Source organism: Haemaphysalis longicornis, unplaced genomic scaffold, assembly GCF_048455015.1.
Source record: "Haemaphysalis longicornis isolate Haplotype H1 unplaced genomic scaffold, Haemaphysalis longicornis Haplotype H1 scaffold_10, whole genome shotgun sequence".
Classification (NCBI taxonomy): Eukaryota; Metazoa; Arthropoda; class Arachnida; order Ixodida; family Ixodidae; genus Haemaphysalis; species Haemaphysalis longicornis.
The window spans coordinates 45646516-45718327 of record NW_027526204.1 but is presented as its reverse complement, the minus strand read 5'-3'; the positions used below and the strand labels follow the sequence as shown (position 1 = coordinate 45718327).

At 48.2% G+C, this 71812-nt stretch overlaps 1 protein-coding gene and 1 non-coding gene across 3 annotated transcripts; one reads left to right on the top strand and one right to left on the bottom strand.

Moving 5' to 3' along the window:
* Positions 1 to 26988: 26988 nt before the first annotated feature.
* Nrg (Neuroglian) lies at positions 26989 to 58877 on the top strand. Of its 2 annotated transcripts, none has more exons than XM_077689311.1 (7): positions 26989 to 27218; positions 35931 to 37196; positions 40638 to 40948; positions 41835 to 42078; positions 45330 to 46618; positions 47176 to 47609; positions 56719 to 58877. In XM_077689311.1, exons 2-7 carry the CDS (start codon positions 35939 to 35941, stop codon positions 56948 to 56950), a joined length of 3768 nt encoding a protein of 1255 aa, XP_077545437.1. In that variant the 5' UTR covers positions 26989 to 27218; positions 35931 to 35938; the 3' UTR covers positions 56951 to 58877. The 2 variants fall into 2 exon arrangements, with proteins under 2 accessions (XP_077545437.1, XP_077545438.1); XM_077689312.1 differs by having other exon boundaries at positions 27062 to 27294.
* Positions 37696 to 37769, bottom strand: Trnat-agu (transfer RNA threonine (anticodon AGU)). Its single transcript has one exon. It is a non-coding gene; the product is annotated as a tRNA-Thr (tRNA).
* Positions 58878 to 71812: the final 12935 nt, after the last annotated feature.

The following is a 71812-nucleotide window of genomic DNA, read 5'->3' as shown; positions in this document are numbered from 1 at the left end:
TTGGTGAAGCTTGATAAATGTGTGAAGCCGCTTGATAAATATGCATGTGTCACATAATGCGTATACCGTGTGTGGGTCATTGAAGCAGCAGTAAGCATGATAACCAGGTTAATGCTAGACAATCAGGAAAGCTAAGATTAACCAGCTGAACCTTTGCTCACGCTACGTATATCCTGGCATAGCCGAGCTAAGCCACTGCTAATTTTTTTTTGCTAAAGCACAATACTGTAAAGGAGCAGTTATACCGCAATTTTCGTACATAGAGACACTCACAGAATAGCTCACCAGAGCTGAGCGTTCTGTGTTTTTCCTGTCAATAATACTTATCTCTCATTCTCGTGGCATCTTTAAAACCGTAAATATAGCAGCTGCTCATTCTTTTGGCGACTATCCGCAATTTGTTTAATGTGGGCGCACCACAAAACGTGCTACAAATAGCACCTTGATTACATGACTCATCTTAACCATCGACATCATTGTCCTGCAAATGGTTACTTCAGAACGGAGGCCCCTGTCGAAGTGTACCAGCCGCTCCTATATATTAAAACTTGGAAATTTGTTCGATTTCGGGAGCGATGAAAGCACTGGCCACGCACACAACGCTTCCACGCCCACCTATCGGTATCTCCAGACTCGAAAGTTGCCTGCAGACAAATGAGGCGTTTTTTTTTTTTTTTTTTTCAAAATGGGCCACATCCACCTAAGGGGAATTTGAGACGCAAGCGGAAGTTTGTTACCGGACCTAAACGCAACGCCGCCAAAGCTATTACATAATATATTTTACAGGGGAAGTTTATGGCCACAAGTAACTAAAAATTATGCGGTGAATAGGAGCAATGTTGGGTGATAACGTTTGATTTGTCTCATATTGAATTTAAACACTCAAGTTGACGCGTCATTCTTATGAAAACTTCATTTAAATTGACTTTCAAGCCTGGTGCGATTGAGTTTTGGTGAAAAAGGCATTAAATATATGCAACAGGGCTTCAAGAACAGTAGAACTATACATGGAGAGAAGGACAGTCCTCTTGGCACCATTAGCAACTCTTTTCGAATTATTCCCTAGGATAATTTTCTTCCGCACGCCTGAAGGCATTCACGAAGTAAGCAGAGCTCTTCATTGCTTTGCCATAAATTTTCAAAACGCTTTACAAGAAGGCTGAGCATATCTCCTTCACTTTAACGTACTCTCAGAATGTGATTGATTGATTGATTGATTGCGGGGTTTAACGCGCCGACGCAACGCAGGCGATGAGGCGCGCCGTAGTGGAGGGCTCCGGATTAATTTTGACCACCTGGGGATCTTTAACGTGCGCCGAAATCTCAGAATGTGTGTGACTGTGTGTGTGTGTGTGTGTGTGTGTGTGTGTGTGTGTGTGTGTGTGTGTGTGTGTGTGTGTGTGTGTGTGTGTGTGTGTGTGCGTGTGCGTGTGGAGGGGGGGTATTCATCGCGGCTTGTAAGCGGCGGCTACTTAGTTAGTACTAAAGTGGTAAATATGTGAGTAAAAAAATAAATATAACTAGAGTTATTTCGTAGGGCAGGGTGAGACGAAATAAAATCATTGCTTCACATCTCTCAGTTTCCTCTCGTTCACTTCTTTATCCGTTCACTTTGTCGTTGACATCTGGGGACCGATCTTTCGCTTATCACCCAATTGCCGTTTGAATTCATAATAAGCCAGCTCCGGAAAACAAAAAAAAAAACCCTTCCGGAAAGATCCAATAACAGCCTGAACAGTCAATCCAAAAGCAAACATTCACTGGGCAAATGAATTCGGCTCATTTTGATCTCTGAAACAGCAGGATCTGATTCATGCTTAATACGAACTATGATCTGCGTACGGTTTTTCAGGGCGTTATCTCAACTGTTTTCTTGCAACCCCTTTTTTAGGAGAAAGTTGCCGAATTTTTCTTTTCACTGCAGTTTTATTTGACTTAGTTTCGGTTTCGGGATATGGCTCATTTCGAAAAAAAAAAAGAGAAAGAAACGTCTCAAGTAGGATAGCACTTTCTGGGCCTGTAGTAGACGTCGTAGAGCCGGCACCTCTAATAACAGCAACTAGGTACCGTAGGATGCTGAAACTCCAAGTACAGCAAGAATCGGTTTTATTATCATTAAGAGATTTTAATCATCTTAAATTCTCATGGAAACCTTAATGGTGCCCTTCACGCAACTTAGAGGTGGTTATTACAGCCTTATGTTGTCGAGTACCCAAGTTAAATAGGTACTTACACAGGTCTCGTCTAGCGCCAACAGCTCTGTGCAGCTATTGCAACGAAGACGAGTCTGTCGAACACTACCGGACATGCCGACGTTTTTCCCGACTGAGACGTCAGTCCCTGGAGGTGCCGCTTTACAGTTTGGGGATATCCCTAACAGTGCCGGCTATACTATCGTTCGGGGCATCCGAAACAGGGTTCTGCCGCCGGGATGTATGCTCTGCCCTCCTGCGCTACAATGAAAATTCAAAACGATTCTCTTTATGATTGCGATTGGTTACCCTCGCTTTGATTTTTGAGGATTTTTTTTTTCTCAAAACTTTTTCCAACCGGTCTAAATTATCTTTCCTAAGCGTCTCGTGATTAGATAAGAATTCCATTCATTTTAACCATCCTCTGTTGATTGGCCGATCCCCTGATTGGGTATGTGCTATACCTAAAGGCGCAACCAACCAGCGTGCATCCCACCTCACTCATGATACACTTGACGACAGCACGTACACATTTTTTTCGGTATTTGGACTCCTGGGCACGAGGTTACGGCAGGCACTAAGGGGGCACATACAGTCGCCCAATTTACCGGGCACCTAACTAGCACCCCCAACCTTAGACGAAGCACCGCCGCCTTTCAGTTTGAACAAGTACACCCCACGCCACACTATGACGAAAAACAGCGTGGAGACGAGGACAAAGAAAAGGAATTCAGAGACACGAGCACTGCGTCCTCGCCTACGCGCTGTTTTTCGCCATAATGGAACAAAACCAAGTGGTCCAAGTTCAAACCTTCGTTAGATTCACACCACGATATACACTCCACCTTCAAGCGAACAAACTCTGCATGTTTTAAAGCGAAGCTCTATTGGTCTCGCTGATGGCAGAGGTTTAACCAACCAAAACGCACTACATGAAGGCCACATTTACGGTACATGATGATGATGATGATGATGAAACAAAAGATAAACGTTTCCCGTAAGCGGCATCGAACCCACTTGGACTTTGATTGCCGCGGCTTTGGCTTTGGCACTTCGCCATTGGCTTCGGCTTTGGCTTTGGCACTTCGCCATTTGATTTTCGCACGCAAGAAACCTTCGCGGTTCACAAAACGTCGTCGTTAGACGGAGGGAATCTGAATTTTTACGAACGGATACCGCTTACACTTATGGGCGATTTACGCACAAAATGAAAGGGACGGAACGGGTGAAGCGCTGGACCCGTTTAATTTTACAGCGGAGCTGTTTATAGCTGCGGTTCCGAGCGTGTTTTGCAATGCGTCAACAAGTCCTGCGTCAACATAAGCTTCCACAAACTTGGTGCGGCCGCAGCACGCTCAACAATAGCGACGATGAAGAAGACGACATCATCATCATCATCATCATCATCAACACCACCAACAACAACAACAAGAGCCTATGATGGACACTCATCTCTGCTCACATGACGGCATAACGAACAGAGTTTTTGTTAGTGTAAGGAAAATGTAGAAGGGATATGAAAATGGAGAAAGAAAGGTTAAGAAGGTATACAATGTTGGGATAAGATACACAACTAAGAGTGCTAAGGTAATAAATTATACAATGCTAAGCATGAGATCCTACTTACAATTTGATCTCAGCCATTAAACCTTTCTCCCTCTTTCTATCTCAGGCTGTCTGGACAGGGATGCTATTATAAAACCAATGAAAATATACCGACAAAATAAATGGCAAACGCGCTCTGAATCGTAATTGGGCAATACTTTATTTATTTACGATACTACTTTATTTACGAGCGCACTGATGGCACTGAAGTCCTGGAATACAAGAAGCGCAATTCAATACAAGAATGCAAGAAACAAAACAGTTGTTTATTATTAGCCATTTATTTTTCATTTGTAATGAGTCTATAAAAGCACAATAGCATTGCCGAATCAGACAAGCATGAGGCTGTCCGTTCCATGGCGCCTCTGCGAAGCGCGTGGAGGGTCTGAGGAGTCACGGCTTTCGTGTTGTTTTTGCACTAAAACATTCATGATGCCAGCCTAGATAGAACTTTCCACGGTCATGCAGTCGTTTCAGCAGTCCAACACCATATAAATTTGTTTCCGGGTAGTTAACCCGAAGCGCGAGTTACAGCCACCTTCTGTAACTATACTTTTGCCGTATATGCCCATGCATTCAGAGCCGACGTGGGTTTAGATTCGTTTGTCACACAAAAGTGAACTAATTCACGACGAATAAATGAGACGTTTTTTTTTTTTCAAAATCAGCCACATCCACCTCACGCGAATTTGAGAAACAAGCGGAAGTTCGTTACCGGGCCTACATGTAGCGCCGTCAAAACTATTATATGATATATTTTACATGTTAGCTAGGGAAAGTTAATGGCGGCGAGTAATTAAAAATTATGTCGTGAATTTGAGCAATATTGGTGTGATAAGTTTGGATTTGGCTCATAGTGAACTGAAACACTAAAGTTGATGCTGAATTCGTATAAAAACGTTATTTAAATTGACTTTCAAGCATTGTGCGATTGAATTTTGGTGGAAAAGGCATTAAAATGTGCAACAGGGCGGCAGGGCCCCAGAACAGTAGAACTGTACAGGGGGAGCAGGTGAATCCTTATGGCACCATTAGCTGCTGTTTTCGAACTCTTCCCTAGGATAATTATCTTGGGCATGCCTCACGGCACTAACGAAGTAAGCAAGCTCTTCCTTCATTTGCCATGAATTTATAAAGCGCTTCACAAGAAGGCTACTCATATCTTATTCTTCACCTTCATGAAGTGGTTCGCACTCTCCGAGCGGGGGAGAGGGGGGATTTTCCAGGGCTAGTAAGCAGCGGCTATTTAGTTAGGTACTGAAATGGTAAATGTGGGAATAAAATATAACCATAGTTATTTCGTAGGAACGGGGGAGACAAAATGAAACCATTGTTTCAAATCTCTGTTTCATTTCGTTCACTTCTTCCGTTCACTTGGTCGTTGACACCTGGGGACACATCTTTCCCGTTATCTCCTAATCGCCGTCTGAATTCATAATAAGCCAGCTCCGAAACTCAATAAAAAAAACTTCAGAAAACACCCACGAAACAGTCTGAACACTCAGGCCAAAAGCAAACTCCCATTGCGCAAATGCATTTGGCTCATTTTGATCCGTGAAGCAGCAGGATATGGTTCATTTTCGATACGAAATATGATCTCCGTACACGTTTTCCGGGCGTTATCTCTGCTATTTTCTAGCCACGCCTTTTTTAGGGGAAATTCGCCGAGTTTTTCTCGTCACTGCAGTTTTATCCGACTCAGTTTCGGTTTCTGGATCTCGCTCATTTCGGAAAAGGAAAAAAAAAAAACGCATCAAATGTAAATCGGCGTAATCATAGAGTCATCTTAGTGGCCAATTGGACTATGCTTTTTTTCCCAGCTGGATAGCTCTGATGAAAAAAAGTTAGCTTTGCCGCAAAGCTTATTCTGCTAACAGACAAACTCCTGACGACCGAGCCATTAGCAGCTTCGCTGCAAAAAGAAACAAAGAAAGTCTTTCTGGCGCCAAACCTTGGCGTGGGTATTGTTTCATCGTTGCAGCTATAATGATACAATAGCACGCATGGCCTGTACTTCCGTGTAGTCATTACGTCACATGCTGGGGCAACCGATATAGCTGCAACCGTCGGGCTATGATCCGCCTTCCTGACAATTGCACCGACTTCCGGGCTCTGTTCGATGCGCCGGAGTGCGTGCTCAATCGTCGCAATGAAATTACGTAATCTACGATTCGCTACATTCGGTTCCACTCCGCTGCGCAGCGAACGAGGAAGCAAGGCGCTTTCATAGGCGCGACTGGTCTGTCGAGCGACGCGTGGCAAGGTGAACGCGACACACGGAAACAGGGAAGAGTGCGACGAGATCAGTAACTGTTTTATGCGATTTCAATTATGTTGAGTTCACAAGCGAGCTTCTAAGCCAATCATTTTGTTCATCCACAGCCCAATTTCATCTAAAAAAGGAGGTCGTTCGGTGCGGTTTGAGTGACGTATTCGGTTTTGGAGTTACGTTTAGAGGGAATGGCCGGTGTTTTCTGGATTGGTAATTTCTATTCTCTAGACACTCGTTTAATTTCGGCCCTGGCGCCCTACATGCAGAACATGAACCAAAAGACACCTAGCAATTTGAGAACGAAACCATAAGAGCTATTTCCATAAGGAAACAGTTCTTCAAAGATGCCTCCTTTCGATAGATTTAGCCATTGTTCGTTTTTTGGTAAAGCTGAATGCTAGAAAGAGGAAGGCATTGCAGTGAAGCCCAGATTGACGACAGAGTGACCCCAAGGACCGCAGTCCTAGTTAAATAACATGGCCGTAAATCTGAAAATATACTTGCACTATCAGCTTTATTTTTTGTATGTGGGCTTACCGCTTTCCGAAATTTAGGGAAACCAGCAGAAAAAAGTATCTGCTGTTCTTTTAAATTTTAATTGCCTGATGACCTAGTTAGATGTCACGCTGGTAATTCGCTAATTACTTGCATCACAAGCTCAACTTCTCATTTGGCCCAAATAACAATGAAAATACAAAGACATTTTTTTTTCGGTACATAAAAAAAAAGAAACTACAGGGTTTAAAGAGTTAATTATTAACGCCGGCCTGCTTACTCATGATATTCCAAACGACCTGTGGTTCAGTCTTCAAGGAGGAGGAAGTATGATGCAGAGGGAAGCATAAAGGGAGAAGTCGGCTCGCTCGCGCAAGCTTTATCGGCTCATCTCTTGAAGCCACCCTTTGCACCTTTTTGGAACCACAGAAGTCGTTGCAATACCGCTTCGTTTTAGTGTGTTCTATGCTCATTTATACGTTCTATGCCGAACGGGGAAGTAGTTCAGAGGGGGTAGATATTCCAGCAGTAACGACAGACGAAGTAAAGAAGGCTTTGAAAGAAATGCAAGGGGGCAAAGCACCTGGTGAGGATCAGATAACAGCAGACCTCTTGAAGGATGGCGGAGAAATTGTACTTGAAAAACTGGCACACAATGCCCAATGACCACGAGTGTACCGAAATCTTGGAAGAACGCGATCACCTTCCTAATCCATAAGAAGGGTGGCATGAAGGAATGGAAAAATTACAGGCTGACCAGCTTACCATCGGTCGTCTGCAAGGTACTTACCAAGGTATTTGCTAACAGAATTTCTGTCACCTTAGATTTAAGCCAACCTAATGAGCAAACAGGGTTTTGTAAAGGCTGTCAACGATGTACCGTATTCACACGATCAATAAAAAAATCAGGTGATAGAAAAATGCCAAAAAAACCCAATATATAGCCTTCATATGTTATGAGAAAGCATTTGACCCGGTCGAAAAATCAGCAGTCATTCACGCATTATACGGAACCAGTGTGTAGACGAGCATTCCGTACGAATACTCGAGGATATGTACTACAATGGGTCCACAGCTGCCATCGTGCTCCATAAACAGAGCAGTAAAATGCCTATAAGGAAGGGCGTCAGACAAGGAGACACAATCTCTCCTGTGTTATTCACAGCATGTTTACAAGAGGCATTCACAACATTGGATTGGGAACAGGTGGGAGGAAAGGTTAATGGAGAATACCTCAGTAACCTCAGATTTGCTGATGACGTTGCCTTGCTAAGTAATTCGGGGGACGAATTAATTAATTAATTAATTGAATGGATGAATGAATGAATGAATGAATGAATGAATGAATGAATGAATGAATGGGTGGGTGGGTGATGGTTCGGCTGAAAAATTGATATGCCCCGTTCATTAACGGGCTAATAAAGTGGTAGGTAATGATCGTGAGTAAACCTACCGCACGTGACCGAACTATGAAGTTGCGTTCTTCGCCTAAGCTGAATTTTTATAAACTGATTTATTCTTTTATATTGGACTAGTTTTCAGTGAAACCTGGTTTACTGCATGCATTTTCTCAAATGACTCAAGTCATGACACATTCCTGGTTTCCTCAGATAGTGCCAATAAAACGGGCGCCGTTACATCGTTGTCGCTGCCGAAATAGCTAAATTAATAGACACTCGGCGGAATTATTCGCGAGCGTTTCCGCTGGTTTGCGTGTCGCGACGTGGGACGAAACGCGCCCCTTTATGAGCGCTTTGTTCTCATTTTTTTCCCCTCTTTGTCCTTCTTCCTCTTTAAGATGGGTTGGCCGCGAGCCAATGGCTCGGCCCCCTTCGACATTTCGCGGCAAGAGGAGGCTTAATTCATTAATAAGCAGGCGCTCATCGCAGACGACGGCAGCAACCGCACCGCCAACGTTTAGTGCGGCAAGTCACGCCGCGCAGGCGAAAAGGGACGCGCTCTCTCTCGTAGCCGATGGTAAAGTAGGTGGCGCTTGGGCTCGCAAACGACGGCGCGCTATGTGCACAGAACGAGCTAAATCTGCAAGAAGCGGAAAAATCTGGTGTGCGTATTTTAAAGCGAGATTTATACGGCTTAACAAAATGAAAATTCGGTCGTCCCGTGTACGCAGAAAACTCCCCCTGCGCAATCCCACAGGCAGGCGAGAAAAACCAGGTTGGAGAGTAGAGAGATTGGAGGTACAAAGGTGCTGAATTTTTTGTAGCGTAAGCTACACTGGCCGAGGTTGAGCAGTGTCGCGTGGACCTTGAAGAGCCGTGCTGCGCAAGCGCGAGGAGCATTGGATTGGATTGGCTTGGATTGGATTAAATTGGATTGTGTTAGATTGGATTTGATCAAATTGGATTGGAAATCCAATCCAATTGAAGTAAGGGTGTGTAGAGAATCGGGTCTGCACATTCGCCGGTCGCATTGCAGATGAGTGACGTCATAGCCGCGGCAGACGCACTGGCGCCGGCGCGTGCCCAGCTGTGCTCTTCGGTTGCGCAGTAGCCAAGTCTGACGCTGCGCAGGAGCCGCTTGATAGCCGTTCCGCGTGGCTTCTGGAGAGCCGTACTGCACATGCGCGTGGAGCAGTGACTGGACTGGACTGGACTGTATAGGATTGGACTTGATTGGAATGGATTGGAAATCGTTTTAGCAGCAGTAAGCGTGATAATCAGCTAATCCTAGACTACTAGGAAACCTAAGAATAACCAGCTGAACCTTAGCTCACGCTACTGATATCCTGGCATAGCCGAGCTAAGCAACTGCTAATTATAGAATGGCATAACTAAAAAAAAATCGGTGTTAGTTCAAATAGCTGGAGTATCGGAATCAAATGAGGGAAATTTATGGGAGTGTCGCTCCGAAAAGGCAAGTAAGCCACAATTATTCAGTCATGAGGTTCATATCTTACAAAGGAAACTGAACGCGGCTGGAACTGGAGTCGCCATACCATGGTGAGGTACAATGCATATTAAATAGTGTTCGGAATACGAAAGGGTACGAGTGACAGTTCTAAGAGCCACATTTTTAATGCTGTTCTTTTCACGACATTGGAGATTAGGGGCTGTATTCAATCACCCTAGAAGTAAAGTAGAGCGAGGTAGGTTAGCTCTTGCGGCCCCTAGCAAAACTACAAATGAGGGTGTACGGGAAGAAGACAATCTGCTCATCTTTTTAGGCCAGTGAAAAGGTTCTGATTACAAGTACAGTAACATGAATAGGCCTGGGAGGAGTAAAAAGTCAGGCTTTCAGCACCTTAGAGCAAAGAAACTAGGGACCAGATCCCTTGTCGAAATCCTGAATAGACAGTGGCGCGTAACTGTACTCTACTCGTCCTGCCCCTCAGTAAATTTGAAGGGCGGGCCGATCTCTTGACTAGCGAGGAGAAGGTTTGATGATGATGATGACGGCCACACGCTGTCACACGCGTGGACGAATGTTTGCTTGGACTTCATCGTACTCTATGATAAAATATCTCGGAAAATAACGAGTGCCAAAAATGAGAGGTAAAGGAGGACGAGGAGGAATGAACTTTATTTGAACCAACAATTGCTCAATTTTTGGACCCATGACGATGGAACGTCTCCTTGGTCCACACGTCGAGTGGTCACTCCCAGTTTACCCCCCCCCTTTTTTTTTCGGTGGTTAGTTGTTTAATTGGTTGACTGCTTGATTGATTGAAGCTTTATTTGGGGGAAGAGGAGATCCGAAGGCCGTGCATGGAGAATGGCAAGGAAAGGGATGGCAGAACAGTCGAACTTCGTCAAGCATTTGAATGTCTGTGTGAGCGCTCTTTATACTTTTATTCGTCATGCCTATGCTGTTAAGGCTCCGCTTCTCGGGATGGGTAGTCACTCTCTAGTCACTCTCGAGTAGTTACTCGGGATGGGTAGACCACACAAATCTCGCAATACCACTCTGTATACTATCATTGCTCAGTGCATCCAGAAAACCGATGTCGTGAACTAGGGGGTGTAGGGGCCCGTGTCTGGAGGGACATGATGGAACAATTTCTGACGTTGGAGAGAGCGAGAGAGAGCGAGCGAGAGAGAGCGAGCGAGCGAGAGAGAGAGAGAGAGAGAGAGAGAGAGAGAGAGAGAGAGAGAGAGAGAGAGAGAGAGAGAGAACAAACTTTATTAAATAAAGGAGCCAAGTGGTTGGTGTCCTCAGTCCAGGATCCCGTTGGGGCGTCCAGCCGTCTCAGCCCGGTGGATCAGCCGAAGCTGATCTTCGACGCTCGAGCCGGCCAGTTCTCCCTCCAGCTGCTTAACCGAGGGGTTAGAAATCGTGGAAAGTGAGAGCTTGAGCTAGCACTCCCACACCATGCGATACGAGTGCAGGGCGCTTTGCAGAACCGACACATGAGTCGTATTGCATGGGCCAGATGAATTGCAGCTTGGTCGGACGGGGAAAGGTGTTCGTTTGCAGGACACGCCCGTAGCGCTCCTCTTTCTTGCTGAGAGAGTTGTGCCCCGTGGGGAACGTAAGCCGGGGATAGCCTGCAGTGTAGTATTGCATCACATCCTGGAATGTTGTTGGAGCGCGAAATGACCACGTGCTGTAGGTCCAACGATACGTTCTGATGGCAAGAGAGAGAGAAATTTTATTGAAATGAAATAAACACAGAAAGGTCGGCCTGACGGTAGTATATCTGGCCAGCTATTCTGTGTGTGGGAAGGGAAAGTGGAGGAAAGATTGTGGATAGAGGACGAGAGAGATGAAGATGGCGGAGAAATAAATGAAGGGCTATGTATAGAAGATGCCTATACCGATACGGTGTATGTGTTAAAGTTAAGTCGGACGGGCCTCAACTACAATATCTCTGAGAGGCCGCTGCTTCGCAGAAATGTCAGCACAGCTTTAAATGCACTGTAGGAATGCTTCGCGTCTGGCCAAGGTCCCAGCAGCACTTCCTCCGACACCACACGACAGTCCAAACGGGCCAATGTTCTCACTAATTGTTCTCGAGGTTGCGCATAGCGTGGACAGTGGCAGAGAACATGCGAAATAGTCTCTGGTACATGGCATGTCTCACAGTCGGGGTCACTCGTAAAGCCAATGAAGTGCTTGTAGCGACGGGTAAAGGCTACGCCAAGCCGTAGTCGGTGAAACAGCGTGGCGTAGTTTCGCTGAATACCAGGAGGTAACCGAAACTTGCAGTCGGGGTCCAGGCGGTGTAATCTTCTATGACGATTGTCAGGGTGGGACCAGTGATTCGCCGAGGCGTGGTGGAGAATGGTAAACAGAAGGGCGGTCGTGTCCGTCCTTGCGAAGGGCAGACGTACAACATCTGCATTTGCAGAAACCTTCTTCGCCTCCTGGTCAGCCCAGTCGTTACCAGCTAGCCCGCAGTGGCCTGGTACCCACTGAATGGTGAGGACATGTCCTTGTTGCAGTGCCAATGAGCATAATTCGAGTACTTCCGCAGCAAGGGCATAATAAGGTCCTTGCCTCATAACTCCGTTGAGGACCTGGAGTGCTGGCTTGGAATCACAAAACAGGGTCCAAGCTTGAGGTGATTCACGGGAGACTAAACGAATCGCCTCCCGTATGGCAACCAACTCAGTGGCAGTAGAAGTTGTCTTGTGGTCTAGTGTGAATCCTCGGGTAACGCATAAGCTTGGAATTACCACAGCCGCGGTGGACTGGGATGCAGTCACAGAACCATCAGTATATACATGTACAGTTCCGGCGTACTTGTCTGTCAAGAACGCTAGAGTCAACTGTTTGAGGGCTATTGATGGCAAAGAGGACTTCTTCCCAATTCCCGGGATGGAAAGGTAAATTGATGGTTTTGATAGTACCCACAGAGGATTCTGGGAAACCACCATTGGGGCGAAACCTGATGGGATCTTATGTTGGTGTTGCAAAATGGCTGCCGCAAAACTACTTCTCGAACACGTAGTAGGAAGAGCCGATAATGGATGGTGTTCATGCCTTGTGAAGCATCTAAGGTAGACTCGAAGGGGTTCGCCCAAAAGAAGTGCATCCATTGGAAAAACACGTGCCTCGGCAATTGTGCCCACAGTAGAGGTACATCGTGGTAGCCCCAAGCATATTCTGAGGGCTTGTGCTTGCAAAGCCTCCAATGTGCGCCGGGAAGAAGTTCGCAGGTTTGAAATGGCTGGCAGGCTGTAACGAAGATGCCCCAAAAACAGGCTCCGGTACAACTGGAGAAGAGCGCTCTCAGATGGACCCCATCTCATCGCCGCCACGAAGCGAAGAACATGTACTAGGCTTGCAAGTTTAGTCTTCAACGAGGCTATGTGTTTCGTCCACGACAGACCGCGGTCTACAGTCACTCCCAAAAATCTGTGGTGCGTGACGTAAGGTATCAGTGTCCCCTCAATAATGATAGGATACCGGAGCATCGACTTTCTGGTGAATGCAAGAACGGCGCATTTTTCTGGCGCTAAACTCAGGCCTTGACGGCACAAGTACCGAGACGTCGTTGTTGCGGCTCGCTGTAAACGGGCTCGCAGCTGCGGTCGAGTTACACCAGAAGTCCAGATGCAGATATCGTCAGCGTACATAGTGACTCTGACGACTTCAGGCATTTCGTCCACGAGACCGATTAGGGCAATATTAAAGAGGGTGGGGCTCAGTACTCCTCCTTGTGGAACACCACGATTAACCTGGTGGAGTCCTGTGTCGCCGGCAGACGTGGACATGAAGATTGTCCGACCAGTAAGGTAACTGGAAATCCACTCATAGAGTCGGCCGCCTACTCCCACAATCTCTAGAGCATCCATAATCGCACTGTGGAGCACGTTGTCATAGGCGCCTTTGATGTCGAAAAACAATGCGCCCGCGATTCGGCGACGGTTTCTTTCTTGCTCCACTGAAGACACCAGATCGATGACACTGTCTATAGAGGATCGTCCTCTTCGGAATCCTGTCATGACATCCGGGTAAATGTTGTTTTTCTCAAGGAACCATTCGAGTCGGGCCAGCACCATTCTCTCCATAACCTTTCCGATGCAGCTTGCCAGTGCGATGGGTCTGTATGAGGACAGCTCCAAGGGGGATTTTCCTGGCTTCAGTAGAGCAACCACACGACTGCATTTCCAGTGGTTGGGGACAGAGCTGGAGATCCACGTTGCATTGAACCATGATAAGAGAGCTTTCCGACCTTCGCTGCCAAGGTTTCGCAGTACGCAGTACCGTACACCATCAGGTCCTGGAGCAGATGAACGGCAGGAGGCTGAAAGAGCGGCATCCAGCTCTTGCATCGAGAACGGAACGTTGAGGCGGTCGTCTGTGGTCTGCGGTGTACGCCTTTGTGTACGGGGAAGCAGGGCGTGGGATCCATCAACAAGCATTTTGCAATATGCTTCAGCTACCTCTACTTCGCTTTTTCCTGTGCTTAGAGCCAAAGCACGAAAAGGGTACAGTTGCTTCGGGTGGTACTGGAGACTTCGCACCACTTGCCAAATTCTTGAAAGGGGCTTGCGCGGATCTAATGAAGAGCAAAATCGCCTCCACTGCTCTCTTCCAAGCTTTTCTAAATGGCGTCGTATTTTCCGTTGCACGCGGCGACATTCTGTTAGATCTGCTGCAGCCTGGGTTCTTCTATACCTCCTCTCTGCGCGGCGTCTTATGGCACGGAGTTCTTCGTACATGGCATCTATGGGTGTTCGGTGTTTGGGAGTGCTAACGTACTTCGTGGTGCACTCCATAGCAGACAGTATGGCGCTTTCTACATCGGACTCCGACGTAATAGTTGCGCATGACTCCTCAACCATCAACGTAAACTTTCGCCAATCAGTACAACGGATCCTAGGGATGTCAGACGTGTGGAACCAGCGCAGTTGTACGTAGGTCGGAATGTGATCACTCCCATGTGACTCAACATCACAACACCAAGTTGCAGATGTTGACAGAGTCTTTGATACGATTGCAAGGTCCAAGCAACTACTGTACGAGAGCCCACGAAGAAAGGTAGGGGAACCGTCGTTAATAACCACAAAGCTTTTGTCGTGAATAAAGTCTGCCAGGTCATTTCCTTTCTTGTTAGTAGCCGCACTGCCCCACAGGGGGTGGTGGGCATTAAAATCACCGACGATGATGTGTGGACCGGAACAAGCGTGCACCACAGAGCTCAGGTACGTGAAGTCAAGGTCCGCGCGTGGAGGTATGTAAGCCCCGATGACCGAAATGACTCGACGCTTATGCGTTAACGTCACGCAAATATATTCATTTGAAGCATGAGCAGAAATCGCATGTCTGACGTAAGGTATGTCCTTTCGTACGCATAATAATACCTTGCTGGGTATTCCTTCCTTCTGTGACAACAGGAGAACGTAACCGGAGAGACGAAACGGGGCAGATATGTTTGGCTCACATATAACCACGACTGGGAACTTGTATTTAAACATGCGCTGCCGAAAATCTGACATCCGCCCTCGCAGTCCTCTTGCGTTCCATTGCATCACGAAAGAATTGTGAAGTCTCTCTTCCAGTAAAGTTATGCCGGTTTTTTGCGCCATAATAAATCACTGGAGTGCCTCAATGAGCGGCTCCAATGCATCTAGAACCTGCACCACAGTTTTCGCAGATTGACTTTTCAGACCTGCGATGAGTTTTCGCATAGTGTTTAGCAGCTGTTTAAGCATGCGTAACACCTTCTCATCGGCGATCCTCTCTTCATTGCTGTGCTTTTCATGTGGGCCTTTCACTACAATGGCTGACTTGTTTGCAGCAGAAACCGTTTGCGACAAGAGAGGCCAGTCGTCGGCGGATACAGTTCCAGACGCAATATTTGCTCGACGAGGAGGAACCGGAGGAGGTCGTAGTTCTTCCTGTGTCAACACCTGTGGGAGTGGCGCCAACGGTGGCGCCGCTGTGGTTTGCAAATCCCTTGGGCGAGATGTACTGCGTGACTGTCGACGTCTGCGACGGGAGCTTCGACGACGTCTCCGAACGGACGCTGCAGCCTCTCTGTGCGTAGAGTTATCTCTGACCATCGTGCGCAGAACTCGACGCTCATGCATCATTTTTGGGCATTCATTAGAGGTTGCCTCGTGAGGACCCGAACAATTTGCGCATTTCAGCGTGCCTTTGCAGTTAACATGGTCATGAGCATCACCACACCGCTTGCATGCTACGGCATTCTTACAAGCAGCACTGACATGACCTAGCTTCTGACACTTATAGCATTGAAGGGGCCGTGGCACATACGGACGCACACGATGTCGCACGTAGCCTACTTTCACAGACGCTGGAAGCGAATCGCACTGAAATACTACCTTCACGCACCGCGAGCGACCGATGCGATGAATGTCCAGGATGCGGACCGTTGACGAAAGGAGCTGCACTAGGTCACTGTCGTTGATCTCCGGGTCTACATCAGAGATGACACCAGTCGTTGTTTCCTTTCCGTGAGCCAAGAACGAACGCACCTGGATGTTTCCTAACCCTGTGATGGCCTTCAAAGTGTCTATGATGCCGTCGGTGGTCACATCAACCATTAGCACGTTCAATCGGGCATTGATCCGGATTTCCTTGACCTGGTTAACCGCAACCCGGCGAAAGTACTCTGTTAGTTTCTGACGGTTCAACGTATTTAGGTTATCGGTCTTCTTGACGGGCACATAACCAACCGTGAAGACCTTCGGACCAGTGGGCATTCCGGCCATCGTCTCACTTGTCGTTGAGGTGCGGCGGAGTTTCCTCTTCAAACGACGCCCTGTGACGACGGTGAATTCGCTGTCCGAGTCCATTTCCTCAGTCATGGAGCCTTCTGAGGATTCGTGGCAGCCAGGGGAATCCAAGTTGTCGGCTCCCGGCAGCGGAGACGACGCCGACCGCTGTGCAGGGTCGGGGGGAGGAGGGGGTTCATTATCCCCCATCCTTGAAGATGTCGTGTCGAGAAAGCAGTTTTTAGAGAGGAAAACTTGCGAAAAAACAAGAGAGCTCAAGGAACAGAACCTTCCTGATGGCAATGATGGAAATACAGGGTGGGTGCCCATTCGGGTGTTACCATTTTCTGGTAACGGAGGGCGTGTACGCACTGTTGGCATTGGATAAGCTAACGATATCTGGCTAGTTATTTTTTTGTGTAACAAACGGCCACCGGATGGCGCAAAGTGTGCTGCAGCGCTTATGTCTGCGCAAGCGACTCCGTGACTCAACGCCATACCCAGGTAGCACAGAATGTCTAGAAAACGTCGTATTTATGGAGGAAACGTCAGAAAGGGATTTCAGACAGGAAAAGATGGCTTCTAGAAGTCAATCATTGCAAGGATAATATCCCTCAGACAATGACGTCTTTAAAACGTATTTCTGATAACTGCTGTTAGCAGTTCTTCCTCTAGCCTTCTTGTAGCCGGCCGTACAGTCCCGCGCTTGGGCACGCGCTGGTTTGAGAGTAATCAGATTTGGCGCCAACGGTATGGCCTGATGTGACTCCATGGACTGGGAAAACAGTGGCTTTCCTCTCTGCCTCTACCTCCTCCGCAGCGTTCGCATGAGCTTGGGCGCGCGCTGGGTTGAAGAGTAATCATTTTGGCGCCAACCCCAACGGTCAGTTTGCGGCTGGGCGCCGATCTTCGAGCTTCTTTGTGTAGCCCTCATTTTTGTAAGTATTTGCTATTTGTGCCGTTTTCATTGGTCACATATTGTTCCGCCCGTTGATACCGCCGCGCTGTGACATGATTCTGATGTATTTGTGACAGTGATTCTGAAAAAAGCTTTATTTCCAGCCACAAACGCCCGTTAAGTTGTCTTGATGTGTGCAGTTTCGCGATGTTGTCAAACACGAGTGTTGTATACGTAATACCGTGGTTAGTTTTAAGCGAGAAGTATTTGGTTAAGCAGCTGCTCCTGGAATATATTGTTGGCATTGTAACATTTATTAAATGTTTTGGTTTACTTGCGCGACAACTTGTGCTGCATCTTGGCATCCTTGGTCGGAAACGCTGAGCTGCGCTTTCACCGTAATTTTTAAGAAAGCCGGCGTCAAAATTTTGCGGCATCTTTTTTGCACTAACCCAGGAGGGCCGTAAGCGAACAAGTGGGTTTGTTTCACTCCTTATGGGAGAATTCTGTCGTCCCATGCCATGACGCAGTGCCTGCCTGACAGGGCGTCGTGGGTGAACGTTTAGCCAGCCGCAGCGCCTGAGATATCCGTGTTTTGATGCCGATAAAGCTCTGCAAACCGCCTTCAACACGGGTGCCTCTGCTGCTCGAAGCGGCACTGCGATTTTACTGGCGCCTGTTTATTTTTTTTTCGCAGCAATTAATATCAACGTATTGCCGCAATTAAAATCTACGTAGGTTCAAATCGCGATCTGTTTCGGAACCGACCCGACTGTTGCCATCGCAACATGCCGCCCCAACCAGATGATAGACGTGGTAAGCGTCGCAAGATGTTAAATCCTGGTTAGAGATAAGGCTCTTTCGGCAATGTTAAATTAAAGTAGTGCAAAAATGTCGCGCGATGGTTATTTTTGCATATTTTAAGCAAATTTTAAAATATATCAGCTTGAAACACCAATTCTTGGGAGTGGATATTCGGCCGGCAGCCGGCCTACCCGCGCGAGCGGAAGTTTGCCGGCAGTCTCCCCTTATTGGCTTGCTGCGGTCACATGATTAGTGCCGGCATGCTGTATGAGAACGCGCTTTGCCGGCAGACAGCTGGAGAGTTTTCTTTCGCAAGCTGCCGTGAAGCCAAGAGTGCCGGTCTTCCGCGCTGTAAGCCGTTATTAGCCGGCAGCTTTCTTGGCAGTTTTCTGTCGGAGCTGCCTAATTATTTGCCGGCTCCTTGCCTTAGCCGCGACACATCGATGATCCGTTAGGTGAAGGGTGCATGCCTTTTGCGCTAGGATAATTATTTGCCGGCAGCTTGGTTTAACTAAAGGTCATATTCTAGGCCCGATTTTAACGCACTGTGGCGGCGCAAATAACCGAAATAAGCCACTTATTCTGACACGAAATGCCGGCACTCCTTGCTCGCGAAGGACAACTTCCGTGACAGTACGACCACGTGGGTTATTTCGGTCATTTGCGCCGTCACAGCGCTTTTAAAATGAACCTAGAATAGGACCTTTACTTAAACCAAGCTGCCGGCAAATAATTTCCTAGCCCAAAAGGCCTGCACCCTTAACCTGACGGAAGATCGCTGTGCCGTGGCTCAGCGAAGCAGCTGGCAAATAATTAGGCAGCTCGCGACAGAAAACTCGGGCCAGAAAAACAAGCTTGTGCCACCTCGTCAGAGGTTAGTCAATAGGTAGTCAATTCCTTTTTGGGCTGTGAAGCCTGCAGTGTTAAATGAAATAGCACCATGCTTGCTGCTTCAGCTTGCCCTGGTTCAACTTTTTATTATCTTATTGCAACTGCTCAGTTTAGTTAAATTTATGTAGTACGTACAATAGGCCGTAAAAAAGGGATGTTCTCTGAAATATGCGTGCGTGTACAACTCTTTTTAAGAGGCTGTGAGAGCGAATATGCAAACACGAGGAGCCACGGACGCAGAAATGAAGACAGTCATCATGATCCAGCTCAAGAATGCAAAGGCGTGAACGTAAGACCCACATTGACTAACACATAACAGGGTATTTTAAACGGATTACACACCTAGGGTTTTTATTGGCTTTTTTTCTGCAGTTCATCCAGACAACCTGAACAGCTGGAGGTACGACCAGTACAGCACAGCTAATTAAGGAAAGTGCAAGAAATGGGAAAGGCGTCGTCGACAGAAAGGTCACAGAGGATTTGCCCCTCATCAAAGCAGACAATAGGACCCCATTATCTGTTGTGGTTGCTGAGGGTATTTTTTTTTTTCAAGCATGTATGAACCATGACTATTGATGAAACGTTTTGGCATTTAGGATAGGTTTACTACTACTGGTGATATTTGCTAGTCGTGCCGCACATGGCTTTTTATTTGTTTAGAAAAATTGTGCATTGTTTTCTTTTTTTTTCAACCATGTATGAACCATGTGTATAGCTCTTTGCATTTAAGATATGTTCACTCCCGCTGGTGATGCTCTGTTAGTCATGCTGCACGTGGCTTTTTATTTGGAAGAAAGTATTTAACACATGTTGTGGTACATTTTTACAATGTGATCTTTCAGATAAACGCAGTTCAATTGTTTCACTTTCCTAAGTGACTATCATTTTTTTGTAGAACAAGTTGTCCTTACATCTTATTGTTTAAGTTTAAAAACAAATGTACAAAGTTGTGGACCTGATGGTACAATTTTCTTCTATTTATATTTTTTTGTGAAAGTTTTATTTGTGCTGCATACTTGCTTTCAAATAATCATACACAACTGTACAAGTTGTGGACGTGATGGTGAGAGTTTCTTGCGTGTCCCTTTTTTGTAGTGTTTTATTTGTGCTGCATTCGTACCTTCCAATATCCATAAGCAAGTTCACAGAGTTATAGACCTGATTTTACAAGTTTCTTGCATTGATTTATTTTGTTTTTGTTTTCAGAGTTCTGTTTGCCCTCCATCCTTTGTTTAAAAATAAGAAAGTGTAGAGTTCTGGACTTGTTGATACAAGTTTGTTGCATTGCTCTTATCTTGTTAAGTGTTTTATTTGGACGTTTTTATGTAAGATGCTTCTGGCAGGTGGAAAGGACGCTTTCACCGCAATGTTTTCTGAATTGTAACGGTATTTTTCTCCTCAGCACATTACCCCCATTGCTTGGTCTCAATAAAATGTTTGCTCGAGCCAAATGGCTTTTAATGGCGAATGCATGCAGCAAAGCCGCTGCATTCGCCCCCAGCATCACCTCCGGGGGAGGGGGGTATGGCAGGGGGGTTCATAAAGCCGTATTTCATACGTCTAAAAAGCGGCTCTAAATATCCCAAGAAAGGGATTCTTAGCATCTTTCTAAAGCCCTTTGCTAGACCAGAATTATCAGAACGTCTTCTAACCATCTAAAATGCGGATTGAAAAGTCGCATTGACAGACTTATACAGCTCTTGTAAAATCAAACTTCTAAACCGATTTTTGAGGATGTTTTAAAGATAGTAAATAAATCGTATAGAAATAGTAATACCCGCTGGACATTAGACGCGATTTAAGACCTTTCGAAAACGTCGCGAATGCGTGATCGGATTGTCTGGGATGTTTGCAAGCCGTTTCTTTCGTCCTGAAAAATCGCGGTAGTAGACGTATTTAAGCTCTTTTGTGCTACCTGGGTACCTCGGCAAAGTTGGCGCGGCTCACTCAAACTCACTCACAATTTTTTTTTTCGAATCACCACTCACTCAAACTCAGACTCAATGCTGAGCAGCACATCTGCGCTCACTCAAACTCAAACTCACATTGAGCTCAAAACTCAGAACTCACTCGGACTCAAAACTCAAAATGTACTCAGAACTCAAAATGTACTCAAACTCAAAATGTAATCAAAACTCAAAATGTACTCAAACTCAAAATGTACTCAAACTCAAAATGGACTCAAAACTCAAAATGTACTCAAACTCAAAATGAACTCAAAACTCAAAATGGACTCAAAACTCAAAATGTACTCAAACTCAAACTGAACTCAAACTCAAAATGGACTCAAAACTCAAAATGTACTCAAACTCAAAATGTACTCAAACTCAAAATGAACTCAAAACTCAAAATGTACTCAAACTCAAAATGAACTCAAAACTCAAAATGGACTCAAAACTCAAAATGTACTCAAACGCAAACTGAACTCAAACTCAAAAATGGACTCAAAACTCAAAATGTACTCAAACTCAAAATGAACTCAGAACTCAAAATGGACTCAAAACTCAAAATGTACTCAAACTCAAAGTGAACTCAATACTCAAAATGTACTCAAACCTCAAAATGTACTCAAACTCAAAATGTACTCAAAACTCGAAATGTACTCAAAACTCAAAATGTACTCAAACTCAAAATAGACTCAAAACTCAAAATGTACTCAAAACTCAAACTGAACTCAGAACTCAAAATGGGCTGAGAACTCAAAATGAATTCAGAACTCACATGGCCTCACAGAGATTGAGACAGTCAGAGAGTGAGAGTGAGAGTTTGAGAGTGTGAGTGAGAGTGAGAGTGTGAGTGTGAGTGTGACTGAGTGAGAGTGAGAGTGAGAGTGTGAGTGAGAGTGAGAGTGAGAGTGAGAGTGAGAGTGGGAGTGAGAGTGTGAGTGTGAGTGTGAGTGTGAGTGTGAGTGTGAGTGTGAGTGGGAGTGTGAGTGGGAGTGGGAGTGTGAGTGTGAGTGGGAGTGGGAGTGAGAGTGAGAGTGTGAGTGAGAGTGAGAGTGTGAGTGTGAGTGTGAGTGTGAGTGTGAGTGAGAGTGTGAGTGTGAGTGAGAGTGAGAGTGTGAGTGTGAGTGAGAGTGAGAGTGAGAGTGTGAGTGTGAGTGTGTACCTTTTGTGATATCCTCATAATTATAACCAGAAAGCATTTTCATATTTGTCCCACGTGACCCCCTCGACGAGACCTTTAATTTGATACCCCACACACCCCAGCAGGGTCATATGGAATTCATACCAGTCAAACTAACCATGACTCATGACTGTAACCAGGACGCATTATTTAGGTGTCCGACATGATTCCCCTAACTGGAACCTTCAATTTGACGTCCCACATGCTTCAGCGGCCTCACCTTGAATTTAACCCCATCTATGACTCATAATGACCATCTCATGATTCGAACTACGAAGCCTTTTTTTTATTTGTACCACGTGATTCCCCTCTTCAAGACCGTAAATTTGATACCCTACACTCCCTAGCGGGGTCACTTCGAATTTTACCCCAATATAAGACTCGCCATGACAATCTAACGGTTATAACCAGGAAGCATTTTTGTATTTCTCCCACGTGATTCGACTCATCAAGACCATTGATTTGATACCCATCACATCCTAGCGGAATCAATTTGAACGTTAAACCAATCAATGACTAACCATGACTATCTCATGATATAGCCCTACCACATTTTTGTCCCACGTGATTTTCCTTATCGGAACCTTCAATTTGATACCCCGGACACCCAGTGGCATCAGTGTGAATTTTAACCTTATTTATGACCCATTTTGACTATGTCATGATAATAATCAGGAAGCACGTGATTACCCTCATCGAGACCTTTAATTTGATACGCCCTAGCGTCATGAACCTGAATTTTAACCGAATCTTTGATTTACCATGACTACGTCATGATATATCCATATCTCATGTTCGTCCCGAATGATTCCCCACATCGAGACCTTGAATTTGATTCCCCACATGCCCTCGCAGCGTCATTTTGAATTTTAACCCAATCTATGACTCATTATGACTGCCTGATGACTACAATCAGGAAGCATTTTTTTTATTTACCCCGCGTGATTCCGTTAATCCGGACCTTTCATTTGATACCTTACACGCCTTAGCCTCATCAGTTTCACTTTTCACCCAATCTAATGTGGTCATTATTCTGTCTTAAGGGGCGCTGCCCAGTCAATTCAGCTAATTCATTTGAAACAGTAGAAAGGACAGCCCCCTCCCCCATTTCCCCCCGGCTCTCACCTCTTCCTTTGTGACCCCTAGTATATCAAGCCGTTAACAGTAGCAGGCGAACAACCAGCACGCCAGCGCCGCCGTGTGCTTTCCCACCCCCCTTTCCCACGCTCTTAGTGGATCCGTCAGGAGGAAAAGTTAAGACAACCCTTTTTTATGACCTCACCAGTCAATTATCGCTCACGCGCCCAGCCGCGAAAATTAGGTATACAGCAAGTGCTTATGGCCATAAAAATTCAACAAGAAACTAAAAAAAATCAGACACCACCTCCCTCCCAACCGATCATGCAGATCGCGATTGGTGCCATACCCGCAGGTAACTTGAATTCCGAGCCCACAGTGACGCATGAAACTTAACAGCCAACCATAGCTGCCTGCTAGGCTACTCATATGTACTCAAACTCCAAATGGACTTAAAACTCCTATTTACTCAGAACTCAAAATGTACTCAAAACTCAATATGTAATCAAACTCAAAATGTGCTCAAACTCAAAATGTATTCAGAACTCAAAATGGACTCAAACTCAAAATGTACTCAAACTCAAAATGGACTCAAACTCAAAATGTACTCAGAACTCAAAATGAGCTCAAACTCAAATTGCACTCAGAACTCAAAATGAACTCAAACTCAAAATGGACTCAAACTCAAAATGTACTCAGAACTCAAAATGGACTCAAACTCAAAGTGTACTCAGAACTCAAAATGGACTCAAATTCAAAATGTACTCAGAACTCAAAATGGACTCAAACTCAAATTGTACTCAGAGCTCAAAATGGACTCAAACTCAAAATGTACTCAGAACTCAAAATGGACTCAAACTCAAAATGTACTCAGAACTCAAAATGGACTCAAACTCAAAATGTACTCAGAACTCAAAATGGACTCAAACTCAAAATGTACTCAGAACTCAAAATGGACTCAAACTCAAAATGTACTCAGAACTCAAAATGGACTCAAACTCAATCGGACTCAAACTCAGTCGTGATCACTCGGCTCAAACTCACTCAAGCTCAAACTCACCATGCCACACTAGCCTCGCGCTCACTCAAACTCAAACTCACGCGTGAGTTTGAGTCCAAATGAGTCTGAGTGAGTGGACTCATGAGTGAGTTTGCCGACCTCTGCTCAACGCTGGGCACCGCCTGCGCGTTTGTCGCTTTTGTCGTCGTTTGTACGGGCGCAATCTTACACCCGCGCGCTCGCGCGTATTACCTTTCAATAAACAGGATGGCAGCTCGACGGTCTCTCGTCGTTCCTTTCGGCTCCCAGCGAAGCCGCGGCAATCTGCGCCCTTCGCATTGCGTTCATGCTGCACACTCCACAAAAACGAAGGTATCTCGGCTACCCTTGCCATTTGAAGGCTGCGTTGAATAGGAAAATCCCTTTGGAGTATGATGTGATAGGGTCATATTGCGTAGAATGCGCCCAGCTTTCAGTTCCGGGCCTTAGTTCGTACAAGGAGAGGAGAGGAGGGGGGTAATGCAGTGCTCTCTCTGGCAGTGTCAGGCGCTGCCTGGTTCCCCGGCTGGAAATCCCTGTGACCCTGGGTCCAGCTAGGTAAGGCGTATATGCTGCGGCAGGGAGTACGTACTGATGTTGGTTGTAGGGTAGTCTGAATATGGCTTCCGGAGTTCTTGCATGACGCTGCAAGAATATATTAATATGCGCGCCATGTGATGTGTATTCGCATAAGAGTAGAGTAGAAAATACCTTTATTCGGCCGAAGCTGCAGGTCGAGCATGTCGACCGCCTGAGCGACCAGTCTGCGCTGTTCTTCTCCTTCAGAACCAAGCCAGTCGGTCCAGGTGGTGATGAAAAGGGATGGGGAGGGATACGAGTAGGATAGATGAGCCGCAGGGCAATAGAATAGGAAATGAGGTAAATCAGCGTAGGCAGTAGGGCAGTTGGGACAAGAGGGGTCAGATCTATAGCGATAGAGTATTAGGCGGGAGGGAGTGATCAGGGCATTCATTTGGATGTGCCGGAGAGTCGAGCTTCCGTTACGGCGAGGGATGGGTGAAGAGGCGGGTAGAAGCGTTTGTCTAGACGGAGACCTCCTTGATGGTACGGCGCAGGGGCAGCCTCCCACCGTCCTCCGAGGGCCCGGGCCAGGGGATCAACGGTGCCCGGTGAAGAGTTTCGCGGGTGAGTTGATGCGCCAACTCATTGCCGTCAATCCCGGAATGTCCAGGGACCCAACGGAGGAAAACGGTGGATGGTTGTAGAGCGGAGACCGCTCTACAACCATCTTCTACAACCATCGCTCTACAACCATAATAGCGGCGTGAGAGTCAGAAAAGGCTGTATTCGGGGACGGGGGGAAGAGAAGCAAAGGAATGAAGGGCATGGGCAATGGCGAGAACCTCAAGAGACATTGCTTCCGGAGGGTGAAGGTACGGGCCGCTTGTGTGGGTTTCTGCTTCAGCAAGGTGAGGGTGGTACAGAATGTAACCGCACGAGCCTCGAGGCGCCACAAAGGAGGCATCCGTGTAAGCAATTCCCTGGGTTGCGAAAAGAGGAAAATGATGCTGCGCGGCGGCATGACGACGACCTGCATGAAGGACAGGGGACATGTTTGACGGGAGAGGGAGGATACGGAGGTTGGGCGCCGAAATTGCGTCGGGAGGGGTAATAGGGGGGGGGGGGGGGACGGGAGATATACCCACCTGAACCAGTAACCATTGGCCTTGACGGGTAAGGGAGAGCCGAGAAAGCTGGGAATTACGATGGAGATTGAGGATGAGAGAGAGAAGGGAATGAAAGAGGCCCGTGGCAAAAACCTTATCTGTAGATGTGGTGATAAGGAGGTTCAGTGCTAGAGTCCCACTAAGGTGGTCTCAAGAGTCAAGGGTATTCAGTTAGGTGTTGGTGAAGGAGATATATGTAAGAGATAAAGTACAAGAATTCTTGTTGAGGGCGAGCGCGTGAGCAACCCTGCAGGCATTAGCTTCGTGAAGGCCCGCACGTCGAGTGACCACATGACGCAGAAGGTGGGTTACCGAGTGGCAGCTAGGTCGCGACGGCGCTGTGTAGGGCTTGTATGTTCTTGGCTGCATGCAAAGGAAAGCCAAGAACCTTGCATTTGGTGACAACAGAAATGGGAGAACCAGAAATATGGAGAGAGATAAGGGAATTGTGGACGCGCTTGTAAGAGGAACGGTTGAGAAGGAGAAGCTCGGACTTTTCCGGAGCAGGGGAAAGACCAACAGCGGTGAGAAAAGAATCGATGAGATCCAAGCCACGTTGCAGGGTACTTTGCACATGGCCCGGAGAGCCAGACGAACACCACAGGGTGATGTCGTCGGCGTAAATGATGCGATGAAGATCAGGGATTTTATATTAAATGGCCCAGTCTAGATATGCCTCGCAGCTCGGTTTCAACGGTTGCAAAAATGCTCATCTCGAGCACTGCCGCGCCATCCGGATGTGTGTCAGAGAGAATTAACGTTGTTGAGCCGTCCCTCGGTGGGTGGGTTCGCTTCAGTTTAGGCACCCTTGGGACTCCAGCCCTGACAAGGGTGGAATGTAAAAAGAAAAGAAAAGCAGGCTGAACTGTCGAACTGAAAAAGTAAAGTGAAAAACGCTACTGCTGCCGCTATAACACCGATAATACGTATATATACCGCAGAGCTGGACAATATGTATATTTGCGTTTTTTCTTGCAGCAGTTTAACTCAACCTGTTGCATTCATACAAGTATTCTTCAAGAATAAGAGCATTGGCAGCTTCGAAGTTGCTGTGCCAACCAGCCGCAGCGCCACGGACTGTGTCTTCCTTGCGGCGGCGCGCTGCAGCAACATTCTTGTTTGCCGAAAACGGCGTACTTGTTGCTTCATTTACTAAGCACGACCCAGCCTCAAAGCGCATGCGCAACGGATCCGCCCATTGTTTTTGAGTGATGTCACCGATACTTGTTTGACGACGTCACCGATCCCGCCGGTGTTGTTGTGTGTGCGTTTGTTAGCGGCCGCCGGGGCACGCGAAAGGCGTGTGTGTGTGTTTGTACGAGTAGCCCGCGTTTCGCTGGCAACGACTCCGGTTCGTGGGGGACGCCGACTGCTTCGAAGTTGTCGTCGTCGGCGGCCCTGCGTGTGTCTGTGCGTGTCCCGTCGGCCGTAGAGGAGATCGCCGGCGAGGACTCCGGGGCCGGACACTCCCAGGTTCAGGCCAGGTCGGCACCCGTTTTCTCTATTTGACAGCGGCTCGCCTCCGAGGCGCTCGAACGGCACCCGGGCCGTCGCGGACGGGTACGAAAATTAGGCCTAGTCCATGGACGCCCGTCGGGCGTTCGTTGGCATCGGTGTCTGCGGAGGCTCGCGTGCCCCGGTCGCTCGGGCGACTTTCATAGCTAGCGTCCGCGAGGCCGTCCAGGCGCCCGCTATGCGCCGGTGCGATGTCCGATGAAGCTGCGAGCACGGCTTCGGGGCGTGGCCCGGCGGGCCTCCCTCGGCCTACGGCCACTTCCCCGTGCGTGCACCGATGCTGTCGCTGCCGATTCGCCGGGCACGTGCAAAATGCCTTGCCACCTAGAGTGTCGCCCTCGAGACGGGAGTGCCGTCGTTGATAGAATGCAACGTTCGAATTGGTTTTGCCGTGTTTGATGTGAACCGGTCGTGCGAGTAGGATTCGCAGCTTTCCGAACTGTGTTCGCGCCGAGGTGAAGGGTCAGCGCTGCAGCTGCTGCTACTCGCGACGATCACGGTTTGTTAGTGCTGTTCGCTGCCCAGTATCGTCCAGCGCATCGCGTCGCTTTTCAGCGCCGATCGTGTGCACGTCTTCGGGTCCTTGCGCGGAATCGACCAGGAAGTGGTGCCGACTGCAAATAGCGAAAGCGTGATGCGGCGTTGTGCATAGCAATTACGAGTCATTCGTTTCTGCGGTAGTGGTACGAACTGGTACTACGAGTTTCTTGGGGTACCGGGAAGGGTGTAATTTCGGTGGTCGGATAGGGAGCGCTGACACATGTCGAGCTCCCGTTGCTCAAGTGGAACCGAATTGCGCGGTCTGTCTGTCAAACTAGTTTCTGGCACGACTATTTTGGGCCTGGGGCCGCTTGGACTGCACGCGCGTTTCGAGGTCAAGTTGTGCGGTTTTGCTTTCGATGTTGCCGGGTCTGTATATCCGTTCCTGTTGCGTTCCAAGTTATTTTCTTTTACCAGTCTTTCGTATGCTGTTCACCCATTACTCGTTCGAATTTTGGGGAGCATATGCCGATTTTAGTGCTTCAACGTAACGCATATCGTCAGAATTCAGAAGTGGGGCATATTACCTTTGTGAGTTATGGCTAACATTTTTTTTCGTGTCTGTTCTCGTAAATTCAATTACTAAGAGAACCACAAAGGCTATTTTTAGGGAAAATGTTGTTCTGCCCGGCCTAGAGCAGTTATTATAGCCCAATGTCACGGAAGTATAGCCGAATAACGTTTTGAATGAATGAATAGCTGTTCATTGCTTGATATGGCAAGAAGTCGGTGGTGAGCACAGCAACCCCAAGAGGTGCTCGGTATTGCCGCTGTAGGCAGTCGCCATGTTAATCTAAATTGATGGCTAGTATAGCAGTTGTGAAAATAGTCACACTGGCATGCTAACAGATTTCCAAGCATCCACCACTCTTTACTATGCTGAAGGAAATCCTCCTGCTCCTATGGCTTGGGAGCGGTGCTAAAGTAATTGTTTAGAAAATGTTTCAATTCCCTGGTTGACCTCAAAGTCCCCAACACCTTAGTGTGGTGTTTAAAATTTCTGTGACAGGGTACTGTTGATGCTATAGGTTAATTTCGAGGAAATCTGTTCCCGGTGGAACAAGACCAGTGGTTCTTGACTCAAGTCGGAAGGAAAATTGCCCGCTATTGTATATTGAAAACAGTGATTAAACAGAAAACATGGGTGGCCTGCAGATGTTTGCAATTCCCAATAACTAGGCATAGTTGCAGATGAGTAGGGATTATTACGTTGGCACTGGAAGGCTCGGAAGCATAGACATCACATTCAAACTTCTCAAATGCTGTAGTTCTATGTTTGTCAGAAGTGTTTTAGCGGAAAATTATTTTTTGTTTTGTTTACTTGCTTATCATATGCACTGGTCTGAACAGAGGGAACTGGGTAAAAATGAGTGCAGTGTTAGTCAGCAAATTATATCTGGCAATGTAGTCATGTTATTACTTATCTTGGTATTTTATCTTGCACAGTTATCTTGTCTTACCGCTGGTCAGGCTAGCTTGCGCTTCTGTGCACCATAACTTATCTTCTATCCTGTCTGTTTAAACTCCTTTTTGTTTTGTTCAACTGCACCATGTTAAAAAATGCCTCTCAACAGGAAGGTGATTTCTGATGCCTTGACGTGAATACCATATATAACGGAAAAAGTGATGTTGGCTTTACCGGATGGCAGGTTGACTTTATAAACATCATGTAGGCAAGGTACGTGTCAGGAAGGTGAAATGAGATCGATGTTGTCGTGGTTATAATAAAGTTGCTTACAAAAAAGCCAGGGATGCAAAAATTGCTGGCAGTGTGCTTATTAAATGTAAACAAAGGCTACTTACCGCAGTGTATGTTATGGGCTGCTGTAATGAGGTAGCTTAAACAAAACAAAATTATTCTGTATGGTTTCAGATGTAGTATCTCTTATTTAGAGTTGGTGATCCTTAAGCCATAATACATGACATCCTCATGTGCAGAACAGAGTGGAAGAGCAAAACAATTTTTAATAAAATTGTAACTTTTAATTTTTTTAATTGTAACTGCAATAACATTAGTGTGTCGATGTGGAGCAAGAAAGTAGTTTTAATGAGGTTTGCAGTCAGAATTGTCAAAAGGCTATCAGTCTTAGAGTCTTAAAGGAGCAGTTTCTTTTTTGTCTGCACATTCTATAAATTTAGGGCAAATGGTATTCTTTCACTGAACATTGCTAAATTCTTTGGTGATTTGTGTGTTTTTGAGGTGGGTGCTTATACGTTAAAAAGTAGTACTAGAATATGGAAGGGAAATAGTTGACCTAACCGATCCTCCCAGCCTGAAAGGGAGGATAGAAGGAAGGAAGGCGAACATCTGCACAAATGAATATGTGCATTTCATGAATAAACCCCTTCCAGGAACAGCAGTGCCCTAATGTACTTGTATCTGCAGAAAGGTATGCCCGTTGCTCTGAGTTTGTTAAATGGTCTATAAAAAGAAGAAAAAGAAACCTGCCGGCAGCCAGGCAAGCAACCCATCTGCCAACTGGTAACTGTGCACATTTCCTGTTGGGGTTCTGGGCAAGCTGTCATGTTTGCAATGCTTTGAGTGGGAGCTGCTTTATTTCGTAATTAAGAATAACCTCACGGTGATATTTGTGAATGGGTTACAAAATCAGGGTTTAGCCCAATTTTTGCAAATGTGCTCCAAGGGGGAAGCAGAGTTTTCACCGGGCCGGTTTTCGGCCGGCACGCCTAGTTTTTGAAGCGGCAGCTGTCTTAGTGGGATCGATGGTGTCCTGTAAAAAAGTAACGCATTTCCCCCCCATAGACCAGTTGGTTGATGGAAAAGCTCTGATAAGATCTCTAGACCTATGGCGTGTGTGTGACACCAAGCATCCATTGTGCCAAAACGGGCATATTTGAAAGTTGCGAAAAAGAAACGGTTCTAGGTAAGACAGTACACGCATCGCCCATGAGGAAGGAGTACAATAGCACGCCTTTATCTCATAAACCACGTATCGGTATACATTTAGATCGTTTATAGATACGTTTACTTAGTGCGGGAAAAATCATGGGTTTGTTTTTCGTTTGTGATTTGTGCCTTTGAAGGATTGATGATGATTGGACGCGCTTTCAGTGATGTTGGACGCACTTTTAGCCTTTGCGCTTCTGTCAACTTTCTTGAGGAAGGGATGGTAAAGTTTTGTGTGCATGCCCAGCAGTGCTTAAAGGAGCCATGAAGACAAAATACATGTTTGCGTTATTCGAAAGATTGTGTTTTATAGTGCCCCAGCGCTTGTCCGAATGCAAATGACGCTTTATTCACTGAGAAATTGATTTAAGTTAAAATTTTGATTTTCCCGCTAAATCGTGTGTTTTCATGGTCTGCAATGACTTCAGCCAATTAGGAAGCCTTGTTACCGTTAGTGAACCTAGATGGCGCGCCACCATACCATGGCAAGCCGTTTTCTGCCTTTGGTTTGTTTTTGACCGTATTCAAACCTGGCTTGTTTTTTTGTTCAGGGAGGAAATACTCGTTTCGTAAAACATAGCGCTCGCTCGACAAATAAGGTCACGTAAGACACTCTTTCCTGCATCAATCGGCCAGTGTCGTCTGAGGCAACCCCAAAGCCCCGCAGTCCTGTGCAGCTAAACCAAGCATAGTGTGCGCAGTACCAACAGCAGTGTACGCATCTGTACTTCTATGCTTACATGTGCGTTTGTAACTTCCACTGTTTGTCCCACCATTCTTAGGGCTTTAAAAAGAATGTGCTCTAAATTTAAGCGCAAATAGCTCGTTCGGCAAGCTTATAAGCTCTGGGTAATTTACGTTTGCTTTTGTCACCCCCCGCCAATCGCTGAGCCGGCTGGTATGACATCATAGGTTCTGTTGTGGGAAATGAGCTAGTGGGTCGCATGGCCATTCCCTTTTTTCCTAGATATGTAGCTTATTTGAGCGAAGTTTATGTCAAGAATGGTGTCAGTATGATCCTAACGAGACAATCTTTTGAATGAACTGAAGTTGTGTTTTCTCTTCATGGCTCCTTTAAGCAGCAGACATCCACAGAGGTGTTTTATCCAATGCTTGCGGAGGCTGTACATGGCCCATTAAGTGAAAAAACTGGTGTCCGGTGTCTCTAGCAACTAGCATTGGCTACGGCATGTTCCGTGCCATGCTCTGTGCGGCAGAATGTACTTTACCGCTGTGGAGTAATCTGAAACGTCGACATTGTCAGTGGCCACAGCCTAGGCAGGTGCGAAAAGTGTCCATCCATGCCAGCACACCTCAATGCCCCGCTGTAGTACTCGAAAAAATCATGCGTATTGCAAAAGCCAAAGTAGCACTTATTTGTGTTCAGTCGGACATTAATGCTTTTGCATTCGCTACTCGAAAAAAAGTTCTGAGGCACTCAGAATTTTTCCCTGCCATGTTGGTTGTGTTTATCTGAAGGTGAGGCTATATTGAGATAATCTGAGTGCGCAAAAAAAAAAGCGAAAGAACTAGCTATCGGGCTTTGTGGCTACCTGGATGTAAGCTAAGCTTACTGGTCAAGGCTTTGCGTCGTATGTCGTGTGGAAGAAATGTTTCCCTATGCATTCGCTTTGTGAGGCAAGTGCTGCACATGAACTAGGAAAAAAAATTAAAAAAAAATGGCGGTCAAGGCAGACCCTTGGCCAACAACTGTGCGCTCATTGTAACGTGCAGTCTGTGTACGTACAGTCTACAGTTCTGTACAAAGGAGCAGGGCAGTGCAGTGAAGAGAAATGATGTTTAGCTTGCCGGAAGGCGACGTCGGTGTCATTGTGCATTGACTAAATGCGTTTATTTGATTTGACCGACAAGACTGGCAGCTGGAAGCTTTTTCCTGTTATGTGATGATCATCCCTCAATGAGTAGATTAAAACCAGCACCGTCCACCCTTTTACTTTGCCCTTGTGCCATGGCTCTCTCTTACTATGTAATGTTAAAACAACGTTCCGGAAATAATGTTTCCTGGTTTATCAGGGCTCCAGGAAAATGTGCAACATCTGACAGTGCAGGCAGCCAGTTTAGACGCACCCTATCAAGGTTAAAAGAAACAGTGTTTGAATCATTTGTTGAGAGCGTGGTTAGCACAGATTGTCCCATGACGATTTTGACATGTTGCAGCTGCGTGCAGGTCTACACCTGCCATTTTATTTGCCTTCTTTTATTTTTCTGCTCTAAATGGGGCGTCCTAAATTACCTTCCTAAATGAAACTTACAGGGACACTAAAGCAAATTTGTCCAACTTATTTCCAGGTACGTTGCGTGGCTCAAGCCATGTGCTTCTACACTCGGCTGTTTAGGGGCAGTGTAAAACCTTCGTTCACTTGTAAAGCTCTCAAGGGGAAAAAGTTCTACGTGTGCCCTTGGGGGCCACTGCACAAACTATTGCGAAAACATTTCACTGGTTTGAAATGATGTTAAAGGAGCCATGAAGAGAAAATGCAAGTTGGTTTTATTCGAAAGATTTCGTGTTTTATAGTGCCCCCAGCGCTTGTCCAGATACAAACGATGCTTTATTCACTGAGAAATTAAACAATTTAGGTTAAAATTTTGATTTTCCCGCTAAATCGTTTGTGTTCGGGGTCTGCAATGACATCACAGGAACCGACCGCTCTGCAGCCTAGAATACCTTCATTCACGCATCCGCCGTGCAGGGTCGAGACAAGTATACGCTGGCGCCGCCATTTTGGGTCGCTCGCTCGCCGCCGAAGCAAGTAATTGTGTCAAAACCGCGCTAAAATTATCGCCGCAAAGCGGTTTACTAAAGAATTTTGAATCATATTGTCTGTTTCGCGTTGCTAGGTCTCGTGGGAAACGAAAAGAACAACGCAATGAACACGTTGGCCCAATCGCGGCGGCACGGGACAGTTGAAAGGTTGTCTCCACCCTGTATTGCGGTGTTGGTTTGTTCCCGCGTTTCTTTACGTTTCACGAACCTAGATGGCGCCACCATACCGTGGCAAGCGTTTGGTTTGTTTTTGCCCGTATTTAAACGTGGCTTATTTTTGTTCTGGGAGAAAATATTCGTTCCCTGAAACAGTGCTCGCCCGACAAATGTGGTCACGTAAGACACCGTTGCTTGCGTCAATCGGCCAGTGTCGTCCGGACAACCCCAAGCCCCGTAGTGCTGTGCAGCTAAATCAAGCATGCTGTGCGCAGTACGAACAGCAGTACGCATCAGTACTTATATGTTTACATGTGCTTTCGTAACTTCCACTGTTTGTCCCATCATTCTTATTCCTTTGTAAAGAATGCGCCTTAAATTTACGCGCAAATCGCTCGTTCGGCTAGTTTGTAAGCTCTACCTAATTTGCGTCTGCTTCTGCCGGCCTCCGCCAATCGCAGAGCTGAGCTCGTGACATCATAGGTTCTGTTGCGGGAAATGAGCTGGTGGGTCGCATGGCCATTTCCTTTTTTCATAATTATGTAGCTTATTTGACCGAAGTTTACGTTAAAAGTGGTGTCAGTATGATTCTAACGAGGCAATCTTTTGAATGAACCAAACTTGTGTTTTCTCTTCATGGCTCCTTAATCAACACTTATTTTATGGTTGATTGCCAACAGTGATTCCTGATTGATTCCCATGCAGGATTTTATTTGTTTGTTTCTTGCTATGGAAGAAATATTCGTAGCCTTGCGAGATATTTCATGCTTAGCAGTCATTGGCCTTGTCAATCTCTCCCACCCCCCCCCCTTTCGGCAAACAAGGAGGGAGGGAAGGGGTCTTCAGCCCCCTTTTGCCTTAAAGTTTTCAACAAGTTTTATGTGAGAGGAATCCGGCACTTCAGTTATGTGCCATCATGGCACTCGTGGGCAGTGTGTAAGTCGGATTGGCAGCTAGTGGCTTGTACATGGTGCTACGGATTGAACTTGTCGCTCCAGAAATGTTTGTCTGGTTTCCGGTTTGCTCCCGTGCTGTAGCTGTCGTAGTGTCTTGATATCATCCTGTCTTGGAAATTTCGAGCTGCAGAGCTCACTGCCAGCCATAGGCGATGGAAAATGCCAGGTTGTACAGCTGCAAACGACCAGTTTGCTCACCTATCGACGCAAGTGGAGATGCACCATTCAGCAGCGTATGCAGTTCGCCAACAGCCTAGGTTTTACTTAGCGTTGAACGGAATGAGGAATCTGCTTTATTCATTTTGGCACATATCCCAGTACCCACTTGGGATGAGACGTCTACTTTGTCGGCCGAGTTGCGTCTGCCAAACAAAACACGAGCTCTGCCAGTGCCAAGGCTGCGGGGCAGCAGACGGCAGCAAATTGCTGTATGCATTGAAAGCTGCTACACTGACCCCCGCCTTTGAAAAACTGATATTAAGCTAGCAACGGCCGTTGTTGTGTTCGTATTCATTGTTGCAGGAGGTTGGTCTAGTGAAATGTAAGCTGCTGTAATTATTGTCAACACGTGAGCAGTAAGAAATCGCCTAACGTTGCTTAAACTGAAACCTGTTACTATTTTTTTGAACGAATATTGAGGGCAGTCTAAATTTATTTTCCTCAGGTTATTACAGAAAAAGGAGAATGGACCATAGGGCATGAGTAGTTTGTAAATATGTTCGCGTTGTCCCACTGAAATATGCGATGAAAAGCAAACTTGAGGTGCGTGCTTTCTTTTTTTCTGCCGACATTTGTTATCTCATTCAAATTGGTGAGTGGCGTAGACAGGTATTTCTTTGTGCAGAGTATGATTTGTTAGCGACTCAACATTGAGCAGCTGTTTGTCAGATTTCTTCAGCCGACAAAGTTAGTTCGTAGTCAAGTGAGGAGCATGGTTGTTGCCTGTCATGCCAATGCTGAACTGCACACTGACTACCCATGATTACTGTTTGTCGTAGAGCTCTTTCACAGACTGGAATTGAGACTTGTGACAGGTTGGTTTTACGTATGGATGATATACTGTACCTCTGTGTTGGGTTTTGTGGTATGAATGCAACTTATATTGTCCATTGTGGAAATCAGTGAGAAGCTTGGGGCTTTGTAGGTTTCGCATTGCCCTTGCAATGCATTGAACGTTGTTTTGGCAGATTTTCATGGCCAGGCCCCCTTCCACACTCATATTTTCTTTTGTTATTGCCAGGCATCAGCTTAACACAGTTTATAGCTGGCTCCCATTAGAGTTCCTTCTTGTGCCTCCTTGTGGTTAGTGTGCAATGAACGGTGCCGTGCCGTGCAGGTGCGGCGATGTCTCCGGCACCAGCGCTGCTGCTGGTGCTAGGTGTGGCGGTGGCGGGCGCGGTGGTGCCCTCGCCGCCCACCATGGTGAAGCAGCCCAAGCACGAACAACTCTACCAGGTGTCGCAGTCCCAGGACGAGCTGGACAAGCCCTTCCTGCTCGAGTGCGAGGCCCAGGGAAATCCGGAGCCCACCTACGAGTGGACCAAGAACAACAAGGAGTTCGACTACGTCTCCTACGACAAGCGCATCTCCCAGCAGCCCCGGCGCGGCACGCTCGTCTTCACCAAGCCTGATGACGTCGACGAGGGCCTCTACCAGTGCCGTGCGACCAACCTGCATGGCACCTCCGTCTCCAACGCCGTCTTCCTCCGCAAGGCTGAGCTCAACAACTTTGCCGAGGAGAGCACCAAGGAGGTGTATGTGGTGGAGGGCGACCCGCTCTCGCTCGACTGCAACCCTCCCACGGGCTACCCGCGCCCCAACATCTTCTGGCTCATCCAGTACATGAGCGGGGCTCTGCGCAACGTCAATTCGTCCCGCATCACGGCCGACCCCGAGGGAGACCTGCACTTCTCGCGTGTCGAGCTGGGCGACGCCCTCTCGGACGCCGTGTACACGTGCAGCGCCACCTCCATCTTCCGGCGCGAGTACAAGATCGGCAACAAGATCCAGCTGAAGGTGGAGCCGACGTCGAGTGCGGGCAAGGCGGAACACGCGCCCGTCAAGCAGTACCTCTCGCCCCCGAACCTCGTCGCACTCCGAGGCCACGAACTGAAACTCTACTGCATCTATGGCGGCACGCCACTGCCCCAGATCTCGTGGTCCAAGCGGGGCTCGAACCCGACGTCGCGGCGCTTCACGTACGCCAACTACGGCAAGACGCTGGAGATCCGCTCGGTGGGCTTCGAGGACGAGGGCACGTACGAGTGCCAGGCCAACAACGGCGTGGGCGTGGCCCAGACACATGCCATGCACGTCAAGGTGGAGGCGGCCCCCTACTGGCTGCGCGTGCCGGACAACACCAACGCGGCCGAGGAGGAGAGCGTGAGCTTCGAGTGCGCTGCCACGGGCATCCCCGAGCCCAAGCTGCAGTGGTTTGTGAATGGGGTGCCCATCGAGAAGGCCGAGCCAAACCCCCGGAGGAAGGTGGAGGGCCCCCTGATGACCATCGAGTCGCTGGCCAAGCGCGACACGGCCGTCTACCAGTGCAACGCCTCCAACCCCCACGGATACGCTTTCCGGGACTTCTACCTCAATGTGCTCGGTGAGTGCCTCGTCCCTGGTCTCGATTGAGGGAATCGTCCTTTGGCTAGGGCCCTTATGTCTTTGTTCTCAGCAAATTCCAAGCTCTCTGGTCCTTTCTTGTGGGGTGGGGTACTCACTTTCCATACGAAATCAGAAAGGTGTCTTTGTAGTTTACTACAATTATGGTACCCTGGAAGGGCATAACTACTCTCCACTTCTGGAATTGCAGCCATCTCTCTGATATTCATAATCAACAAGGTGTTTCTTGGCACTGTAGTTTCTGACAGTGCTTTCATCGTTTGCAGTGTAATTGAGTGATGCAAAGCACTCTGAGTTGTTTTTGTTGGCCTTCGTGACGATGTGCTCAGGCTTGTCCATAAGCCTTCACTTGTTGTTCATGTGACTACAAGAATAAGGAATCTGCAAAGGAAAGTTTGGCATTCACCTGAATGCAGCTGTATGGCTACAAAGGAAAGCTATACAGCTTTCTCAGAAACTTCGCAGATGAAGGGAAATTCGTCCTGGTCCAGGATTTGAACCTGGGACCACCGCTTTACTGGAGCAGTTGCTCTACCAACTAAGCTAACCAGGAGGCTAGTCGTTTGTAGTGCAAGAGCGAATTGATCAACAACTCGAAGTGAAGGACAGGTGTTAATCGACCAGATTTAGGGGAAATCCCGAAGGTGGATTCTGGATTCAAGGTACATCCTGGTGGATTCAAGGTGAATCCTTAACCAGGACGAATTTTTCTACAACTGCAGAGTTTCTGAGAAAGCTGTATAGCTGTCCTTTGTAGCCACTAGGCTGCATTCAGGTGGATGCCAAACTTTCCTTTGCAGAAGCTTACTCCACCTTGGGGATTTCCCCTAAATCTGGTCAAAGAATAAGGAATAAAGCTGAGGGTCCTCTAGGGCCTCAACTTCAACATGTCAAGACCATTGCAAGGAACTCAAGATTTCCTCTAGGCTGTTCAGGAAGGGGCAGCTGTTTTCAGGCGAAAGCCTTGAATGGCTCACTGAGCGAAAGATTGCAGCATCTGGCGTCTGTAACAGAAACACAGTTCCTTTGGAGGAGTTTCATTGCACGAAGCGTTCTGTATCACGAGGCATCCCGTGACGTGAGTGAGCCTGAGCGGGCAAGTTAGTGTCTGGCATCGACATCTCTAACAGAAAAACAGCCCCTTCATGAGACGTTCCACAATGTGAGCTTTAACTCGGCAGTAGTGAGAAGTGGTTATCCCCACCAGTATGTCACAGATGAAGGGAGGGTAACAACAAACATCAGAATTCATCACCATCAACTCTCTCCCATTACGAGGTGGCAGAGTGAGTTGTGGCGCAGTATGTAGGAGACGGATGGAAGCCACTCGAAAGCGTTGAGGTGGCTCGGAAAGCAAAATATCTCCAGTGGCGAGGTCGCAATGCCCTGCGGCAATGCGAGGCGAAACAAGGCATCTTAGGTGTTCAGCTGGAGATTCATGTATGGCATTCACAACCCATAAGAAGCACTTAGGTGTCCTGGGACGTTTGTGGGGCGATTGTACCACATGTTAGGTTAATGCTGCCATAACTACTACATCAAACGTAGTGAACTATACTCCATAGTGTTATAGCTGTCCTGCCAGATTGCCTGCGTGAGGGGCAAGGTTTTCATCTGCTGGGGTCCAAGAAAATTATGCAAGGAATGGGCACCTTGTTTGAAAATGAGGGCTCTCCTTTCAGACGGCCGTACACCAACATATCCGATGTAAAAGCTTGTCTGCTGGTGGTGGTATAGCTCATTTGGTGTGCAGTACACCACACCCACCGATTTGTCTTGATTAATGTGACGGGCTTGGGCGGGGCAAGCATTAGGTTTTGTACACAATAAGTTCAAAAAAGGTAGGTGCTGCTGCAGTTGTGTGTCCACCGTGGTAATGATGCGTAGTGGGAGATTCGAGTCACTGCTTGCTGGTGGCCTATCAAAGGTGCTAGGTACAGGATTCTCGGGCTTCGAAAATTACTCTTGGGTGTTTTTTTTTTCAGTGTACTGAGGTTGGGCGTACTATAATCCCTACTCTGTTCTGCCTAATGTTAATGGCTCAGTGAGAACATTCTAGATGCGTTTGCTCTATTTTTATGTCAAGCAGCGTTCACTTATGCCATGTCAAGAGTGGGGTGCTGTGACTTTTCTGAAGCAAGTGAAACCTAAGGCAGTGGTAGCGATGCTCCCCGGACCGGATGTGGACCGATTTCGTAGAGAGGGATATAACTTTATTACACCATCCACGCCTGAATCGTGAATAGTAGTTCCATTAGAGTTTGGGGTGTGGCACTGGCAGGTTGTGATTAAGTCGGCTGTGTGCCCAATACAGGAGTTATGTGCTACTCAAGTTGGGGCCAATGCGGCGCAAAGGCAGAGCGACCCAGCGTTCCCAGGAGCAGGGGAGGTGGGCAGAGGTAGCGGGGTGAATAAGTGGCTCGAGGCCGAGACTACAGAGTGAGATTTTGGCTTTGCAGGTAGGCCTAGCTCTGAAAAATTTTCTTGTTTCTATGGGCATGATGGTGCCCACTAGTGTGGTGTTCCTGTGAGTGCATTTTATGTTGGACAAGTCCAACATTCACCATTTTTTCTATCAACTTTTTGACGTAAGAAATTGTGCGCGTCGATGCAGGGTTCACTTGTGGCATGACGGGATGGGGTTGCTTCCCAACCCCCATTTACGCCTTTAAACGGGCTGTGGAGACAAAATACGAATTTGTTCAGCTTGAAAGAACTAGCTTTTCGCAACTCGGCCCTGTGCCAGACATAAAAGACATTTTGTTTTGACCGAGAACAAGCAAGAATTACTGAAATTGTTTCGAACTTTGCACTACAGTGACATAATACAAGCCAGCACTAAAAACTGAAAACAGTTTTCATGAAAAGTGTGGTAAGGGGGGACACTGCTCTTAAAACAGCTCCTCTTAATTTTTTAGTAAACTCTGTGAAGCGTGCCTGTCTTGCTGTTTGTTCCCCGCTGATTTTAAATATGCCACTATTTGTTTCGTCGGTCAATGATCTCCCAAAATAATTAGAGATAATTAGCCATTTTTGGAGGAACAATGGACAGAGCATTGTTAGTCACAGAACTGTAATCTTTGTATTTTCCATTAACTATAAACCCCGGTGAATGCAATAAGAGAAGTGCTTTTTGATGCATCGCTTGGGAATAATTTTACAGCTCATTAAAATTTGGTGGCACCAGTGGCAAGGAACCATTTCTAATGCCCATTTCAAACAGTAAAGTTTAATGAGCTCTAAAATGAGTTCCAAGCAATGCATCAAAAAACTGCATCAAGAGACTGTTAGCATTCAAGTGATGTGATTGAACGGAACTGAAGTTTCAACTGCCCGATCCTGTATCTTGGCGGTGGCTTTAGTTGGTGGTTTAACCGCGGTTTTTGGGGGTTGTCTCCGCCTCCTTTGCCGCCTCTTGCAGCGCTCCCGCCGACCATCACGGAGGCCCCCGAGCAGCTGTCACTGGCGGTGGTGACGTCGCGCGTGACGCTGCGCTGCCGCGTGTTCGGCGCCCCCCGGCCGGACGTCAAGTGGATGAAGGAGGCGCAGGAGCTGACGGGCGGCCGCTACAAGGTGCTCGACTCGGGCGACCTGCAGATCGACGACCTGCTCGTGACGGACCAGGGCGAATACACCTGCTATGCCAGCAACAAGTTTGGCGACGCCTCCGCCTCGGGCTCGCTCGAGGTCAAGGGCAAGACCATCATCCGGCAGCCGCCAGAGAACTACGAGGTCTCTCTCTCTCTCTCTCTCTCTTGGCATGCCTGCTTGCTTGCAGCTGGGCGTGAAATCGCAAAGTAGAAAAAAGGATTGGGCCAGTGTCGTAGAAATGCCTGACCTGTGACACCTATTCGAAGGCACATTGGAGAGTTCAAGCAATGCATTTTAAGCAATGCGCTGCGTGGTGCATGCTTTTCTGAAATTGAGTTTTCACTGTAGTGTTGTGCCAGGATGACGAAAAAGTTTCTTGTCTTACTCTAAACGACATAAAAAATTGTGCTGGCAAAATCGGGCAAGTTCAAAAAATAAAAATAAAAAAACAATGCTCGACCTGTGATTTGCACTTATGTTGCGAATGAACCTTGATTTCAGTGTGTTTTGTGCTGCGCAAGGTTTGTTTGGGCCTCACTTCTTGCTGGCCACGATTGCTGCTTGCCTCATTTCCTGTCGTAATGCATGTACCCATTACATCTGCTTTAGTAAAATTGCAAGGCGCTAGAAAGGCAGGGGCAAAGGAAGGCACAAAACGACAAAAACGGTCGCCAAATTAAGCACCCCTATTTATTGTATTGTGCCTTCTTTGCCCTCTCGTGCTTTTCTGGCCCCGTACTTTTAGCGTCTCACGCTTTTTCCTAAAATAATGAACCGAGTACAGTAGAACCTCGTTACAAGAGACACGCAAGGGACCCAAGAAACGCGTCTCTTGTAACCAAGGTCTCTTGTATGCAAGGTTGCTAACATGGTGGACATAGGAAAATCAACCAAACCATCTTCATTCAAACATCTTTTATAACCAAGTGTCTCTTGTAGCAGTGCCTCTTGTAACGAGGCTTTACTGTAGCCTGGCAACGAGTTTTGCTGCGTCTTCCTGAGCTCGCCTGGACCACCCCGAGCGCAGGTGGCGGCGGACAAGAGTGCGACCTTCCGGTGCAATGCGGAGGCGGACCCGAGCCTGGAGCTGAAGATCCAGTGGCTGTTCAACGGGCAGCCCGTGGACCCCGAGGCGGACGCCCGCATGGTGCAGGCGGGCGACAACTCGCTCACCATCACGCGCACCATCGAGCTCGACTCGGGCATCTACACGTGCGTGGCCCACACCGAGCTGGACAGCGACCGCGCACAGGCCACCCTCACCGTCCAGGGTGGGTGACGGCTTGCGCCTCGGGGCTTCGCGCTTGTCGGGCGTTCTTTTCTTCCCTGCTATTCTAGGGTCGTCGTGCTGTAAGGCGTTACATTTTAGACACAGCATGCTACAGCCAGTTCTGTCAAATCAGCTACATTGAAGCGCTTGGTTTAGAGTGCACTTCTTTCTGACGGAGCAGATGTTGGACTGGTTATTGCATACAGTCTACGCCATTACAATGGACCCTTTTAATCCGGACAAAAAATGTCCGCAGCACCCAAAGTATGCAGTGTATGAAAAGGGTGGGGTATATGAGCGTTCATTGGGAACTTTGACCAGTATTGCGTATGCCTGCTACAGATATTGTGTTCTTTCTACATGCCTGCACCACCTCTGCATGGAGTTCACCACGTGCGGGAAGGAATCACCTAACGCTTTTCGAAGCTTAGTACCAGCACTTGGTAAAGGCCTAGCACATGCAATTGACTTCATAGAGACACGCGCTAAGCTGAGCAAATAAAGCAACAATGTAGCTAGGAGCAGTTACTAACCAGCTATAAAAATGAGTCATGGCGAACAGAATTAGCCAGGCTCTTTTCAGACCCTTCGTGATGAGGCAGGTTTTCCCCAAGTCATTTTTAATGATCCGAGTCTGGTCAGTAAAACGGCTGGTGCGAAATAATCTAATGAAAGACAGCTGTCAAACCGAAAGTTCGACCAGGTGGACTCTGCACAGCCATTGGCAGATTGCACAGAATGGATGGGAACTCTCCCCATGCTTGAGGCATTTCTTTCCTTTTTCATCGATCAGAACGGGAACGGTGCATGCATGGGAATAATAAATGCCGAACTTCACTGAACCTGGGTTATTTATTGCGGAAAAAAAGTTATTTATTGCGGAAAAAACTGACCAGCATACTGGACCTCCAGGTGCATCACAGCTTATTCAGAAGCGCTGTTCTTCAGTCTCACCGGAATCATGTTTTTTGGCAGCGGCCTTGTTTTAGATGGTCGAGCCAGCCGTCTGCTTAGACAGGACTGTACTTCTCGTGATCTTGGCCTGTTTTTCACCATGTTTGACAGTGTTGATTATGCTTAGTTTATCCGACATCAACTATCTGACATCTGATTAGTTTATCTGCCATCAGCTGCCCTGCCGCTGGTTGCACGAAAAAAAGAGATGGCCACTGGCACTGGCTGGGCTTGACTGCACCAACGACCCATTTTATGCCAACAATGTTGTCAGTCATAATAGTTTCTTTGCCAAAATAAGCAAAGAAAAAGCATATTGGGTGTCGGTACTGCAAAAGTCGGCTATTGACATTGTCATTCCAGTTTTTGGCCAAAATTTAGTCTATTGTAGCCTAGCCGGGTCCGTCCTGAGCAAAGTGGATTTCACTCAAAATGCGTCAGAACGAAACAAACCAACAGAAATAGTCTGTTGTAACCAAAAGTTTATTGTTGCCAGATCCACCGTAATGGGCATAAACTGTATGTTGCTTGGTAGCAGGGTGGCCTGTTTTTTGCGTAAACTGGGGGTATGATGTTGTGCATGTTGCTGATAAAAGGGAGTGGGCCCAGTATTAATCCTTGAGGCCCACCAAAATTGGCTGTTATAGGTTTTGGAAAATGTAGCATCTGAGACAATGTAACCGAAAATTATACCGTTCAACACAGTGTGACACCGAGATATTTGTATCGTTTTGACCCATTTATAACATTAAGCTTTGGTTGGGTTCGTCACATTGTGCGAAGGCTTTTTTTGCATCCATTTTAGTTTGAAGTGTGGTGTACGAACAAAAGCTTATTAGCATTAAGACTTGTGCACTAATGGCGCACAGCTGGGTCAAAGCTTACCTACATGATCAGTGAATTCTGTCATTTCTGTTTCAGGTACAGTGCACTTTTAGGTTTAAGCTCTGAGAGCCCAGTGCCGGTAGGACATCCATTGAGTCGCTTGTACTTCAAACGTTCTTGTTAGGCTCAAATGCTGCACAGCATTCACATAAGTACATTTTGTACTTTAGTGTGTAGTCTTATAAAAATTAGCCTTTCTTGGATGTCTCCAATTGCTTTCTTCCGTGCGTGCAGCCTTAACCTCTGACCCACGAGGGCAATGGTGTGTGATGTGACAACGTTAGACGGGAGAGAGCGCTTCTCAGCTTCTTGGAAATGACATGTGCGTACAGGTTGTGCCTCTAGTGTTGCCGAAAAGTTTCATTGGATTCTGCTAGAGCTTGTTCAAGCAAAATATTTGGAAAGCCAGGCATAAAACCATGTGGGCTGACTGGAGTGTTTCTTAAAAGACCTTGCAACCTTGCTGTTACTACAAAAACTTGTGTCTTTCTGGGCATGTGAAGCCTCCCTTTCAACGTAGGTGATGGAATATTGGAAGAGGTGGATGAATTTGACTATTAAACAAATGGTCAGTGCTGGACCAAACTAGGAGAAAGAAATCAGGCATAGAATCAGTGTGGGGTTGAGTGCATTTGGTAAGAGCTCTCAAGTGATGAACGTAGGCTACTTCTGCCACGAAGACGAAAGATATGCAGCCATTACGTGTGTCTGTTGATTTCTTGTGGGGAAGAAACACGAGGACTCGCGAAACTGCTCAAAAGAAAACTTTGATGGTAATCAATTATGAAGAGAATGGTGGAAGTAAAACTTCAAGTTATATAGGAGGCGAACCTCATGGATTACGGGCCATGTGTGGGTGAAAGACATCCTAACTGAAATGAGAGAAAGAACTGGAGTTGGGCTGGACATGTGATATGGAAAGCTGAGAAAGGCTGGACCATCAGGCTAACAGATTGGCCACCCAGAGATGGGACGAGAAGTAGGGAAAGACATCTTGATGGAGGAATGAGAAACTTTTGGGGAAGAGAATGGACTCAAATAGCCCAAGGCAGGAGCAGTTGGAAGCCTGTGACAGAGGCCTTCATCCCACAGTCGACATAAAATAGGCAGATGATTGTGCATGCGAGCCAGCTAAAATAGGCGCTGGCAAGTTCTGTCCATTAATTCTTCTAAATGTTGTCAGTACAGCTTGCCGAGCTGGTGTGGGTAAAAAAAGACACTTTTATTTCGAGCAGGTTCAAGGAGGCAGGGTTGAAATGTATTGTGAGGCGCTCTGTGAAGATGTATGGGCTTTCCCGATGTGGATAAAGTGTGCTCCTGGAACTCGCATTGTGGCACCTGCGTAGCTTGCATCCTTGTTCACGGTCTTGTTGCAAATAATGTGTCTCCGTCTCTTCGTTTTCCTCTCTGCAGACGTGCCGAACCCGCCACAGATGGTGCGTGTGGAGTGCGACAGCCTGATGGCCCTGGTGGAGTGGAAGCCGACAGGCGACCGGCGGGCGCCCATCCTGTCCTACTCGATCCAGTACAACACCTCATTCAGCCCCGACACGTGGGAGGACGCATTTGTGAACATCCCGGCGCCAGACACCAAGTTCAAGGTGTCCATGAGTCCCTGGGCCAACTACACCTTCCGGGTGGTGGCACGCAACAAGATCGGGCCCTCGCTGCCCTCCGGGGCATCGTCGAGGTGCACGACTCCTGAGGACGTGCCGCACAAGAACCCCGACCGCGTCATGGGCCGCGGGGACCGCTTCGACAACCTGCTCATCAGCTGGACGCCCATGCCGCCCATCGAGCACAACGCGCCGGGCTTCTTCTACAAGGTGCTGTGGAAGCGCGACGACCTGCCCGACGCCACCTGGAGCTCGCGCCTCATCGAGGACTGGAAGCAGAACCGGCACGTCGAGTACGGCCAGCCCACCTTCAAGCCGTACCGCATCAAGGTGGAGGCCCACAACCGGCGCGGCCAGGCCCACACGGCCGCCACCGAGGTCATCGGCTACTCGGGTGAGAACGTGCCGCTGGCCGCCCCGCAGGACTTCAAGCTGGCCAACGTGGTGGACGCCCGGTCGGCCAACTTCACCTGGAGCCCCGTGAGCCCCGAGTCGGTGCGGGGCCACTTCCGCGGCTACAAGATCCAGACGTGGACGCCGGACGAGGGCGAGGAGAAGCTGCGCGAGGTGGTGGTGCCGGCCAACGTGACCACCGCGCTGGTGTCCCTCTTCCGGCCCTTCTCGCGCAACCTCGTCCACTGCCTGGTGTTCAACGACATGTACAACGGCCCGCCCTCAGACAGCATCGAGTTCAACACGCCCGAGGGCACGCCGGGCCCCGTGGCCTCGTTCGAGGGCATCCCCATGGGCTCGACGGGCGTGTACCTGCTGTGGAAGCGGCCCCTGGAGACCAACGGCGTGCTCACGGGCTACCACATCTACTACGAGGAGGTCAAGGGCACCCAGCTGGGGCCCAAGATGGAGCGGCAGCCGCCCGTGCGCGACCCCCTCGAGTCGCGGGCCAAGCTGGCGGGCCTCAAGCCGCGCACCAAGTACCGCATCACCATCCAGGCGGCCACCGCGCAGGGCCAGGGCGACCCGTACTTCATCGAGCTCGAGACGGCCGACCAGTCGGAGCGGGTGCCCGACATGCCGGACTTCACCTGGGCCTACCTGCCGGACCGCGATGGGCACGCAGCTGTCCAGGTGGGTTGTCCGCTACCGTGCACGGCGTTCGGAGGCTCTCTCTGAACGCTTTCTCAGGCTAAAGAGCAGGGCTTTGATCGTGTGCCCTGGTTTGTTGTAGGCTAAACCCGTATGCAGAACAAATAGTTGGAGGACTGTGTCACATGACCCCGTAATGTGAGGAACCTCTGAAAGCAGTGATGTACAGTGATACAGTGTACAGTGATGTGTACACATGCAGCCTTCGCCACTTTTTTCCTCGTTCTATATTTAACCTGCTTTCAGTGCTAGATGTAGTGCAAACCTCCATGCTGGGCAATGATGGCATCATTTAAGATATAGAGTCTGGCAATGCTGTTGAGCTGCAAATTGTGCTAACAGTCAAGCTCGTTTGTAATGGCCACTGTTATAATGTATGCTCTGTTATAATCAGCCAACGCGGCGTGACTGTCAGAGTATGCACCACGGCAGCGACCGTGATGCCTCACTGCGAGTACGTCGCACCCTTCCGAGGACGGGACCCGTTTTGGACGGAAGCAGTAGAAAAGACGCGTCGCTCCCTCCCTCCGCGCGTGCAGGTGACGTGGCTGCCGGCGATGGCGGGCCACCCGGGCAGCCACTTCTACGTGCAGTACCGGCGCAAGGGGGACGAGACGTGGGAGACCACCATGGTGGAGAAGAACGAGGACAACATCCTGGTCAAGGGCCTGGAGACGGGCGCCCTGTACGAGATGCGGGTCATTGCCGTGGACGGCAAGCACCAGCGGCCGTCGCGCATCGAGGAGGTGGAGACCGGCGGCCTGGCCATCCGGGCGCCGGGCAGCCCCAACGCGGTGGCCGGCGCCGCCTGGTTCATCGGCATGATGTGCGCCCTGGCCCTGCTGCTGCTCCTGCTGATCCTGGTGTGCCTGGTCAAGCGCAACCGGGGCGGCAAGTACTCCGTCCACGACAAGGAGGTGGCCCAGGGCCGGGACCTCGACTACGACGGCGGCTTCCACGAGTACTCCAAGCCGTGAGTGCTGGGCCCTTTGTTTGGCTGACGTCTTGTTGAATGTGAAAAGCGACTGTTGCTGTTGTCGTAGGCATTAACACAAATGGTACCAATAGCCACCTCTTCAAAGAGAAAAAGAACACGGGCTCGTGTGGGATTGGAGCCAGTGCTTTTTTTCATGCGGGTTTCAACCAAAACATCGTTTTTTTGAAACCCGCATATTCGGCTTCTATGTTTCCTATTCTATGCGTCCGCAAAGTTTTTACGCTGAAAAGCGTCGCAAAGTGGCATAAAAAAATACTTTTGTCAGGCGCGGTGACAAACTATCAGCGCAAAAGGGCGAAAAAACGGCAATTTTCGGAGCGCTCTATCTCCGCAACGGTGCCACCGGGCGCGGCCATTTTGATATGGTTAGATCGGCCGAGCGATCGTTTTTCCGGTTCCGCTCGTCTCTTTTATCTTCGTTCATTCACAAACGCATAAACGGCAGAAAAGAAACGACGCACAAACGAAGCTAGAAATAGATGCTGAAGCGCTATTGGTCCTCCGGTCGGGGCGCAGAACATCGACCCTCCTGATTGGATGTCACGGGCGCAACGCAAGATGGCGGCCGCCTGAGCTGCGTAGCGAGCGGATTGAGTTCATTTTCGCCGCTTCGCTCGGCCGAGTTTCTGTTCAATCTGTGGTATTCAACACGGACGTTATCGCGGTGGGAATGCCGGAGATAACGAGCCAGATTACGGGAAGTTGTGTGGCTCGAAAGGAGGAGGTCATCGAATGCTTCGTGGTGCGCGTGACTCTACCGTCGCCAGACCCCGGAGGGTGACGCGGTGTGCGCGCTTGCGATAGCGGTTCCTGAAGTGAACTTTTAGTCGGGTTTGCGATGTTTACACGCTTAGTTATTGCTGTGTTTTGGCTGTGGACTCGCTAGCCTTGAGAAAGAAACATTCGACGCGTCAAACGCGCTGGCGCGCACGGCATAGCCGACGCGCATTGGAGCAGCACATGACTGGGCAACCGGTTACGATTGAACGCCAGTAGTTGTAATTAATGCCTGCGACGTTAGATTTAATCTTAAAAGCGACCTGACCAGCCATATCAGGTATAATTAAAGTTCGATATGTCGCGGTAAGCGTGCGCTGCGATGCGCGCGAGCCATATCGCCCGTATTGCGCAACGTTTCCCGTGCACTTGTAATTTTCATGCAAACAGGTTTGAGTTAGTAATATAGGAATAAAAATATGTTTTGTGCATTAAAAATGTACGTTACTGTCGCAGCATTTAACAGTTATTTTTTAGGGAAATTATTGATACCATTGCTTAGGGCATACTGGCTTTGCTGCTAGAAATATTGGATGCCTTGAATGTCAAAAGTATTAAAAAAATATGCTCTTGCATTGAAGTTGGGAGTTATGCAGAATACTCTACCAAGCTTCAAAGTAGCTCATTTTCATCCTTGTGGTATGCAAACTTTTGGCAATGAACACCTGCACGTATGAGTACTAAGTTGCTGTGCCAGGCAAGATGATAAAACAAAAAAAAAAGCCAAAAATGTTCAAATTTAAGTAAAAAAAATGCTCAACTTGTTGCCATGGTGACAACACTGCAAAAGGAGGCTGTTCAGTGCGATACAGCCAACCAGCTAACCTACTTTGCATTGAAAGCCCATTGAAACCCATCTCCCCCTTCGTTTGGTCTGCAAAGTGGGGTATGTACTCTTCACGGAAGAGCTGAAAATGATGTTTTCTGGAAAGAAAAAGGCTGTAAAAGGCACTCCAATTTCAAGGCAAGGCATTCCAGAAGCCCCATGTTCAAAAGGACATGAAAGGCTACAACCGTGATGACTTTTGATAAGTGAAACCTATGTTGCAACTTCGGAAGCCGTTTTCTCAAAACAGTTTTTTTTGCCACCTCCGTCGCTTGTACCAGGGATTTTTTTGTGACCGCTGGGTCTATTTTGATTTCGTTTCTTGCATTACATTCCTTGATAAACAGTTCAGGTCGTGACACTCTTGGTTTTCCTGATTTGTTTTTTGTGATTTTTTAATTCAAATAATCGTTCACAGTCAACATGCCTATTGCACATTAACCTCTAAAAAAATGAAAACTAAAAAACATTGTGTTGTAAAAAAAAAATTCTAAAACTGTCACGACCTCGTCCATTCATTTGGGAATGCAAAGCACTTCGAACAACTTTTCTATCGTGTTTTATAAGCCGCTCAAGCTCAGTACAAGCGGAACAGAAAGAAAATTTAATACATAAAAAAGTTTTCAAAATATTAGTTTGACATTTTCATGGTGTTATCACGGAAGCATTTCCAGTTGCTGTGCCAATTTTCATCAAAATCCACAAAGAAATAAAAAAGTTGATTTTGAAAGCCACGTCCCCCCTTAAGATGTATCGAGGTGGATTAACATAGATGAAAGGGACACAAAAGGGTGGGAACAAGTTGGTCTGTAGCAATGGATTACAGTGCCGATAATCTAAATACACCATTCTTGCAACTAGCAGGCGTTTAATCAGACAGAAAATGCTAGAAACTTGAAAATGGGACGACGCCCCGAATGTTTTTGGGTACCACGGTTGGGTACCTCACAAAAGTAGTGGACGGCGAGAGCTCATTGGAGAAGCATTTATAGATGTTTACCTGAAATAAAGAGTTCCTCAGTGGTTGAGCACCTAAAATAAACGTAAACCAAAGCTTTTCGAGAGCCTATCTTATCTAAAAACAGTCTGCAGCTTTTATACACTGCGAGGCAGGCTGCTTCCCTCACTATTCCGTCAGCTATCATGCTTCCAGTTTCGTTCTTCAAAAGCATTGGTATGCAACTAGTGAATTTAATAACCTACGACGGTGAGTGCCTGAGCTTCTGCAAGCAATATACTCGGCAGGAAGCAGCTAAGGTCTCTTGATTAGAATCTGCTAAAGGAACAAGATGCAGTTCAGGTGGCTAAGCAAGCCACCCGAGCTTCTAATCTTCCATTCTCCACGCGCTGTGGAGGAGGAGTAGAAGGAGAACTAACGCTTTGTTTAAAATGTTGCTATCGGTGAAGTGCATCCGACTCGAACATAATCGCCCGTGAAATGCACTTACTGCGAGTGGTTAGCTGACCGATCCGCCATTTACCGCAAGCCGCCGTTGATAATCCGTAAAGCTAGCATCACTGTGCGCGGGCTACGATGACTACTGGACATTGTTGCCATGAAGAGGGTTTATTTCACACCAGGTTCGCGTTGGGTGAGAGAGATAATATGAAATGGCTGTGATTTCCAGAAGAGGTGTTGTAAAGGCGCCAGCTGGGAGTCCAGGACGCTATGCTTGATATTCGAAATGGCGCTTGCTGCTTCAGAAGCAGCTTTGCTGCAGCCCTCCATTCTCACAGCTGGCTTGACGGGGTATGGGACGCCAGAGCATGTGGGTACATTGGCCGCTCAAGCATCTAAACGTGTTTCTCGTTTTGTCAGTGAAAAATCAAATGCCCAAGCCAGCCTCCTTGGCCAGAGAAACGTTGCCGTTAGACCCGTGTGGCGCCGCGGCGGCGGCAAGCTGTTTTGCTCGTGCCGCTCTGCGCCGCCGGCGAATCCCCAGAGTCTGCACGCCGCTTGAGATTCGCTCCTATTTTGTGACACAATGTCTACGTCACGAAAAAATGAAAGGGAAGCGGGTGAGAGAAATGCCAGCTTTATTTACTTATTTGTCAGCAAATAACGCATCGTTGCTCGTCGAACAAAAGCCGAGACAGCTACGAAACGTATGATCTTTCAGTTAAAACTAAATTTCATTCAGGCTTTAGTGTCCCTTTAACATAGGGGATTAGGTGGATCAATATTGATCAGGGTGGACTATAAGATGGATTAAGGCCTGATTAGGGTGGAACTAACATGGACGATGAACTAGGATGAATTTAGTTAGATTAAGGTGGATTAAGGTTAATGTTGGTGGAATATGATGGATTAGGGTGGATTAAAGTGGAATAAAGTGGGGTAATGGGAAGTAAATAGATTAAAACGAATTAAGACGGGTAAAGGGCTAGGTTTCGCTGCTCTGTCAACTGGTGGAAAAGTATGTAAAAATTTCCATCCAATAATATGGCTGTGTTTCACCTTCAAAGCACCGAAGCAGTCCCAACTGTTCAGATAATTTTTTTACATTCTCGGCACACGCACTCTCTATAAGATGCCTCTACCAGCCCAAAAGCGGAAGGCTTTATAGCTACAGTTGAACCCCTTTATAAGAGACACGTACCGGGGAGCAGTTTCTGTCTCTTATACGAGATGTCTCTTATAAGCAGGGTACCATGTTTTCACTTGCTGATCAGACCCTAGTTCAATGTGGGCACCGTATGACTAAAATAAGCTCAAAAGAACGCTACAGCATGTTTCAAAAGATTCATTGTAATTATTGTTTGGTCCCAGAATTTATGAAACTTCATTTGCTTCATGACTGTATTTACACTGTTTTTTACAACCGATTCTACAAGCTTTTTTTCCTTTCCTTGTTTGTGGAAGATGAATCGTAGATGTTGGGTTCACAAGCCTGATGAATAACCAGAGCGCACAGCTTCTTCCGCTGTGTACCTTTCGCGCACCGCTCACGCCGACACCGGCGGGGCCTAGTCCCGAGGACGTCGTGAACGTGGGTGGGATGTGGAGGCTCTGCGCATCCCGACCTCCCACTCCCTGCTGGCCTCAAATAAAGTCTTTCTCTCTCTCTGTGCTCAGGCTATTCATTACGCTTGCAGGACTCAACGTCTGCAGTGCTTCTTGATTGGGAGCTACGCGAGTAGGAGAGCCCGCATGTGTGATCGCGCTCCATCCAATGAATGGCAGTAAGCTTCAACTACTTCTGTCAGTTGCATTTCCATTGGCAGGGCTTCTCATCGTCATTTCATAGCTGACTGAACCACTTTGTGTTTGCTGAAGTTATAATAAATAGCGACTGCACCTGTCTGTCGTCTACCTGTGTTTCCACAATGGAAGCAACTGCAATTAGTGACTGGTGACACTGCATCTGAAGTTAAAATGTCTGTTACAAGCGAGATTATTGATTAAACTTCAAGGATGACTTGTCCCTTATAACCAGTCTTCTACATCCAATGTCTGCTATAAAAGAGGTCAATTTAATGGGAAAGATGGGGCAGCCAACCATGTGGGTGAATAGTGTCTCTTATACCCATTTGTCTCTTACATCAGTGTCTCTTATAACGAAGTTCAGCTGTACAAGATTAGGCTACCATCATTGCCCAAGTGTAGGAAGGGAGGGTGGTGCTGATGAGTTCAGAATTGCATGCACCTCGTTCTCTGCCATTTTGAAAAGCACAGCTGCTAGTCTTCACAAAACAAAACAGTGGCGGCTGTCGCTTTTTTGGACATCAACAACACGGTGCTCATTTAGTTTTGCGGAAAGCATTGGAACAACGATCTGGCAAAGTTGGTCAACAGAAGCTGGACTTCGCTAGCATGCTTGAGCATGCTTGGTGCCGAGGACCAAGGAGAAAAGCTTGCAGAGAAGGCAAACCTGCGGGGTGTTTTGGATGCGCTTGACACGATTCGGTCATTTTTAGGCGGGCACAACAACTAGCAATGAACCACTTGTAGTGTGATGGCTGAGGTGTGAATTTGCTGCAAGGTAAAGCTCGCAAAGTTATATAACCAACTGACAGATATAAATTTTCAGTCTGCGGGTGATTCCCTTGTCGTTTATGTTTCATTCTCACGGCAACGAAATTCTCGCGAAAGTGAATTTTTTGGAATTCCCCGGCAATTTCGTTATTGTGGGGTTCGACTGTTTTGTTGGTCAGCAGGACCAGATTCTGCAAAATAGAGAGCAATTCAGCATGAACGCAAAAGGAGGGGAAAGACAGTGCATGGTAACATGGTTTAGAGAAGTTGCTGCAGCTGGTGTGCGCGTAGCTGGCTGCTAAAAGGCTCCTGACGTGGCATCATTGCTCGGCATGGACAATTTAAGGCCTCCTTTGGTTGGATTCACTGCTTCAAGGCTAGTCATGGGTTTTCTGGCTTTTTATATGCTGATTTTGATTGTTTTTTGGCGATGGGAATTTCGGATATTTTATGTGACCCCCTGATATTCGTGTCACGGAGGTTTTACTTTACTTAAGTCTGGGCTACGGAGGTTTTTTAAATTCATAAGGCCGGGGAATAAAAACATAAATTTCTTCGAATGTAAACCGGCCGAAATAGGCAGGTATAGCAGCAGCTACATAACTAAAACAGCATTTATTGGTAGGGGAGTGCGGATATTCAAAACTTCCAAATATCAAGTTCGGCTTAGAATAGAATAGCACTTTTAAATAACTTCCAGTATTTGTATTTTTGAAGCATTTCGAAGCTCAAAAACACAGATGGGCAGTTGTTTCGATAAACTTGCATGCATGAAATTGTCTGTTCTTGAAAATGAGAAATGCCCCACTAAAACACATGCAAAGCATTCTTTTTCGAATAGTGGGGCGCCAGATGTATCGCATTTTTGAATGCTTGCAATCGACCTCTGCAAAAAACATGCTTCGACTTTCTAGCGGCGGCAAGCTTTCTCGCGTTGCATCTGGGACATGTGGGTAAACGACCAGAGGAAAGTGCTTGTGGGGAGGGAGTACAGCCGAATCCCGCTACAACGAAATTGATGGGACATGCGAAAAATTTCGTTGAAGCGGAAATTCGTCGAGGTGAAATCTGCCCCAACACACCACGGAAGGGCCAGAAAATAGCCCCGTATATTATCCCAACCATTGACAGCATAATGCAATGTTTAGAAAGAGGATTGACGTGCAATTGCGCCGTGTTTAGTTGGATAGCAAACATACCAATGGTTATCTATTTTTACCTGCACGTGAAGAGCGCGTTAGGGAGCGGGTGCTGGAGAAATGCAGTCGCAAAACATGTTGCTTTACAACAAGGCGTATCCACCGAGCTAATTACTTGCAGATAGCTGCTGGACCCATCAGAAGCCTCCCTCTCCTTGTGGCATGCAGGAGAGGTGCCGTTATCTTATCCTCTGACTAGGCACAGCGGCAGCTGACCTTGGCAGGCAAGCCGCGCAGCGCTTGCAGTTATCGCTAGCGCGCACTCTTCAGTAAGATAGGAGGACATGATGCAGGTTCGACTTAACATGAAAACGTTAGTTTTGCTTTTGACTTTAAAGAACTTAAGAAGGAAAACTGCAATGACAACTGCTCACAACGCATACATGACGGCACCACGCTAGCAGCAGGGCACATTCGCGCGATTTCAACTGGATACGGATTGGCTGTAGCTCTGGATTGGTGAACCGGGCCTGCGCTTCGTGTAAAGACGGCCAGGCATATTGTTATCACCAGCAAGCAATGGCGTCCACCTACGAGTTTGTTTTTGTTTATGAGTGGTAGCGTGGCGCGTGGCACATGTTTTCGGAGAAGCTAAGTGCCTTGAATGTATCAAAAGTTACAGATAGCTGGCATTATGCCTATTTTATTGTGTAATTGTTCAAACCCAGCCTTGACGAACGAAAATTTTGTTGAAGCGAAAGCAAGCCAAACAAATGGCTTGTTGTGGCGAGTACGTTGTTGCATTGACTTCTATGGCTAGCTGACGGGGGAATTCGAAAAGTTTCGTTGAAGCGGAAATTTCCTTGAAGCGGGCTTCGTTGTAGTGGGATAGACTGTACCGCTTATCTCCTTGGCATTTTGCCAACTCCGGCATAGTGCTTCTCGTTTGGCATCCTGATAATGTGGTCCTGCCCCAGTCACCACAGCTTGGCTGCTTGCAGGCATAGTCCTTGGTTTTCTAATCAAGTGATGGTCAAAGAATTGTCAGAATATATAGTTATACACTAGTTACGATGGGGCACTTGAGCACTTCTTGTGGTTGAGGTCACCACATGGGAGGAAAGTTGCCCCTGTGTAAATTATACATAATCAAATGGCTTAACACAGCAAGAAAGCTTGTACATGTTTGTTTTACCCTGTAAAGAAAATTTCGCAAAACTTTTTTGATGCGCCTTTTATTGTTCTACAGGCCACTTACTGAAGCACGCTTGATTAATTGTAATTTTCAGTTTTCTTATTGCAAGTTGAAAAATAATCGCTTCAATTTGCAGCTGTTCTATCAAAAGCATTATTTGCTTTGAAAGTAAAAATCATTCACACCCACTTATTTATTGGCCACAAACCTTGTCGGGTATACTCAACACCATCGTTACTGCAGGTTTGTTGTTACTTTCTTTATTGTAGCTGTCAACCTCATAGAGCTCACGCAGTAGTCAGTGCTTTCAAGTGCATTTGCAGTGCTGTGCTTAGGCTCATCTTGAGACCTCCTCCTATTAGGGCACTCTTTCACCAATGCCAAGTTCCGGCCTTGCCTATATGATTTACAAGCTTTTCTTTAGTGAAGCCTGTATACGATGTGAACTGCCACTTTTCGCGTTTGACTGAGCACTCGCTGTGTTTGTTAGTAAGTCGTCTGATTTAAGCAAACCTATTACTTTTACATCCAACTTTTAATACGTATTAGCCTAGATTCTAGTAAGCACAGCAGTCAGGATTGGATTGCAGCCTAGGATGTTTGTTTTTATATTTTTCACTCTGCATTCGATGTGGCGAAAATGAACACATGGGTGCTTGGTGGTAAGATGGAAGTAATTAAAGAGGCAAAAAAAAAGAAAGAAAGAAAGGATGCGGAACTTTTTTTTGCCACTAAGAGTTGTATGCTTTCTGCTTGCAAGGGGTGCACGCAGTGGCCTAGCATAAATGGAGGCCTGACACACTGCTGATTATCTGCTAGCTAACCAGCGTGCTGGGTGTCATGTGCATCTTGCTTTGTTCCGGTTTTATTTGCCTAGCAGTGTTTTACATTTCAATATGCCAATGAGTGGTAGTCACTTCTCAGTCCCCCATAGATGTACCTTTATTTATATCTGTTTGTGTAGCAGGATGTACTTGTGTCTGATCTGAGCAAACAACCCGTGATGTAGGTGCGGTCAAAAGAGCAACACTGGTGTACTGGTGTGGCATTCTTTAAATACATTTAGCTGCACCTGCACTCGAGCTGGAGCTGTTCCGTGTTCTGTCTGGAGTGCCGCCGGAGCGACGCTAGTGTGTCCCCTCGCACTGATGTTCCCCGTTCCACCCGTGCAGTGCTCAGCAGGGGGCGCCAGTGCGCGGCAGCCGGACCTCGCTGCACTCTAGCGCCAAGGAGAGCGACAGCGACAGCATGGCCGAGTACGGGGAAGGCGACCCGGGGCAGTTTGGCGAGGACGGCTCCTTCATCGGCGAGTACGGCCCCAAGCGCCGACAGCAGCAGCAGCAGCAGCAGCAGCAGCGGCCCCCCGAGGCCACTTCCCCTTCGGCGCTGGCCACCTTCGTCTGAGGCAGCCCCCCTCCTCCTCCTCCTCCTCTGTTTTTTGGCTCCTCGCTCTTCCCCTCCGCCCACTGGCTGCACCGCTCGCCATCTCTTGGGAGCTTGCCGCCCGCAGTGCGGCCTAGTCAGCCCGAGCAATGCTGTGTGACCTTAAGAGGCTTTGCTCTTCGCTGCTACGCGGCCGCATGTGTGTCGACCTGTGCAGCTTCCGTAGGACGTGCAGGGAAATACCGCAGCACGCACAGCATGAGGACGGAAGAGGAAGACGCGGGATATTGTGCGTCCCTTCCGTTCGCTATCAATTGTTGTCGCGGTGCTTTCGTAACTTGACGAGGATTCGTTGGCCTGAGCAAAGGTTTTCGTTCCTGTTCCACGGTAGCTACTGGGGCGTACTACGCGTTGAGGGAGCGGGGTTGTGAAATTTGGTGCGCTACGTTGCATTCTAGACAAGCCCAGTGCACCGAGGAAGCTGCCCTGGTGCAACAACGGCCGACTAACCTTAGTGCTTCCGCACCGCGCAAGCGCAGTCGGTGCAGCCAGTGGGGGAGTGGCTGGCTGGCTGCTTCTGCACTGTTGCCGGAAGCGCCCGGCGGGGGCGAGAGTGTTTCCGTCCTCCGAGGTCACAAAGGCCCCGGGGAGAGCAGGAACGGTGTGGGGGGCCCAAGCACAGACCCGGGCTCCAGCCTCTCTCTGCAGTGCACATTCCAGTAGATCTTAAAGTTATCCTTCAGAGGGGAGCTCCGACGCATTTTTGTGTTGTTTCATCCGTCGTTCTTTACCCTGTCTGTGACTTGTCTCCAAGAGGCTACATGTGCATCAGCTGTTTTTAGTTTTGTACATAGTACGACGACGTTTTTTTCGTATTTTTTAGACGGCACCGCAAGAAAATGCAAAAGGCAGCTGCTGTTGTGGTAGCTAATGGCTTCGATCTTTCATTCTCGCGGAGCTTTGAAGGTGGCGCTGCCTGCCACTGCTATGCGCTGTCTTCGCAGCTCTGGGTGAAACTAGTAGGGCTGCGCCCTCGGTTGTCGGCTCTTTCGGACAGCGTGCGTCAGCCTGCTTCGAACCAAAATGGGCTTCAGCTTTGGGCATGTGGGCGGGCGAGGCTATGGCTGCGGCTTGTACAGTACGAGGAAAAGCCAAGAACTCACGACCACATGCCCAAACTTTTGCCTTGTATCCACCCACCTATGGCCGAAGCAGGCTGTCGTAGTATCCAGCTGCTTCCAACGTACTGGCTGGACCTGCACATCCATCAGCACACGGTACAATGCTGTGCTTCATTTGAATTACATTTCCACCTGATGAAATTAAAGTATTTTATCGACAACAACATTTTGAGGTCATTTTGCTTGTTGTGCAGCGCTGGAAGTGAGCGGGGTGCAACCGGGGCTAGCCAGTGCAACTAAGGCAAGCAACTGTGAAGCTTTTCTCACTGCCTAAAAAAACAAACGTAGCAGCAAGCTGTAAGAGAACGTTTTAGTGGACTTTTTAGCCACAACAATATCGCGTGTTGTGTTTCATTACCTCCCATTCGCTGCCACCAGTGTGGCCAGCCCTGCGTAGTGGGCGGCAGCGATGCTTCTCTGCTGCCGCCTTCTGCGCGAGTGCAGTATTTGCACTCCGAAGCAGACGAATCTCATTTTGTGTTTTAGCTTGCAGCCGTTTGCAGGCCAGCTGTGTTCATATTGGGGGATTATACTCGCCTAGTGGTTGGTGTTCACGATGTTATTTCGTAATTTTTTTTTTTTTCCGAAGTCCCATGTCTGTGGCCAGTAATGTCACTGCGTGGTAGGCCTGTCCTCACTATAGTTCATGTGACGTGGTGTACATGGGTTGCAGATGTGTATTTTGAGCTTTGTGAAGAAACCTCAAGATCGAAGCGAGTTGTGTTATTTTGCTGAAAGAAAATAAAGAGCTGGCCTTCTGCTGTGAAGCATGTTTGTTTATTGCAACTGAAACGCACTTAAAAAGCACACCGATAAGGGTTGCATCTTCTATTGCTTGGTATGCTTGGCTGTTTTTCAAAAATGGCACCTGTTAGGAGACAACTGCGCATCACTTGAAATAGTTCACTACAGTTCACCACGCCGCCAAGTGCAACTGCGAAAAGGCCAATAGTAAACGAGGACAACCTTATTGCAATTCATAGTCCCCTGTACTTGTCTGGTAACACATGACAAATGCATCTGTATTGTACTGTTCACGTTAACTTCACAAACACCAGCATCTGCAAAAGAAAAACATGTAGACAACAAAAGTAACTTAAGGGGGGTTAGGCAAGTAATTCTATTTTCGTTATTTATAAAAGAAATTAGGAGAATTTATGTAGTTAACTAACCTGATAGCAAAACTTATACTTTAAAAAATCTATACTTTTTGAGTTACCAGACTAATCACCTCCACAAAGTTGCCTCAAGATTAACTAATTAGGCAAGAACTGAACAAGATTTTTATGTCAGCGTGGTCAGGAAGGTCTGTTCTGTGCAAAGTAGCTGTTAGATTATTGCTTTATTTCCTTTAGGTATCCAAAAAAGAAAAGTTTCACTTCCATTTTAACATGGAACTATTTCTGATTTCGATAGAAAGGTGAAACTTTTCTTGTTCTTTCTTTGTCTAGCGGATATAATGCAATAATATAATAGCTTCCTTGCACAGAATAGACATTTATGATCACACTGGAATAATAATCTTGTTGACTTCTTGCCTAATTAGTTAATCATGCTGAATTTGTTTCAGGTAATTCGTCATATAACTTGAAAAGTATAGAAGGTATCCTTAAACTGATTTCAGTTTTGTTGTTAGAGTGGTTAGTTATATAAATGCTCCTAATTTGATTAAATTTGATCTGTAAATAAAAAAGTCATTTTACTTGCTCTTAACTCGCGTAAGAGTGAACAGAATTTCACAGCTATTGGTGAGAAATACTTGTGTAGCTAGGAAAATAGAAAACTCAAAATAGAACTTGAGGACAAATTCCCATGGCTCTTGCATGGACACGCTGGAGCAGCTGCATATGACACCGACATCTACCTACGATTTGCGCAATGCCAGGAAATGCATGCTAGGATCGAGAGTAAGCAGCCCGAACAGAAACTTGTAACGTCACACATTGTATGAATTAGGCATGTCTGGTTTGACAGGCAGGTGAGTGTTTGGGGCAGGCGCAATGGCAGCTCCACTCATCCATTCGGTGCAGTGGCTGGTTAGCCCGCCCAGCTTACAGCATTTATAATATTGTTACATTTTGGTACATGAGTGTGAAATTTTTTGTAGCCGGATACGTTGGCAAAGGACAGTTTTGAAATAATGTTGTGTTGGTTCTGTTTCATGGAACACTAATGTGCAGCGCTGTGCCATCTGTTGGACCTGAAGTGAAGGAACTACTTGTGACGCGACTCATCAATATAACCAGTCAAGTACTTGAAATTCTTCATGACTATTCAACTTAGTGCAAATGCCCACATGTTAATTAAGATTGATTGAGAAATGAGCAAAGTTATGGTACCAACATCCTCTTACCTAAACAAGGGCCACGGGCAAACTGCCTTTGGTAGTTGTTTGGCGCTGTTGTACAACTAACACTCCAAAGCAAAAGTCCAAGTTTGACATATATTGGACCCAAGTAATGCTCTCAAGCAAAAGTCGAGACTGCATATCAGACCCATTGAATGTGACGCAGAAGTCCATGCTTGACGCACGTTAAACCAAACTAATGCTTCTAAGTGAAAGCCCAGATTTGATGTATATCGGAGTAGTCCAGATCAGACCCAGCTAATGTTTTGAAGAAAAAGTGGAGATTTTATGTACATCAAACCCAACTGTTGCATTCAAGCAGCAGTGCAGATGTGGCATAAACGGGACACCACCAACACCGAAGAAAAAGTTGATTTCGCATACATGACCCAGCTAGCACTCTGAAGAAAAAGTCCAAATCAGCCTGCCTGAACAACTGGCGTCGATCCCCGACTTACACCACGGTCTTTACGCCGGCGATATCATGGTGTGGACCGGTGTGTGCTCGGTAGGGGATATGCAAGACGACCGCCTCCAAATCGTGGCTGATGCCGTGAACCAGTATGCCAAGAACTGTGGACTGTCGTGCGCCCCATAAAAATTGGAACTGCTCCTAGTGCGCAGTAAAGGCGGTAGGCGAGCCGATGTACCTTCAGAGCAGGGTATGCTGAATGGTGCCACCAATCACAATTCCAGGCATAATTTTCGGAGCAGATTGCGCAAACACCCCGATGATAAGGAATTTGGAAAGAACGAGTTGGCAGATTGCTCACATGCTTCGTCGGATCGCGCTCAAAGGAAGAGGCATGAAGGAGGCTGACACACTTAGACTTGCCCTGTCGTTCATTGTCGCAAGGTTCACGTATGTGACGCCCTACGCTTTACTACGACTGGGAAGAACAAGTTGAATACTCTCTTGCGAAATGTGTATCAACGAGCGCTCGGTTTGTCAGCCTACACCTCCAGCGACTGTCTCCTCAAGCTTGGGCTTCACAACACTGTGGGCGAGCTGATTGAAGGCCACCTTCTCAGTCAGGGCTACCGGCTATCAAGGACGGATGCGGGCAGGGCCTTTCTACTGTGACTAGGCATGATCATCCCTTATCGCGCTCTAGAATCCACGGAAAATATCCCTGGCGAACTACACCGAATAATCACAGTGACCCCCTTGCCAAAAACATGCACCCACAGTTCCACGAGGGAAGCAGAGAGGCGCGAGTTAGAGCCCTGGAGAAAAAAAAATGGCACCAGCGAAAAAGTGTACTACACGGACGCCGCAGATTATGCAAGACGTGGAGCCATGGTGGCGACCGTAACGGAAATCGACAACCACACCACGAGCCTCACTCTCTCGAGAGTCACGAGGGAGGGCGCTGCGGTCGCCACGGCGAGCAGTCGTGTGTTGCGTCGGCTCCGTAGAATACCCCATTTGTGCAGTGCGCTTTCATCTCATCGAAGAATTTCCGCTACAACGCTCATTGACCCAAGGAATCGACTGACCCCATATTCGGTGAGGTGCAACGAATTCTCTTCTCTCCACCGACGAACAAAGTTCCCAAGGCGCGGACGGCCAGCTAAGCCTAACTTAGGCCTAGCGCGAGCTCGGCTCGGGGCACGCCGGCGGCAGCCCCCGACGCGACGCAATGGACACCACCCCCCAAGAGAACGCGACGATGGACACCAACAACAACACGGAGACCAAGCACGACTCTCAACCATCGCACGTGATCGTTAACTACAACGAGGGAAATACAGCGGTGGCGGTCGCCGGCACTGACCTGGCGCTAACCGACACAGAGGGCTGGCAGGTGGCCGGCAGACGCCATCGACAGCGCGCGGCCGACGCGGCAAAAGGTGAGCCGGCCTCAACCACTACTCTCGCAGCCCCCGCGGTGAGGCAAGCAAAATTTGTTAAAATGATAACCACTAAGATTAGCAAGGCAGCGCGCATGCCTCGAACGCTGCCGAGAGAGGATATCAAAGTAGTCATCAGGCCCCGCGGCGGTCTTAACGTGGGACGTACTGAGGTCTCAAAGCTAATGGCCGCCATTTTCGCGGCGACAGGCACAGCACTCCAAGAGTCACGAGAGGATACTATATGTACTAACGTAGCACAAAACAAACATCATTGTAGTAAGCACCCCGCAAGAGGCAAGGGCCGACAAATATGCACGAATCAGTCTACTAAAAATCGGAGACAGAGAATATGAGGTCCACGCATACCTCTCGGCATCAAACGGCACCACTAAAGGGATCATTAGGGGCATATCGTTAACCGACTCACATCAAGAAATTCAGGATAATATAATACATGAAGCCAATCCGCTAGCACTAGAAGCACATAGAATAGGGAACTCAACCACGGTCATTGTAGCTTTTGAGGGCACCAAAGTGCCCAATTATGTAAAATACGGTGCAATGCTAGTCAAGTGCAGCCTATACCGCCAGCACTTTGAAGTATGCCACTGCTGTGGCAAGGTAGGACACAGAACCGATGTATGCCCCTTCCCGGGCACAAAGGTATGCTTTGCGTGTGGGGCGCCAAACCCAAGCCCCAGCCATGAACAAGAATGCAAACCGCACTGCAAATTTTGCAACGGAGCGCACCCCACCGGAGTCGCGGGTTGCAGGAACCGCTATAAAATCCCCTACGTGGTGACGCGCCGCCGCTGGGAGAAGAAGCACATGGCGGAACAACAGCCGCCATTAGGTTTAGCGCAATTCCCGCAGCTGCAGCCGAGCGGCGCAGCGGCACAGATGGCTAGCGCTGACGTCCGTGCGGCAGCAACCGGCAGCGCTCCAATGGCAGACGGCGCAGCCCATCCGGACAACAAAATCACTTGCAAAAGCCAATTCGGGGAAGGCGCGGCATCGTGGGCTGACATGGCGCGATCGCGAACGAATCGAGGAGCCGCGCAGCACCAACAGCGGGCGGGCGCACCCCAAGCCAGCCCCGAAGTGCTACAACTTCGTAAAGAAAACGAACATTTAAGGAAGCAACTAGCAGAGCAGGACAGGCGCCTACAGGAGATGAATAGAAAGCTTGACCTGCTCCTCTCCAACCGAGGCCAAGAACAGGGATCAACGCCGGCGCAACGCCAAGTGACAGTGCAAACGCTTGAGCAGCCCACCGAAACACCAATTGAAGAGCCGCTCGAAGAAGAAACGCAAGAGGAAACCGCAGCTGCCGCACCCGAACCTAGAGCGAAGAGGAGACGAGCAACCGGGGCGGAAGCTCAAGCAAATGAGACACGCCTTCAACATCTCGAGGAATGCTTCACCCACACAGAAGCCTCCCTCACTGCAGAAAGAGAATCGACCAACATAAGACTAGCAGCACTAGAGGCATCAACGGCTGACATCGCTACCCGACTGACCCAAGTGGAACAAATGTTCCAGACAGTACAGAATACACTACTCAAAATACAAGCGGCCATGGCAAGGCAAATAGTTTTACCCACCACCGACACCCAGACCGCCGCCCGACATGGCCCGAGTAACATCAACGCATGAGCTAGCTGTGTGGCAGTGGAATGCGAATGGTCTGCGCGGAAAAAAAGCACTACCGTACTACAACAACACATCAGACAGTCCAGCCGGCGACCAGACATAATCCTATTACAAGAAACGCACAGCGAAGATCCCCCACGCCTGCCGGGTTACCGCTCATACGCTAGCCCACCCAGCGCGCGAGCGGTTGGGAAGGGCGCTGGGCAGGGAGTGTGTACTCTAATAAGGAAAGGACTTAACTACATCGAACACGATCTACCCAACAACAGCGCTCTCGAACTCCTGGCAGTCGAAGTCGTCACAGGGAGAAAACAAAAGCAAAGCACTTTCATCTTCAATATCTATAGCAATCCGAAGCAGCATCAACAAAGATTTCGGACCTTCATACACAAGGTGGAGCAGCTAGCAGAGGACCACACCGTGCTACTGTGCGGAGATTTCAATGCCCCACACACAGCGTGGGGATACTCGAAAATTACAGCAAAAGGACGTAGCCTGCTTGAGGAAACCACTGAAGCAGGCTACCAACTCCTGAATGACCCATAAGTACCTACGCGACATGGCACGTCCGTGCAACGCGATACAAACCCGGACCTGGCGTTCAGTAAGTCAGCCGGCCTTCGGTGGCGAAACCCGGACGAAACCTTGGGCAGTGGCCATTGTATCCTATAGATCACAATACCCCTGCACGGCAGAACTCCAACAACCCGAAAACAGACCGTAACAGACTGGCACAAATACAGAGAAGCCCTCACTGACCTGCCGACGCAAATCACTGACATCGAGGCATGGACGCGCGCTCTCAATGCGTCAGCGCGAGCAGCCACAACAGAAGTGGAGACAGACGAAGATACCCCGCACGTAGACAGTCGATTGGCACACCTAATGGAAGCAAGAAATTCACTAAAGAACAGATGGAAACGTCAGCGGCACAACCGCAAGCTTCGCAAACGCATCGCTACGATTAATCGGGACATTGAGAAGCATAGTGCGGTGCTCTGTAAGCAACAGTGGTGGCGGTCTGCCAAGAGGCGGATGGCCAAGTGCACAAGAGCCGCACTTGGCAGCTGCTACGCCACTTGCTTGACGAAAATAAGACGAAAGGAACGCAACAGCACGTCCTAGCACGCACTCTATACAAAGCACAGAAATAGCTTGGCGAAGCAGAGGTCTGCAGACGCTTAAATAACAAATACCTCCCGTCCACCCCGCCGGACCCCCTCCCGAACTACACGGGTGCCTCAAATGCTCAACTGGATGCAGACATCGAGGAATGGGAGGTCCGTGCAGTGCTTCAAACAATCAACTGCAAGTCGGCACCGGGGCCGGACGGGGTAACGAATAAGGCGCTACGCAACCTCAACGACGCTGCGGTGGCGGCGCTGACGGCATACTACAACACATGCTGGCGCACCGGCAAGCTACCCAGAAGCGCAAGAACAGTGCTGATTCCGAAGCCAGGCAAACCACCGAACATCGAGAACCTGCGACCCATTTCTCTAACATCCTGTATGGGGAAAGTGTTCGAACACGTGCTAATGAATCGCTGGCAGGCGTTCTTGGAAGCAGAAGGACTCTACCCAGATACGATACTCGGCTTCAGGGCCAAGCTGAGCACACAAGACGCCATGCTCCTCATCAAGCATGAAGTCCTCGACCGACCAACACACACCCTGGACAACCGCGCCGTGCTGGGCCTGGACATACAGAGCGCGTTCGATAGAGTTCATCACTCAGCCATTCTTCGACAAGTATCACAATTAAATATGGGAGAACGCACCTTTGCCTACATTAAAGACTTCTTAACGGACCGTACTACAACCATCATTGCTGGCGACATAGAACTCCCAAGCAAAAGCCTCGGAAGCATCGGCACGCCGCAGGGTGCAGTGATCTCGCCGCTGCTGCTCAACCTGGTCATGATCGGGATAGCTAAACGCCTCCAAAGCCTCCCGAACGTCAAGCACACCATCTACGCTGACGACATCACTCTCTGGATGACAGGAGGCAGCGACGGCGAGATCGAAGCATCGCTGCAGCAGGCAATAGACGAAATAGAAGACCAACTTCAGGGCACGGGACTCGTATGTGCACCGGCTAAATCCGAACTTCTCATCATACCACCACGTGGAACAACGGCACAACATGGCCAACCAGATATCAATCTACGGACGAAAGACGGAGGAAACATCCCGCACGTTAAAACACTCCGAGTGCTTGGACTCCACATTGAAGCTTCACAACATAATGGCACTACCATTGCAAAACTCGACACGAAGATATCCACGGCCTTACGACTCCTGAGGAAGGTATCCACAAGACATGCAGGCATGAAGGAAGATACTCTGCGGAAATTGGTGCAGTCGTTCGCAATCAGCCACGTAGCCTACGTCGCGGCCTTCCACAACTGGAAAGCGGCGGAGCGCCGGAAGACTGACGCACTCATACGCAAAGCATATAAAGTAGCATTAGGCCTCTATTCACACACAAGCACCGAACGACTCCTAGAACTAGGAATACATAATACACTAGCTGAAATCGCAGAAGCACAGCGCACCGCGCAACTTGCTCGACTAGCACTCACCAAAACAGGTAGATCTATACTATTCAGACTAGGACTCTGCAAGGGGCTGCGGGAGAGTGGGGGCAGGTCGGCGCTGCCGTGCGGGCTGCTTCGCTCTTTGCAGGTCGCACCGGTTCCACGACATATGGACCCAGAAGCGGATCGGGAGCGCCGGCTAGCGAGGGCCAGGACTCTCACGGCCACACGTACATCAGACATGGGCGCCTACTATGTCGATGTCGCCACCTACCCGGGTCGACCGGGTACGTATGCTGCGGCCGTGATTGCGGCGACTTCCGGGAAGCTGTGCACGGCTGGCAGCGTGCGGGCACGGGACCCAGTACAGGCCGAAGAGCTAGCCATAGCGCTGGCGCTCGCGAACCCAAACTGCACAACGATACTGAGCGACTCGAAAAGCGCGATTATGAACTTTGCCAAAAACAACGTGTCTCCATGCGCGGCCAGGGTGTGCAGGACCCTCACACAAAGAGCAATGCCGGTGGTGCTTAAATGGTTCCCGGCGCACATGGGACCAATGGATACAGGAGAGAACCGCAACGAAGGGGCAGATCGGGCGGCGCGTGCTCTCACTAGCCGCAGCGCAGACCACACCACTCAACCCGCGGAGGAAATCAACGACGAAGACATGGAGCCAATTACCTCATACAAAGACGTGATGAGCTGGTACCGTGAAGGTAGGCGGAAGTACCCGCCGCCTCACAAACAGCTCACCAGGCAAGAGGCAACGATGCTACGGCAACTACAAACTCGCGCAATGTGGACACCTGTAATCGCAAAACATGTGTGCCCGGACTTATACACAAGCGACGTATGTGCGGTGTGCGGTGCCGATCGTGCCACTATGGCGCACATGTTATGGAACTGTGCAGTAGAAGACAGTGCTACGGACGTACTACCGCCACGCCTAGCAAGTGCTGCAACACATACCGATCTTAACGCACAGCGGGAGGCTGTCCAGTTAGCGCTGGCGGCCCTCAAACGCCAGCAGCCGACGGCGCTGCCCCCTCACCGGGTCTCGGGCGCCTGTAGGTAAAGTGCAGGCCTTAATAAAGTTGTCTCTCTCTCTCTCTCTCTCGAGAGAGAGTCACGACGCTACAGGCCGAAGAGGTAGCTATAGCACTGGCGATAACGCAGACACCTGCGGAACTAATAATAATCACAGATTCTCAGTCAGGGTGTAGGAGCTACGTCCAAGGCCGCATCTTACATACCTTAATGAAGATCTTGAGACAGAACCCCCCAAAGAAAAAGCTATCGGTTGTCTGGACGCCGGCTCACTCTTCCCTACGTGGTAATGTCTTTGCCCACAAGACTGCTCGAGGTCTAACCAGCCGAGCGACGCGATAGAGTTGGCTAGAGAAGACGATCCCCTTAACATCATTCCAGGCGGTGGCGCAGAGACTAGCCCACTTACGCTCCCGCCTGGACATCACTCTCTCACCAAGAAAGAGGAGCGCCACTGGCGTCTCGTGCAAACGAATACATTTCTTCATTCTACCCAGCTGCACTTCATTTGGCCTATGCAATACGACTCGCAGTGTCGATTCTGCAAAGCGCCATGCACTCTGCACCACATGGTGTGGGAGGGCCAGTTCAAGCCCTCACTTTCCGCGATTTCTAACCCCTCGGTTGAGCAGTGAGAGGGAGAACTGGCCAGCTCGAGCGTCGAAGATTAGTTTTGGTTGATCCACCGGGCTGAGGAGACTGGACTCTCCAACGGGGCCCTGGACTGAGGAAATCGACAAACCTGGTTCCTTTCCTTTGAAGTTTATTCTGTCTCTCTCTCTCTCTTTCTCCAGTACTACAAACGCTTCAAACAATTTGGATGGACATACGCCAGGAACGTACTGCCAGCCAAGAGGGCAACAAACGCATGTAGAGTACGTGTACATTGACAACTAACTAGGCCATATTCAAGAGATATTTACAACGACTGGCCGACAGGGTACAGCCGCCGGAGCCATGCACAAAACAATGCCCACAGGAATCTACTCCTCGACAGCAAGTCGGAGACATTGCCAACCAATAACTGCCTCACTAGAACTTCTAACGTTCCTCTGCACAGCGTAAAATTCTGCTATCCAAAGTTAAGCACATGCAACCAACATTCATAATACGAGAACCACACAGGCCGGCCTATCTCGGGCTATACAACGTACGAAAATCCCTCCAGAGTTGGCGCCAAATTCGTTCGCACTCGCATCGACTCCCGATAACTTAACACTTCTCATCCGAGCGTAACTAACATTTTCTGCAGGAAGCAGGATGCCTCGAGATATGGCAAAGGAGCTTGTTTTCAGAGAAAGAAGCACCTTCTGGTCTCCCCAGAAAACCAGTACACATTGCTGGATCATGTCGATCCTACTTTGGCACTGAAGTTACCGGAGCGACTTCCACGTCGGCTAGAGGCTTTGCTCCATCGATTACGTCTTGACGTAGCGCTCACAAATACCTGCCGGTATCGCCTTGGCCTAACTTCGAACCCGTATTGCAATAGCTGCGGTTCACCGGAAACAATCGAGCATATTTTACTCGAGTGCCCTACATGAGGTCAAGCAAGAAACGACCTCGCACAGAAGCTCGAGTGCCTCAGCCCCAGTTCCCTAACTTTAAAAGCACTTCTGGGACCATGACCATCTCCTTCGTCTCAGCGTAAAGGGCTAACCACATTATTTGAATACCTCAATGACATTGGTGTCGCTGAGATGATATAGGACCAGAACATCCTTGCGCTGTTCAACCGTCTGTAGACTTTTCACGTGTCGCACTTACGGTCCCCAACACGCACGCTACCTCATTTTTTTCGCTACTTTTATTTCCTTATTTCTTCTCTCCCTTCCGCCTTACTTCCTATTGTAACTTCATTCCCTCCTTCGCATCCCGCAGAGTAGCATGTAGGCGTTAACATGCCGGCAGACCTCTCTGCTTTCCTGTAATGCAGAGCTTTCTCTCTCTCTCACACACACCAGCCTGCCAAGCTTCACCGGAGAGAGAGAGACAGAGAAAGATATATATAAATAACTATATATATATATATATATATATATATATATATATATATATATATATATATATATATATATATATATATATATATATATATATATATATATAGTATAAGTAAAGAGTCGGATACACAGCAAGAAGAGAGAGAGAGAGAGAAGCTCTTTATTAGAAAAACAGAGTGTTTAGCCGGCGTACAAAATCGCCTTCATGCTACTCTGTTAGGGGAGGGGGAAAGGGAAGAAAGGCCCAAGAGAGAGGAGGGCAGAAAAGAGATGCAAGCTGAGAGAGGGACCAACGAAATTAAGTAAAAGGGCAAGAGCGAAAGTCTCAGAGTGAAGAGATTTAAAGTTTTTGAATTAAGCCAGTGTCGCTGAGGTACGAAAACAGAAATTTTAGGGCTAGGCGTTGCTGAGAAGAAGACGGCCAGGGCCCTAAAATGGTTTTTAAGGTCACTGGTCCTTGCGTATAACCTATGCGTGCAATGTTCTGTAGCAAAGTTGATCTAGAGTCCTTATAGGCAGGACAGTGGAGTAAAAGATGCTCAATAGTGTCTTCCGATGCACAGTTGTTGCACCTGGAGGTGGTAGATAGTCCAATGCGGAAACAGTAGCTGTTGGTGTAAGCTGCATTAAGTCGGAGCCGATGAAATAATGTTTCTAGATGACGGGGGAGCTGGTGAGGAAGTCTTGACGACAGCTGAGGGTCAAGGGAGTAGAGAAACTTGTGGTGGTGGGTAGGATCTGACCACATTCTGTTTCTCTCTGAAAGGGCGTAACGTGTGGCCATGGTGGAAGCGTCGTGTTTGGTAAAAAATGTTCTTCGTATATTTCGGCGGGTGTGGCCTGCAGAGGCAGCGTCATCAGCCACGGCAGGACGAGGCTAGTTCGTTTGTGTTTACTCCTAAACACCCGACATGGACCTTGCAGAGCTAATTGATTTGGGGAAGCGATTGGGATTAAGTGGCGACGAGCTGACAGAGTGGGCACTCGAGGAGCAAAGGCTCTGGCGGGAAGAAATAGTTCTAGATATCGAGGCGGCCAAAAGGCTAGCGGAGATAGAAAAAGAGCGCGCGGAAATCGAAAACAAAACTTTGAAGCTGCGGCAACGACTCGAGGAGCTTGAGGCTAGGCGAAGTGAGGCCCGTCTATAAGACGGGTTTATTTGCGAAGGCAAGGCAGCAGGACGCTCGTCTATAAGACGGGTTTATTTGCGAAGGCAAGGCAGCAGGACGCTCAGCGAAGGCAGTCCGAAGCAAGCGGGGCTGACGGCTGGCTCTCACGCGCTCTTCTCGCGGTCCAGGCTGATGATGATCCCTGTCCGGTTCACTGGTTCTTCATCTTCCTTGAAGCTGTATTACTATGGCCAATCTCTTTGAAAGGGTAGGAGATACTTGTATCTCTTCCGCACTATACAATCATCCCCCCGCGGCGAAGGGAGCCACCCTGGCGACTTAGGGGCACGCTACGACAACAGGATCGTAATAACGCTTGAGGCGTTGCACGTGGACTGTCTCGCGGCCTCGGCGACGAAGGTCTGAGGACGGGGTTAGCGGCTCCACGACGTAATTAACAGGTGACGCGCGTTCGACAACGCGGTATGGGCCGTGGTACTTGCTGGAGAGACCGGGAGTAGTAGTCGGTATCCAAAGCCATACCAGGGAGCCGGGAGAAAAAGTCGCTTCTGGGCGGTCACCATCACGACGATGTTTTTGGTGCGACTGGTCTTCAGAAGTTAAATCGCGGGCAATCTGGCGGCATTCTTCGGCGTAGCTGCAGAGTCGAGAAATGGTCGTGTGCTCAGAAACATCAGGTCGATAGGGGAGAATGGTGTCGAGAGTGCAGGATGGTTCACGACCGTAAAGAAGGAAAAAAGGGGAGAATCCCGTGGTAGACTGCATCGCGGTGTTATAGGCATACGTCACAAAGGGAACAATCGTGTCCCAGTTGGAGTGGTCGGAAGAGATGTACTTCGCGAGCATATCGCCAAGAGTGCGGTTAAACCTCTCCGTCATCCCATTCGTCTGCGGGTGGTAGGCAGTAGTGGTGCGGTGAGTCACGTTGCATTTTTCCAGGAGAGCTGCTATCACTTCCGACAAGAAGACACGCCCTCTATTACTTAGAAGTTCACGCGGTGCTCCGTGACGGAGGATGAAACGCTGTAGAAGGAAAGTAGCAACTTCGCTCGCCGTGGCAGCCGGTAGCGCAGCGGTCTCAGCGTAGCGCGTAAGGTGGTCGATAGCAACCACGACCCAACGG

Bases quoted from the DNA above. Each gene is read 5' to 3' on its own strand.
- Nrg (XM_077689311.1), top strand. From the start codon at position 35,939: ATGTCTCCGGCACCAGCGCTGCTGCTGGTGCTAGGTGTGGCGGTGGCG. The intron at 40,949-41,834 runs GTCTCTCTCTCT...CCCCGAGCGCAG, and splicing joins AGCCGCCAGAGAACTACGAG to GTGGCGGCGGACAAGAGTGC. The intron at 46,619-47,175 runs GTGGGTTGTCCG...CCGCGCGTGCAG, and splicing joins ATGGGCACGCAGCTGTCCAG to GTGACGTGGCTGCCGGCGAT.